The sequence below is a fragment of the Anguilla rostrata genome, chromosome 2 (genome assembly GCF_018555375.3).
Source record: "Anguilla rostrata isolate EN2019 chromosome 2, ASM1855537v3, whole genome shotgun sequence".
In the NCBI taxonomy this organism is placed as follows: Eukaryota; Metazoa; Chordata; class Actinopteri; order Anguilliformes; family Anguillidae; genus Anguilla; species Anguilla rostrata.
In genome coordinates, this window is record NC_057934.1 from 35,053,516 (window position 1) to 35,125,604 (window position 72,089).

Consider the following 72,089-nt stretch of genomic DNA (forward strand, 5'->3'; position numbering starts at 1 on the left):
TCAAATTTGCTCTCTTCTACTGACACACTAATGTAGAAAACAAAAAATAAACATCTAAGACCAAGTATATACTATATATTTAAAAATCAAGGGTGCCTAAGACTTTTGTACAGTACTGTACATCTCTGTCAAAGACTTCTTCAGGAAACATCTTTGCCTCAAGAAAGAAGATCAGTAACCATTTTGTTTTCTGCCATTTTACATTTTTGATAAAACCAACTTTCATGAACTAGTCCTAGGCCGTTAAGGTGAGTGTCACCAAATTAGGCTTGATAAAATCGGTGTAGTATGAAATTGAATAATTATCAAGAAATGTTGAACTTTCAGGGCAATATGCAAATCAACAGCTGTGGGCATGGCAGCATGCAAATTGTTATGGCACATGCCTAGAACTCAAAGATTTTTGGGACAAGAGATTATTATTATTATTATTATTATTATCATTATCATCATCCTCATCATTTCTAATTCCCTAATCAGATAAATATTCTTGTTTTCATGTGTGGTTACTGTTCATTTGTTTCTAGTCTTTGTTGTATTTATGTACCTGTTTGAAGTATTGTTACTGTAAGTGTTTTCAGTGCTAGATGTATGTTTTTTAAATACTGTATGCTTTGGCAATATAAAATGTGGTGGTAATGCCAATAAAACAAATTAATTTGAATTGAGGGAGGAGAACCAAACCAACTTTCACAAAGACAACAACATTCGAAGATAGTACTAAAGTATGCATTACATGACTATATACAGGGACAGTGTGATTGAATGAAGAGGTTGAGCATAATTTCTGTGTTACCATTTGGTGCCAATTTTGCTTCTGTTCAACCCACATCAGTACTGATAAGCAAGTGCTCTGTGAATTATGAGCTTACCTGTAAACATACACCCCGACACACAATCAAACACACATGAATCAGACAGCCAGTCACAGAACTCTATGCTAACCAATTGTTTGGAATGGGGATCGCCTTTAGTATCACATAAACATATTCCTAAATGACTTAATGTATTTTAAATTAATGATGTGTATTTAAATAAGCTTTGGTATATTTAACAGAGTGAAATCTTGATGGCATCATGCACATGTCCTGTCAGTATAATGAACCAGGAGTTATCCTGATTTAGAAAAATATATACTATGCCCATTAGCTAACACCCATCTAAAGGATGAAAAATCAAGGGCTCAATTTGTTATTCCTTACTGTCCACATCCAGTGTGCTCTGACCCATATCTTCCTAATTCAACAGCCTTCATAGCCTCAATACTAATAGACTGCTTAGACTGGCATTAATGATGCACCATTTCAGTGGGGGCAGAGGCAGGAAAAATGCCAAACAGAAAAGCAGGCTTCCAGACAGATTCCTGACCCCGACGGCTGTCCGCTGATGGCTTACAGGCGGTGAGTCACGCGACAGCAGGAAGGCAGAATTAATCGGACGGCTTTGGTTCTGATGTGGGCTGTTCCTCCCTTTTCCCTCTTTAGGCCACGGTCTTGGGGACATGTAAGCGATTCAGTTTCTGACAACATTCCGTTTTCCCGCCATGAAATCCCTCCGTGTGCAAGGGCTGTTTCAGGCAGTGTAGTGGCAAAAGCTTCAGCTCATGCAGTGTAGCAGAGCTCTTCCCAAAAGAAACAAATGGGAAATAAGCGTACTGAAAAATCTATAGGGCCAGTGAACATCCTAACCTATGCTTGTAGCAGATGTAATATGTTTACTTGAAGAGGGGAAGATGAACTTTAGAAATGAAAATGGAGTTAAAGAGTGTAGGGGAAAAGGAAAGGAAATGGAACATGAGGTTATACTTTAAATTTTGTGTTTCCTGTGAACATGTACTTTTATTTTCATTAAATTGGCATGTTTTATGTTGGTTAATGAATTAAACCCAATCATCTAAAGCTAGCACAGCTGTGAGACCTGAATCGGTGCCAAAATTTAAATCAGTATTTCAATTGCAGAGGATTAAGATATGATCGTTGAACGATGCATGATTTAATCTGCTATTAATCTCACCATTAATATGACAAAACTGGAAGCCAGAAAACATGAGGGACATGGTTATTACACTAGTCTTTTGTAAATAACTAAGCAACAAATGAAATAATTAAAGGACCAGCCAATTATTTTTTCTGCATTTTTAGAATCACTGATTCTGTACTATCACCACCTATGCCCTAGGGAGGCACAGCCACTGAAACACACACACATTCATTTATGAAATGTGATATACATTTAATTCTAATTTTAGTAGATGTTCAAATACATAATCATACATACCAATGCTTAATCTGAAGCTGGTACTTACTGAAGTTGCACATGCACATTCACGTTGCTAAATGACTTATCTTATAGATATGCACACATGCGCACGTTTAAGTTCCACACCACACCACACCACACCACCTTCCCCACTAGTGAATTTATATGTGAAATGACATCTCTAGTTTTTAAATTGAACTGCTTTTCTTTTGAGAATGTGTTTTTTGTCCAGATCAATGGCACAGCAATGGGGTTGACTGTTGTGCCAAATTATGAAGACTCTTTTTTTATTAAAATCTTTAAATGGTTCCAATATGATAGTTTTGTAGATGGAATGATGAGAACATGAAGAAGATTAATCAACATTAACATTAAACATTAATCATGTAAAATATAGAATTAATAAAATAAATAAAAGTGATAATAATGATAAAGATCCAATCTTCTGTTTGAACCCTTCGTTCATCAGAGATATTCAGTGGAAAAATTTGCCAAAGCTTATAAATTGTCACTCTCAAAACTTCAACATGAGCTTTTAAACAAGCACGGAACCGTCCAGATCCACGGCGCATCTCACTTCCGCAGACACATTTTAGCTGGCGCCACCTGCGCATGCGTCCTACTGAACGAAGCTCCACCTGCGCATGCGTCCCACAAAACATCCCTCAAGGGTCGTCCATGAGTGGTGAGTGAGTGAGTGACCACAATTTGCCATGCATAGCCCATGCATGGGGAAAAAAGGGAACTGTACTGGATTTACTTGGACAGCTGCAATAGGGGTTCAAATACAGAATTTCACCCGCAAGTTATGCATACCTTGCGCCACATGATTTTTGTGCTGAGCTGACAAATTTTCAGTATCAGACAGAAATCATTACAGTTTTAGATTGATTGGGGTGCAGGAAGACCAGTGATTTATGAAAGATTCTCATTGAATGTGAGAGGGTTTCTGACTGTCAGTTTCTGCAACCTTGTCATTTTCTGTATTGGAAAGAAACAGAAAAGTAGGCATGTAGATTCTTCTACATGAAGACAAAAAATAGTTTAGGATAGTGGCTACTGCAATAGGAAAAATGTATATAAGCAAATATCTATACAGCATTTTGGTGTCTGTTCATACCTGTTTAATCATGTGCATATCCAAATCATCAATCTTACTTGCATACAAATCCACATACAAATCTCTCATTAACCAATAGCTTTCCGGAAGAAAACAAATCATTCAGAGAACTGAATGAGCAATGGAACCCAAAATGTTCCATTCCAAAAAGTGTGTCTTTAAGCTAATGTAGATTAAAACATGCAATATTTGGAATTAACACTAGTGGAATTGACCTTGTGAGCGCAAAATCGGCCCTGTCTTCAACAAACACGGCAGAGGAGATTTAGGTCAGCTATAGCCTATGTCCTTCATTAATTGGCAGTACGTCGAGAGCACATTACAGATCATACCAGGAATTGTTTAGGCCACTCCATAGCACTCAATCAACCTGCTAAGCCACAGGCTGGTGCCATTCGGCTTCTTCATATTTGAGTTAGTTTTTAGTTCTTAGTTTTTAGTTTTAGTATGATAGGAAAATTTAAATTCACATCAAGAGTTCAGCTAACAAACAGGCTGTGATAGTCCAATGGTATAGATGACCAATGTTCCGAAACAGACATTCACAACAAACTGACAATCCTGTGGATGAATTAAGAGTGTGTTTCCCAGCTTAACTTTACTTTAGGTAGAGTGCCAAACCCAAAAATGTCAAGTAACTCAAGAAAAGCCCAATACAAAAGTGGTGCATTGATTTTGTGTATTAGCTTTTCTCATGTTTCAGTAAGCCACATAATATAATTGCAAATATGAAGTCATTTGGTGCATTTTTTAATTTTATTTTTGGATGTGCTACCTCATTACTCTTTTTTTTTAGGTACTTCAGCTTTCTGAAGCAAACTGACAATGTCTGGTACCCCTCCAAACTAGTTAGGCCCCCAAATCTGCAAGCTCTTCCAAAACATTAGCTGTTAGCACTCATCAGCGTATGTGCACAAACCTAATGGGCACAAATATAAAGCAGAATCTCTATATTATTGTAAATGTGTTTAAATTAATCTCCTTAGCCCTGAGGGCTAAGAAGTACCATTTTCATTTCCCAAGAAGATTATTTTTAAATTGTAGATTACACTTGCTGTGTGTACATGAATGTGGAAAGTGGTAAAGACCCATACAAAGGTCATGCTCTCCAATGGTTTCTCTATTCACTCCATCTGATTTCTTCTGACCCTATGAAATGATTCAGGATCAGCTTATCTGACCAGACCCAACATCTATTCTGAAAAAAGTTTCAAATGATTCTGGGTCAGGTCAGTCTTATCTATGGCCCCATTATCCACATTATGCACGGAATATTTTGCACTTAGAAATCCTGCCCCTTTCATCACGGTAATTCAATTACTGTTAAACACTGACAGCAAATTAAGCTTCCTGAAATCTAAACAGACAATCCAATTCCACCATCTCTAATATAGGCCAACTGCAGGCAGCAAATCCCAAAGAGATTGCCTCTCAGCTCCCTATGCTGTGATTGGTCACTGCTGACCTGTAAGTGCAAGCAGGAGGACATCTGCTTTTCACCCTGCCCCGTCGCCTGCGTTCTGGCGTGCCAGCACACTTGATCAGGCGCCCTGTTACACAGCTGGCATAAATCACTGCTACATTCAGCGATCTGGCTCATTCCCCTTGCTCTGCAAGCCACAGCTCACTCTGAAGCATGCGCGTTCTACTGGAGAGCAGCTGGATGAAGTTTGGTCCGGCTGGTAGGGGTACCTATGACTGGGTGACAGGGGCACCACCTCCTTCCGTGGAGAAACAATTGCAAGTGAGTATTAATCCTTGTGGTCAAGAGTCTGATTTTCCCTGAAAAATTCAGGCTAGAGATTATTATTCCTTACTGCTTGATTATATTTATGCTTAGGTTGGTTTGGAAATGTTACCTTTGAAACAATTGCATTCAAAACTGCTGTTTGGTAGTGTAAAAATGCTACAGATTCATGTTGTCATCATAGAAGTGCTTGTTTTAAAAATGATCAATTTAGAGGGTGATTTCCTAATTTCTCCGACACCCACACCTTTTACTGCTGTAATTTTTAGAATTATATTAAATTTATGCTATATGAATACACAAAACTGCATACCAAATTGAATTGTTCTCTACATCTTATTGACAAAACAGAGAACTGTCAGCAACTCCTGCTGTAATAGTTACTGGCATTGTCTTGGTAGCTTATTCGCATGCTATTCACATCACATGCTAGAATTCACAGTGGTTTTAGAGGTGTAGGCAAAGGCAAATGTTCTCAATTATCACTGGTACACCATGTACATGTAAATGGATATAAAGGAAAAACAATTACACTGTACTAGACTAAGGGCTTTTGAACTGCAGTAGACATCTCTAGTCACATTACTGCCAGGTAAAAAGTTTTCAGTTAGAGCTTAGAAGGCACAGCATTGTATGATTTCATTTCGTAAAAATTGAAGGAACATTATCCAATTATTATAAAATGTATAATAATCATGAACTCCGGCAGGGTGAAATCTATGTCCAAGCTTGAGCTTTCCTGGTGTTATTTGTCTCATTGCAGTCCACGGACTGTGCATTCTTGAGTGATGTTAGGGATTTCTGACAGTTTTCATTATAAAAAGAATGCTTTCCGATAATCCTTCTCAGGTCTCAAAGCACACTTTGCTATATTACTTTGCATTATAGTAGGAATTTCGAGTTTTTAGAGGCAAAAAGATCAGTGGATATAAACACCCACACATTTCAAATGAGTTCACAGTCCATTATATTAGTGTGCTGGCAGATTCAGGTTGAATTGACAGTTCATAGGAAAACAGCCTAATCTGAAGACTGACTGCTTTTATGTCGAGCTGCAAGACCATGTGTATCCTCATAAAGCTTTATAAATTTGTTTTGGCTTTGGTGGATTAAACATAGGTTTGTTTTTCTAAAACCGCTGTTCCTCTAAAGGATATGATAATGCACTAGATTTGCTAAATTCTTGAAACCCAACAAAAAATATTAGATAATATCTATAGCATGAGCATGCTAACTGAGCTGTCTCTCTATGAATGGCTGCAGACAGAAGCAATGTTAGCTTTGCTAATTAGTGACTGAAATACACCTTCCAGAATCTCCAAAACCTGAGTTATTTTAACTTGCATCTTGTAATGAGAAGAAACAACAGGAAACTAAGGTCTTAGTCTTAGAGGCCCCAACTCACGCTTGTATTTCTGCCACAAATTAGCAGGGCAAACGTTGCTTCCATCTGCAGCCATTCATAGTAGAAGCATAGTTAGCATGCAGCCCATAGATAGAGCCTAATATTTTTATAATGGACATGCAGGAATTAAATTGGCATCGATCTTATTGTCTAACTATGTTTAAGATAGTGAGTTGGACTAATAATAGCCAATTCAGTTTTTGAATTTCTTAAATCATGATATTACATGGAACAGAATTAGACCAAGGAATAACACTGGCTTTTAGTGATGTTATAACACCAGCTTTTCACTTTCGTTGCCAGGGTTACCACTGGAATGAGCTATCCCCCGATGAGGGAACCAAGTCTGAGATAATTGCCTATATCATCCTCCCTACTGCCTCACTCCTCTTTATTGGCTTCTTGGCCTTCCTAGCCTACAGGAAGTTCTCTCACAGTAAGCTGGCCCTGGCAAATGTCATTGCACTGGATATGAATGATGCAGAGGGCAATGCTGAGTTTCTGTCTTCTCTGAACTGCGACGCTGAGCAGTTCTCCCGCTCCAGCTCGGACACGTCGGACGGCGTCTTCCTCATGGTCTACCTACCGCCCCCATATGAGGAGACCCTCACTAAGATCACTCGAGCTACCAGCTCCTCCAGCGCCAAGGACATGGAGTCCATGAAGATGGAAGACCTGGAGGCCAGGCTGTGTCCAGAGACCAATTCAAGTGGCTGCTACGTGTAACAATGACAAGTCAGGGTGTGGAGGGATAGTTTCTACCTACAACTAAATATTTAATCAGACAGAGGAAAATGTGGCAGCTAAAATGGCTTTTGTGGATCTGCATATTAAATCATCTACTCTTGCGGTTTCTTCTTCCAGGGTGCTTACTAGACACCTGTTGCATTTTGTGGAACAGACAGTGCTTGGTGACTGTAAAGCGACACTCCCATTAATCATGTGTTTGTTGCCATGCCTTGTACAGGATCTGGCCACCTATGGCATCAATCCACTCACATGTATAGTGTTGATATGTTTTCATTGGTCTTTCTTGATAAAATCACTGTGTTCATCTTAGTAGCACTGGCACATGGTTTTGAGACAGGTCTCATGAAGAGTATCAAGAGGAAGAGCAATTTTTTTCCAGTGTATCAGTGCTTTATTTTCTTTGGTTTCCAGTTGTGTAGAAATATAGGGTATTAACCCTGTTGAACCCAGCCACACATAAAAGAAAGGAAATAGCTCAAAAATAACATGTTGGTTTAAGGATTTATTTTAATTTGGCCTTATAATTCATCCAGGTGTAAACAAAAACTTGCTAAAAAACAGCATATATTGTATATTCAAAGATTTGTTTTTTGCAGGATTAAAATAGACTTTTTATAATATGCTTCAATCCATTTTGACAAAATATATTGTATAAATTTGTTTTTTTTTTGTGACATTTCTTATAATAAAGAATTTCAAAGACACCTGTCATTTTGATTTTTAAAAGTCCACTTGATTGTGATTTCTGGGAGAGCTCGAACTGCACACAGTGGGACAATAAGCAATCAATGATTATAGCTACTTAAAATCAGTACATGTTTTGATCTATCTTATCTTCTTAAGGCAAAGATGAGTTTCTGAGCTTATTTCTGCCTTTTGAAGGTCTGGATAGATAAATGGAAAACAGCATAACCACTGGTAGTTTTTAAGAAAAGAATCAATAAACAGAAGTGACATGAGATTTTTAGACCATTTATACATGACAGAGTTCTCCCAGCTTCTACTGCCACATAACCTGACTGCCTACTTTCCTGATCCATCCCATGTAGTGATCTTCCAATTCAAGCTGTCGGCTATCAGCCTTTGTTAAATTCCTCCCTCTTTACTACCGCCTACACCATTTCCAATAATGCTTACAAGGAGATGGTCATGGAGATTTTCCTATAACCTAAAAAAGATGCATTGTATTGTTAAGTGTCCTGACCATTAATATATATAAAATGAAGAAATCAGTACTCCTTGGATCCTCCCTGATCATTAATTTAGTAAGCACAGACCAGGAGAAGAGGGGGTGTCCTCTTCTTTCAGTAGATAAAATGTGCACATTTCTTTAAGTTAGCAGTCAGTTTTTAACATTTGGTTGGAAGTTGACATCTGAGTCTTGCATCTAGGTATGGTGGTCTACATTTCATCTCAGGTCTTTAGGAACATTCTGCTTTCTTTTGGTTTTAGAATTTTGGTCTTGGGATTACTTGGGGACAAACATGCTGTGGTGTGGTATGTTCTTTCATTCATGTGTGACTGTAACCTATCCTTGTCGGTAACATTTGTGGTTTTTTAAGGTAGTTGAACCTTAAAAACCTTTAAGGTATCACCACCCCGTCCCCTCACCACCGGAGTTCCCCAGGGCTCAGTCCTTGGTCCCCTTCTCTTCTCCATGTACACCAGATCCCTTGGCCCTGTAATATCTGCCCATGGCTTGTCCTATCATTCCTATGCCGACGACACGCAACTCTTTCTCTCCTTCTCCCCATCGGACACACAGGTCCCCGCCCGCATCTCCGCTTGCCTGAGGGACATACAGAGCTGGATGGACAATCACCACCTGAAGCTCAACCCGGGAAAGACGGAGCTAATCTTTATTCCTGCTCTATCCTCTCCCCTCCTCGACTTTTCCATTTCCTTAGGGGACACCATAGTGACATCATCACCCTGCGCCAAGAATCTCGGAGTGATGATGGACAACAGGCTGTCCCTCTCCAACAACATTGCAGCAGTAACCCGGGCATGCAGATTTTTCCTATACAACATCCGCAGAATCCGCCCCTTTCTCACCACCTACTCAACCCAACTCCTGGTCCAAGCAATGGTTCTATCCCGCCTGGACTACTGCAACTCTCTTCTGGCTGGACTACCGGCATCTGCCACCAGACCCCTGCAGCTCATTCAGAATGCTGCGGCTCGTCTGGTCTTCAACCTCCCCAGACACTCCCACGTAACTCCCCTGCTCACTACCCTCCACTGGCTGCCTGTTACAGCTCGCATCAAATTCAAAACATTGGTTCTAGCATACCAGGCAGTCAAGGGATCAGCCCCAGCATACCTTCACAAGATATTCAAACCCTACGTGCCAGCCAGATCCCTCCGTTCTGCTACCTCAGGACGCCTAGCACCTCCCCCTCTTCGCACCTGCACTTCCAGAACACGTCTCCTGTCTGTTCTGGCCCCACGATGGTGGAATGACCTCCCTGTGGAGGTCAGAACAGCTGAGACTGTGACCCATTTCAAACGACGACTGAAGACCCACCTCTTCAGGCTGCACCTCTCCCCATCCCTCCCTTCCCCCCTGTAAATGACTAAACTTAGGGTTGTAACTAGGCAGCTGTTTAATAGGTGACATAGTTGATGCGCCAGTCTTAACGACTACTTGTATTTTAATTAATTTTTTTTCTCCATAGATTGCGTTGTTGCCGTTCTCGTTGTTAGTGTTAATCAGTTTAACCACCAGGGTCCAGGTTGAACTATGCGGTTGTTCCCTGTACTTGGACCGGTACTTCTCTCTAGGGGTTTCGTCATACTTGTTCCTGGTTATGGTTATACACTTTGTTGTACGTCGCTCTGGATAAGAGCGTCTGCCAAATGCCTGTAATGTAATGTAATGTAATGTAATGTAATGTAATGGATGTCCCCTACCTCGCAAATCAATCTTGAAAAATTTGTTGGAGAGGCTCTCTCATACTTATTATTAATAATAATAATAATAATAATAAGAAGAAGAAGAAGAAGAAGAAGAAGAAGAATAAAAAAATAATAATAATAGTCATAATAATACCGTGCCGTGTCTATGCAGTATCAGTTGTCAAATCCTTTCAGACTTCCCTGCAGAAATAAACTCCTTTGTCATGTTCTATTTAAACCGGAAAAGACGGAATGTTCTTCTCAATTTTCACTATTATACAGTTGCTTTCAAAGTTGGCATTTAAGCATAGCTTGCACACACATTTTTGAAAGAAAATACTCTTTATGTCCCAAAGCATTTCTACCTTTTCATTGTATATCCTTGCAGCAGTAGACAGTTTCACTTTACTTATGCTTTGTGTGAGTAGAAAACAAGACCAAATTACCCTTTGGATGACCTGCATTCTTGTTTGATGAAATTCAGCATTGTGGTTTGCATCATAATCTTAATAAGCAGGGCCGGACCAACAAAAGCAGCTGCTTAGGGTCCCCAAACTTCCAGGGGGCATCAAATATTCAAATATATATTTTTATAATGCTTGGTTGGGGGGCCCAAAATCAGATCCTGCTTAGGGCCTCTCAAAGGCTAGGATTGACATCTTTTTCAAGTACAGATAACTTTTAAAAAAGATGTATGATTTGATTTATTTAAAAATAAAAATGAAGCCTTATACCTGAAAATGACTTCTGGAACAGATTTTTACTTAGCTTGCTCAAGAAATAGAAAATATTTCAGGCGAAAGTCATCACCATGGTTCATTCCTGCCATGCACAAGATGCATCTCAAATACCGGCAGTGCATTTAAAACATGCAGCACCACAGAATTTTGCGACCTGAAGGGTAATTTTCAGCATGCTTTGTACTGGGTTATGATTGAAAAAGGTGTCTCACAGAAAGTGTTATATAATCATATATAATGGCATAGTGACCTTACGCCAACTTGATAAATGTATTTCACTGAGTGCTGTAGGTTTACTTGTAATAGCCCATATATCTCATTGTATGTAATTTCACCCCATACCATGTATCTGTTGGAATGTAAGCAAGAGGAGATAAACTCCAGCTGCAGCATAAATCAAGAGCATAAGAGGATTAAAGGACCTCTAGGCCCAAATGGTCAGTTTTGGTATGGATTTCCTGATCCTAACTTATGATTGGCTAATAAATTGAATCTTTGAACCTGGTGATTTAATTAATCTCATAAACTGGAACAACAGTTCCATGTCTCTGTAAACTATATAAACTCATGTTTTGGACTTTATATTTTTGAAGTCTGTACTTGTATCTTCCCGACCGGTAATTTTATTAAACTATAAAAGGAGCTCCTGACTCCATCATTTGTTATCTTTATCTTCAACACCATCAGTTTTGTTAAGAAATTCCAACATTTGTAAATATGGCCCTAGGTGTTTTCATGTGTATAAAAGTGTAGGACGAGTGATTTGTTTGTCATCTTGCTTTGTCATGTAGCCAACAGTACCCAGACAACAGGTAGCATTAATAATGGTTATAATGGAGCCTGCTGTGTTAACCACAGACCACAAAAAGTACAGTCTATTTTCACATCTATTTCTTATTCTACGGAGCAATCACAAGAAGATGCAAGATATAAGGTTTTATTTTCAAGGGACTGCAAGTATTATACTAATGGTTAACTGCCCAGCTAGCCAATACACAAGTACACTACATCGCTATTACAGACTAGTGATGTTAATCTGTAACAACTTGCTAACACAGTCAATTTTCCCACCTTTTGGTATGTGAAGAACCTGTGATGCAGCATGAAAATGAAAATATGGGGAGAAACATGAAAATGTAGAGTATGTGAAATAACAGCATATCCAAGGCTATGGTTACGTTAGTCACTTCATGAATTCCAAGATCCACTCACATCAGGCTATATTTGAGTTGTGTCTACATTTGACAGTTGAACGTGAGCAAAGCATCAGCATTATATACAGCCTAGAAGGTGTCTGGTGCCCTCTGCTGCATTCGCAAAGCGTATATAAGCGTCCAATCAAAAAGTGGCCTACAGTAGGCCACCTCGCCAAGGCTACGTTTACACAGGAGGACAACGGCTCAAGTCAGTGGACAAATACTGAGATTGCGTGCCTTTTGAGCCTGTGGGGGGAAATGTTGATACAGCCCATTCTTAGGGTGTTCATTGCAGACCTCTAAGGATGCTTAAGAAACAAATAGCTTGAATTATTCTGTCTCGTTTGCGTCCATTGCAGATGGTGATATGGCTGTGCCTGTGTGCTTGTTTACTTCAGGTTCGGTAACCAAACCCTCGTGTGCACAGTCGGGTTGTTTCAAGCGTCAACCGTGTTAACACTGGTATTGGATATGGGTCACTTTTAAAAGTAGATGAACAGGTGGTGAGAAAAATTGATCGTTTGGCTGGTCCAATCCCAGTGCTAACAAAACCCAATTTGTGCATGGCCAAACCTGTCACATAATGCAGCCTAGCAGCATCGGATGTTAGAAGTCACATAGAAATTGCATTGAAATGACTAGCGTAACCATAGCCCAGATAAAAACTGCATTATCCAAAAGTAAAATGGGGGGAGGCGAGGCATGCCCCCAGACCCCCCTACAGACGTGTTCATCTAACCCCCCCTCCCAATATACAGCCCAAATTATACCATTGGTGGTGGACATTCATTACATTAAAGAAATTGAATAAAATGAATATGTAGGTTCATCTAAAGCTTCAGATAATGGGCTTTGCTTCTCAGACACAGTTAGAGAAGAACTTAGACACTTTTTCACATGCCTTTGGAAACGTGGGCTTCCACCTGTAATAGAAATTAACATATGTAAATACTCCATAAACCAGTTTTAATAACATTACAGCTCAGTGGAGAAACCAAGAAGATGAACTAATAAAACTTGTTAAAAACATAATATCAATAAATGAAGAAGTTAAAAAATACCAGATATTTACAGTATTTACAGCATTTAAAAGTGTATGTGTATGTGTAATGGGTATGACATTCTGAGTAATTAAAAAAAAACTCAGCAGTGCAAATAGCTGTTGCTTTTTTCAAACTTACATGTCTTTGAAAAAACTCCTCCATTTTGAACCATTATCGTCATCCCCATCATCATCATCCTCATTTCTGTTTCAATAATATAACATTGCTGTTAGTAAATTATATACAAGACAAAAAAAATCTTTTTAGAGAAACTCTGAGGTAAAATTAGTATGAAATGTTTTTTTCTATTTTACAGAAATACTTGCGGCATTCTCAGGTGTCTACTCTGACCTGATGTTTTGATGAATTGTACTCACGTCTGATCACTCGAATCTGGTGTTAGAAGTGTCTTAAGGCAGGCAATGTCATCAGTGATATCATCATCAATAAGTTCTTGAATAAAAAAAACATTCATCCAAAACAAAAAAAAATATTATTAATTTTAATTGTACCATTTAAATTTCGTAAAAACAATGTATGGAGCAGCTGAAATTAGTACCACTCAAAATTGAAAGCATCCTATGTCACATTTTTTGCTTTAAACCATTTGTGGCAGGGGTGCCCAATCCTGTTCTTGGAGACCTACCGTCCTGTAGGTTTTCACTCCAACCCAAACCAAGCACACCTCATTCAACAGCCAGAGATTTCATTGAGCTGCTAATTAGTAGAATCAGGCGGGCCAAATTAGGGTTGAAATGAAAACCTACAGGATGGTAGATCTCCAGAAACAGGAATGGGCACCCCCTGATCTATAGAGTCAGCTTGCTCCAGAGAATGGTGTAATTTACAGGGAAAGTCCACTTACCGGCACAATCCATCTGGCAGATGTTGAGACTTGGGTTGGAGCCGTTGGTACAGGCCACTGTACCAGGCAGCTGAAAAAGCCCATACAGTGTTGTGATGGGAATGTCCTCCTCATGGCTTTCTGAACTATGAGCATCTGAAGATGCACTTTCCTGCCTGGATGACCCTCGACTTTTTGACCCCACAGAACTTTTCCCTCCCATTTCAAAATGGGACACAGCGCTGGTGTTGAAGCCAGTGTTCACCTCAACCTTGCAGACAACTGGAATAGACAGAAAGGGCATGAGTAAGATCAGAGCAAAGGACAGTGTAGTAATACATGAGATTAATATAGTCTGTATGTATGGGAAGTTATTCTTGCTCTGTCATGTTTTCCATGTATGAAAATGCACCATGGTTAGATCAAGTTGTTTATTTTCAATAGTAGCCTACTATTAAGCCATCCATCCTCACTTGATGTGGATTGCAAAACTTGTTACATACGTCTCTACCACGGACCTTCTCCACCCTAGCTCCCCAGTGGTGGAAGAAACTCCCTGTCCCTCTACAAACCACTCCCTCATTGTCCATTTTCCACCGTGGTCTGAAGACGCATCTCTTCACACTATACCTGAACTAACGAACTATCATCAGTTTGGGATCATTTCTATCACTATTCCCCTCTTTTATGCTACACATACCTCCTGTGCCACTCATGTTACAAGTACCTCCATCCAGCACTCATTGTGCCTTGTATCATTGTCTTATAGGTTATGTCAGAATAATGTTCACTGTGTGCACTGGATTTTAATATGTTCACAGCTATGAACAACTGTACAAAATGAGTATTGTACCTTATCGGACCTGTGTTTTGTAGTCATTATTTAATGATCAGATTGAGTCCTGACCTCAATCCGATCATTAAATAAAAATATTCACTTAAAATAAATGTGTAGCTATCATGCTTAACTCAGCAAAATGGGACTTGGTGAAAACTTTTGCAATGCACTATACACATGTAATATAAATGTATTTGTCATATTTATGTTACATACAGACCACACTGTAATTTATCATTAATTATTACAGTAATAGTGTAAATGTTCCTTTAGAGATATTTCATTAATAAAAACATAACCCTATACTATAACCATATTGAAATAAAATATTTAATATGTGTAAATCATAAAATCTATAATGTAGGCTTTTGTCAGGGTAGTCACATGGGTAGACAGAATTTTATGTCCCTCTAAGTAATCTAAAAGATCTACATTCAGGGTGAAACTTACTTTTTGCCAGCAGATTCTGTTTTGTAAGGCCATTTTCCCTGGAATTGTCGGGCAAGGGCAGGCCTGCCTCCTCTAGTTTCTTCTTCAGAGTGCATTTTGTGACACTCTGCCCCTCCGCATTGTTGATCACGAGGGCTGCCACAGTTGCTAGTGCCAGAATCTCTAATGCAGTTGCAGTCTTCATCTTCGTTCGTCCTGTCTTTTCTCCGGTGCAATGTGAGTTCTGGACTTCAGATCACACTTTTATGTGCTTTAGATGACATTTAGACTCAAAGAACACTTCCGTTTGGTATGATGCCATATTGATTCTAAGAATCAAACAAACTGGTACTGTTCACAGCATTAAGTCATCAAACTACTATAGTTGCATATCCTTTGTAAGTGTTTTGTTACCGATCATATCAGCACCAGATTCAGAATAATGCAACATTCATGAAATTGTATCATATCACATGATAAATTGATATTTGATCTTAGGGCGGGGGTGGAGTTTGGGGGCGGGGGTTCACACACACAGGTTATGACACAATATATGCAAGACTACAAATGACATTAACTAACAGGCTATTTAATAGAATATGTGTGCAAAGTTCAAAATGTGATACTGAGTTAACAACAATGCATAAAATGACACAAAAGGTAATTTGAGTTTTATTAAAAGCAAGGGAAAAAGTAACAGTAATCACACAGCAGGCCCTTTAAAATCCTTGGGAAAGAGCTTTTAGCTTTTAAAATGCTCAGACATTTGTCTTAAAACATGATTAAAATGCTAGTTTGAAGGCTTGCATGTTCATGAGGCAAATGGAGGAAGCTGTACTTTATAAATATGATGAGGCTCTCTGACCTGGGATGGCAAGATAATTACATTACAGGCATTTTAGCAGATGCTCTTATCCAGAGCCACTTTTAAATTGCATCCAATTAAACAGCTGGATATATACTGAAGGCAGGGTCCTACCAGGGAATCAAACCAGTGACCTTTAGATTACAAGGCCAACTCCTTACCCATTATATTACACTGCTGCCAGACAATCATGACTGGGATCACATATCCTTCAGAGAGTGTGAGCATGAATGTAATGCTGGCTGAAAAGCTGTCAGTTTTTGTTAATTTATTTTGCTTTTGTTGTTTTAATATTTTATTTTTACAGAGAACTCGTTAGGGGGATAGGCCTCAGTCGGTTGGCCCTTCGCCTTTGCTCAGCAGCTCCTCGACTCCTGCCGACACTGGCTGCAACCAAAGTGACACACTCCGGAAGAGATTGTGGAGCAGGTGGGACTGGGGTAGTTCATAATGGGGCTCCCGAAAGGGACCTCTGACTGGCTCCGGTGCCACCAACCAACCTCCCTAAGTGCGGCCATCCAGCTGGCAGAGAACCATCTGTCTGTCCGAGAGGACAGAGGGTAGAACTCTCCCAAAACCTGCCCTTTAAAAACCCCAGCCCCCCACCTCGTCCCACAAGGTCCCGACGCCACACATTTAACTTCCCCAGTCTCAGGCCAGGCAAGAAACTTCGGGGCAGGGCTGTTGGAGTTCCAGACGTGAGAGCCACATACAAAAGGATTATCCCTTAATAGAGATAATCATCACGAGACTGACTCCATCCGCCACCCAGCCCTCCCCTGCTCCAGCAGAGGTATCTCATACCTGTTAGTATGAAAGGGGATACAGTCCAGGCTTTGTTAGACTCTGGGTGCTCTCATACCCTGGTGCATACCCTGGCTACACTAATGACAGGCTCACTGAGGTGGACATTAGGTGTGCACAGGGATGTACATTATTATCCAGCTGCACAGATTGAATTTTAAATTGGTGGACAAAAATATAGTATGGTGGCTGGGGTTAGTGCCCGCACCCACCTTCTGCAAATTCTGGGACATGATTGGCAAGGGTTTCAGGAAATGGCAAGATGAAGATTGACAGAAGGAGTCTGACAAGGGTTATGTGTTCATTGTCCTTTCGCCTCAGCCCGGGGTGAGGTGGTCACAGATGATGGTGATTCCGGGGAGGGACCGTCTGGTGGACAATCTCTGGATCTATGTGAGGCAGAAATGACTGACAGAGTCGGGGGTATACTAGTGGTCCTTCCCTGCTCTCTTGAGTGACTGACTTCACCCTCAAACAGTCTCGGAATTAAATGTTGAGTCGCTGACTAAGTGATTAAAATTGATGGTAAACTTCTTGACCAGCAGAGGGCAGTGTCATACCCCTATTTCTGCATAATTAAAGACAACTTATATTGGTTAAGTCGGGACCCATATACACCACACAACTTTTAGTGCCAAAAAGCCATAGGAATATGGTTTCTCAGGTGGCTCACAACAATCCGATGGCAGGTAATTTGGGGAAGGACAAAACACCTAACCATATAATGGCTCAATTTTATTGCCCAGGCATACGGGGTGACATCCCCGATGGTGTGCGGAGTGCCTGGAGTGCCAAAAAGAAAATCCAGTGGCTATTCCAAAAGCTCCTTTACATCCGCTTCCTTTAATCGAGGTCCCCTTTGAAAGAGAATTAGCATGGACCTCTTCGGGTTATTAGAACAAAGTACCAAAGGCTACCATTTTGTGTTAGTCCTAGTGGATTACCCAACACGTTACCCAGAGGCAGTGCCCCTTCGCAATATATTGGTTAAGACTATTGCAGAGGCGCTATTTAACTTTTTCTTTTGGGTGGGAATCCCGAAAGATATTCTCACTGATCAAGGCACATCATTTATGTCACTGCCACTGAAAGACCTGTGCAAATTGTAGGATGTCAGGTCTATTCGAATTAGCGTTTACCAACCCTGACCTCAGATAGAGGACTGGGGGCAGTGTTGGCCCAGGAGTTGGATGGGGAGGAGCAACTGGTGCTCTACATCAGCTCAGCCCCAGGGAGTACCATCGAAAAGGAATGTCTCGCCATAAAATTGGCTGTGATGACTCTCTGGTACTACCTCCTGAGAAAGCCCTGCGTCCTCTTTTCAGATCATGCCCTCTCCAATGGCTGCACAAAATGAAGAACACCAGCTCCAGGATTACCAGGGAAGGATCAGCCAAGCCGAATGCACCCCAGCAGCATTCTGGCGGCAGAGGAGTGTAGCAGGGCTTGGTTTGTGAGGGCAATCAGAGGGCAAGAATCAGGGCACCATGCCTGCTGGTTAAGTACACGCACACCCAGAGATAACATTACCGATCAGACCAGGGTTTAAAGGTGTGTGTTCTTTTCCCAGTAGGAGACTGGGGATCACATATCCTTCAGAGAGAGTGAGCATGAAAGGGAAGTGGGCTGGAAAGCTGTCGGGTTTTTTTATTTATTGTGCCTTTGTTGTTTTAATTTCTTATGTTTACCTAGAACCTGTGAGGGGGGCAGGAGAAGCTTTTTTCGATTATTTAATTTTTCCACCCCCGTATTGTGAAATCTCTTTTTTTCTTCTCCAGCATTCAGATTTTGTAGGTCACTGGACCTGTCATGTAGGTGGCCTCATATGGCCCCTGCCATTATTCCAAAAACTTGCTGTCATGAGTAGGCAATAACAGCATCACCTGCTGGCCCAGCTTGAAGGTTCACTCTCTGTCACTGTGGTCATTCTATGTCTTGTGATTGTTTTGTACCCACTTCATGTTATCCTGCACCAGTGCATGTATGTGCTCCAGCCTCTCTCATCTCAATCAGATAATGCAGAACATTCTTAACCTCTTGATTCTGACCCTTCCCATACTTCTTGACTAGATCGAGTAGAGCTCTCACCTATCAAATTTATAGGCATTCAGAGGCATCCAGAAAGTCAGATGAAAGTTTATGCTGCTTCTCCCTCTCCACATAAGCTGATGTGTGGTGAGTGTTCAGGTGCAAAATGGCTTCCATGCTTCACCCAGGTAGGTGCTACACATTGGTGATGGTTGAGGAAAGTTTCCCCTTTCATCACTGTAAAGCACTTTGAGTGTGAGAAAAGCACTATAAATGCAAGGCATTACCTCAAAGAGAAGGTAGGGTAACCGCTGCCCCCAGTCAGCTCCTGCTTGAGAGATGAATTTGTGCAGCATATTCTTTAGGGTTTGAATCAACCTTTCAACCAACCTGTCTGTCTGGGGTTGATATGGGGTGGTCATTATGCCCTTATGCCCAAACACTTTGTATGCCTGTTTGAGAAACTGTGACAGAAAATTGTAAGTCTGATCTTTGAGAACTATTGCCATCTATTGCGCTTCTTACTCCTGCCCAGTGGTCCCACTTTGTCTATACCTATTCTCTCGTATTTGGTCACAATGATGGGTAAGGAGTGTAAATGAACATGTGCAATCCCTCTGCTTTAGTGTGGTGTGTGTGGTCAGGAGGCATAATAGATGTCCAGTGGCATCTTAGTGGCCTGAAGAGGCTTTCTGTAAAGTGGAACAGTATGGCTTATTGTGAACTAACTTTCCACAGTGATAAGTTGTAACCTCCTGCCTACTAGGCCTCTCTGGTTGTCTATGTGTTGGGTTTACTCTGGACAAGACTGTAGAGTGTAGAGAAAACAGAATACATGAAACATACAATAAGACTGAACAACTAGACAAATGAAAACCACTGGCTCAGGAGACACATAACCAATGTGTCCAGGGCTGGCCCATCCATTGGGCAACTCTGGGCGACCGCCCAGGGCGGCAGGTGGCGAGGGGCGGCACATGAGCGCCGACATAGCAGCCTAGTTTAGTGATGTGGGCTAGCATGTGCTGTGAACTCCATGTCAATTTTGTCCAATCATGAAATGTAACACATTGAAAGTTACTAATTGCGTTACTGTATATCTTTGAAAATACAAAATGGGGGCGGTGAAAACAGTCAGCCTGTTAGACAGCTAGCTAGCCATCTTAAACACATCTAAAGGGAAAAAATGAAGAGACAAGCTATCTAGCAGTGAATTTCGGAAAAATAACTTTTTATTTTCCTACGTCGTCTGTGTTATCTTATCACACGAACTCCAGCAGCATAGCTGAATGATTGAGTGATTAACGTAACGTCTCATAACGTTTTCATAGTAATGTCTGCTCTTTGGCTCTTGTGCTTGTAACTTGCTCGTAACATAGAAATGAAGTAACCCAGTTTGTGTAATAAAGCCTATGAATGGTCGTATTTCTGTCGTCTACAGAACTGTCAATGCTGCTTTCACTTTCAATGGCATCAAGGAAGTTAATTTGACAGCATATGTGTATGGGTGATTAACAAAGATCCGTCATGGAGCTAGATAACATATTCAGTTTGCTGTAGGCATAGCGAACGTTAGCTAGGTCACTATCGGTATTGTTTACAGAGTCATGTATTTTGGGTTCTATGGAAACGGGGGGGGGGGGGGGGGGTGAAAATGTAATGCTTTTTTTTTTTTTTTTTTAAAGCTTTAAGTTAGTTCGGTTTTGTTGAGGTTGGGTTTTCTTTTCTTTTGTTATTGTCATTTCGGTTTCTTTTTTGTTTGAGCTGTCTCCCGTCCTGGCGGTAGCTGGCTAGCGGTCCCGGACGCTGCACTGGAGCCACAAGGAGCGAGCTGAGCCCGGACCGAGTTGGAAACGCGGTGGGATTCTGGGAGGAGCGGCACTGTGCAGAGCCGGACTGGTCCTGTGGCACTGGACACTGCGCTTCTCCGGCAAGGACCAACGCCGCGAGGGGAGACTCTAGACCAGCCCTGACGAGGGCGGAGGAACAGCGAGTCTCCCACTCTGTGAGACTGAAAAGCGCGGACCAGGACCGGAGCCGGCGCCGACTCGCTCTCCAGCAGCAGGGCGCAGCAGGGACTCGGCGTGGCAAACAGTGGGACGGCAATAACGTGCAGCGGACGGCAGAGTGGCCCAGCCGCCCAGCAGCCCAGAGACTGACGTGGACAGTGGGAGACAGTGGACCTTTGGGGTTTGAGTTTTTTTCTTTTTCTTTTTTTTTGTGGATGTAGAGTGGCCCAGCATCGAGGCGTGGGCCAACTACATCCTATCTTTAATTTTGATTATTATGTTGCCTGTGGTGTGTGTGTGGGAGTGTGAGGTGTGAGTGTGCGTGAGACCCCACCTGTGTTAGTGACTCCCCCTGTGAGACGGCAGGGTGAGGTCTCCCCCCTCCGGAGGCGGGGCTTAGGGCGCAGGGGGGCCAGAGTGGGTACACTGTTTTTCTGCTGAGTGTGGGCACGTGTGAGGGGAACCCCGGTGGCTTAAAAGTGTGTGGCGTGTGAGGGGTGTCGCTCCTACCTGCGTCGGGGCTCCACGGAAGGGAAATGGAGGGCCAGAGTGGGAGAGTGCTAAAGGAAGCCGGGGGGAAGAAGGAAGGGCAGGGTTGGTGTGAGATTGTGGCGTGCTCTTTTTTTATGAATTAACAATTAAATAAAGTTTCCCTTTTACCTGCCTTGTCCTGATCTCTTGGTGGTGGGTGGGTTCCTGGACAGGAAAAAAAAAAAAATTGTTAGGTGGCGGGAGGCAGCGCGGGCTGCTCCTGACTCCCGACACTTGCACAAGTAAAGATCACTGCAATGACACTGGGGGAGTTCTGGGACAAAGGTGAAAAAATCTTTCAGATTTTGCACGCAAATCAAAATGATGGGCTACTTTTTCCATTAGACAGTTCCATCAATTAAAAGGAAGGGGAGTAAAGTAATACACTTATAATAGTTGCTGGAGAATTAACAAATGTTTTAGCACATATAAACCTGTTACATGTACATATAAATTTTCAATTTCTAAATTAAAATTATTTTTTTTTGCCTTGTTCTTTATTCCATTTTTTAGTTTTGTTTTTAATTATTCATTTTTTTACTTTCCGCACAACATAATTTGGACCATTATTCATACGAGAAACATTAGCCAAGTAATACAGAAAGGCAAGCAGCACTGCCGTCTACAGTTATATTGCGGCAATTGCATGAAGGAATGCTTAATTAAATGAAAGTCTGGCTAGTTTAGCAATTGACTCACCAAATTGTATTGTAAAGGTTCCAGTGTAGCACAAAATGTTAAAAAAACAGTAATAATAAAAACCATTCCACGATTCTTCTCTTCGACACATTTAGAAACAACAGTACATGTCTACAACAAGCTAAAACACACATAAAACAATAAAGTAATGTCTTAAAAAGGCAACTTGACAAAAATAATTCCTCTGATTGATGGCTAAAGCTAAGTATTGTTAGGCTGGGTTAGTACTTGCATGGGAAACACCATTGCAGCTGGACGTGGTGTTGATGGGCCTGTGGGGGGGCAATCTTCTCTTTGTACCAAGCATAAAAACAATGCTCCAAAACAGTCACAGACGACTCGTATGTGGAGAAAAGGAGGGGATGAAGGGAGTGGATGAAAGGACAAAACGAGGAGGCGCAAAGAAAATTGTGATGTGTTTCTCCGTCATCAAAGGTGACGGCAAATATTGATGAAATAGCCATATCATGGTCATTATAATTTTCCAATGCCCATAAATAGTCCCATAGCCAATCACAGATCTTACACTCGGATCTTATCCACCCATTAGATCAAATTAAGCATTTCAAAGTATACAAACATGACAATTTACTGTAATTCCAGAATCCCCATGTGGCCGATATCTGAACATACAGAGCGCTAATTTACCTTGCTATGCTGTGACAGCCTACATTGCCAGTTCATTCCATCTCACATGGACTAATTCAGAAACATTTTCGTATATTAGTGAAATAGATCTCACCCCACTATTTCCAAACTTTCAGTGTGCAACAATGAAAAACAATATATTTCTCACCCGTAACATGGTGAAATAAAATCGTTCAGTATAATACATCCATTGATTTTTGAATGATAATTCATGTATATTCACACACTGAAATGGTATGCTTATTTTTGTTTAGCGTCATGGTCCTTTATCTAACATTCATCTACAAGCAAATAAATAAACCTTATAGCACATCTTAAATGACCAAATTTGCCCCTGGGATTATTGTTTAAGCAATTCACTCCTTCTCCACCATAGCTGAAGTCTGCTGAGCATTTTGCAACAAAGTATTTGGGGGGACACACTTTTGGTAGTCGAGATGAACCCCCACACACTTCGTAAAAACCTTTGAGATGAATGTGCCTCAAATATAAGTAGCAACAATCAACAGTAGTATTATACTGTAGCTACATTGACATTGGGGGTGAAGAGATGGTGGCTAGGAAATACTTTCAGGGGCTACATGAATGGCTCAGTAATTTTTCTAAGAATGGTAAAATTAGTAAATACATGTTTAAATACTATCATTGTGGGAACCATCTGAGAGCTGGCCTACTTGGTGGAGAGACAGACCTACAAAAATGCTTTTTGGGAGCATTTCACCAGTAGCACTTACAGACGACTGTCGGAAACACTTGAATTTTGATTTTGTGACTTTTGTTTGCTGGGTCTGTTGTTTAGTTGCCATAGCTGCACGGTGAGGGTGTTCAACATCTACCTGTATGTGACGTGTGCAGACTGTGTTGCTGCTAATGACAACACAGGAAGGGAAACCTGACAGCTGGCCAGCAGCAGAACCTTCCTACAGATCATTGCCAATATTGGTACCTGTTCTGGGAGAGCATATAGCAATCTGGTGGCTGTCTTTTCTGTGTTTTGGATATAAATAAATCGAGAAAAAATAAAGACAGCAGGCAGTAACAATCATCAAAATAGCAGTCCTTACCGATTGACTGAGCATGTTCGATAAGACCAAATAATCCTACATTTATATTACTGTGACAATGACAAAAAGAATACATACAAATGCATGAGGTGCTTTTTATAACCGATTTGAAGCAACAATCCACCGTATGTTATGAGGGAAATATGACATACAGGTATTCAAATAGAAGTCATGGAAATGGTAGAATTCATTGAAGGCCACATGGGGGCGCTACCATATAGAAACATGCTAACTGTCAAAACAGAGGAGGACAAGACTTACAGCTTATTAAAAAAAAATGATTACATAAGCTGTTAGACTTGTCCTCCATTATGTTTTTGAAGAAAGATGTTAATCATTAAATGAGACTCAGTATGATAGCGCTCAGGTGTGTTACTTTGCAAGTTAATTAGAAAAGCAGCACACAATGTACAACACTTGGGGATATTTTTTCCAACCTGCGAAATACTTTTTAAAAGATATATGTAACATGCTACAACTAAGGCCTGCGGATATGCCTAAGACAGGTATTTGAAAAGTACAAGTATTTGCTTAGTATATCGGCTGTACCATGGGATTATGAACTGCACTATTAATAGTATTATAGTATTACAAATGTAATGGAGTGTTGGGGTGTTTTTTTATTATTCAATTATTCAGTTTAAATGCTTTGCTCAGGCCAGGTACACTGTTCTACCCTGGATCTGCATGTTGCAGTCAGTTTTCTGCTGTCTAGCACCTTTCTGCCTTACCTTATCTGCCCCAAAACAACCATCTGCCCTAACTCCCAGTCTCACACAGTCTAACATGTCTTTGGTAAGTCCTACAGGTAAGAAAATGTGTGTGTCTGTCTGTCAGCAGAAACCGAAACCAAATCTGTCGGTAGTGTTTTGAAGAGCATGTGACGTGTGGAAAACACATAAATCAGCTATTTTTTTAAAAGATTAAATTTACAAGAGGTGGGTTACATATACCGTACTGCACATAACTAGGAGTGCTAATGTCATCACTGACACTTACCATGACTCAGGCTCAGTGTAGTGTAATATATAAAAAGGTCCACCAAGAACATGTAAAATGGTTTTTCTTTGTGAAGGCCTTTCCTTTTCACCTGCCCTCCAGTGAACCCCACAGACATAATGTCACAGAATGCCCTTGGAACTGTCAGATTTACTCTGGACCTTACTCATAACTAAACAAGAACAAATCTGCACTGTAGAAATGTGAATTTTTGCAGTAAAATACAGGCAACTGGATTGCCAGAACTTCAACATGTAAATAACGGTAAGAACATGTTAAGCATCTGGTAGTAGGCAGTATATCTAACAAATGTTAAAAGTATTAGTGTTTGACCATAAATAATACAATTATTTAAATTTCTACTATTTTGTACCTGTCCCTGTTTTACAGACTTTCACCATAATATTCAGACATTTTTTACAACGTGGAATGTTTCCTTATGGCACTTCAATGTCCTAATGAAAACTTCATGTCATAACCAAGCAGGAACCAAGGTGCAATGCTCACTTGAAGATAATGCTTTGACATAGCCCAATTGTCAAAAAAAGCTAAAAGATGAGCCTTTTGAACAGTCCAGGTACTAATGCGCACTGACTTTGGGTCATTCTACAGTACCTTGCCATTATATATTAACCTAAACTACTGTAAGTTATAAAGTGCAAAACTGATCAAGGTACCACACCCCTGCCTACTTACAGGACATGATTCAACCCTACACGCCAGCTCAACCACTCCGCTCAGCAGCAGCAGGGCGACTTGCACCCCCTGCCATCTGGTTGAATGGCTCTCGCTCGTCCCTACAACAAAGCTTCTCCACCCTAGCTCCCCAGTGGTGGAACAAAGAACCTGTTCCTCTAAAAACCACTCAGTCATTTCCCATCTTCCACTGTGGTCTGAAGACTCATCTCTTCAGACTATAACTGGACTAACTATCACCACTCTGCAGGGCACTCCCAATCTGAAGCAAAAAGCTATTGTTTTGTTCAAATCTAACATTTAACCATGGTATTCATTTGTAAGATCTTACTGAGGCTGTATGTAATGTTATCAATTTTATCTCAGCCTGTATGATTCTGTACAGTACTGCAATTAAGCATAGCACAACTCACACAACTGCACACACCCATACCATTCTTGGCTCCCAGTCCAGATGTCTTTCTCCATACAAAAGTGGTGTGCTCCAGAGACCAATATGAAAAGAAAAAAACAGTGGAACAGACATTGGAGACAGAGGTTGTGTAACCTGTTCCATGTCAGGTGAATGGAACTCACCTATGTTTTATTGACTGCTAAAGGTGTGTGTGTGTGTGTGTGAGAGAGAGAGGGAGAGAGAGAGAGAGAAATGAAAAGAAAATGCACTATATAGTATTTTACTAAAATGTAAATTATGAGTTCAGTTGTATCAAGGTGAGTTGCAGTGTAACATACCGTACCTCAATTTTATTGTGAACTTCCCCTTTAAATCAGCCTTTTCAAGCATTGTTTTTAGTTTGGTTTACATACACTACTTGGTCAAATGTGTACATCTGACAACCAATATCTCATCCAAAATTATGGCCATTAATGACATACTATGCAGGATTTTTCACTTTAAAATATTTTAACTATGTTAAGGCATATCTATGATGCACTGGCAATCTCAGTCTTTATGCAATTTCACTAAATTTGTGCACCTTTCACCTATATTTGTTATTCAAAAATTAGTTTGGGACATTTCTGGGCGTGGTGGGCTTGGCTACAGAGCCAGTGGTTTGGGATCAGATTTCAGCAAAGTGTTTGCTGCTGCAATGGCAGATGCTAAGAAGCCTAGATACAGTGCAGCAAAAACACAAACCGACAGGGCTCAAGGGGTGATTCCTATGTTCCCAGGGTCCTATGTTCCCCAGATTTATATGGCACATAATGGGAACATGACAAAGGGTCCTATGTTCTCAGGGTCCTATGTTCCCCAGCTGTACATATGTGTGCTCCCAGGGTCCTATGCTCCCCAGCTCTGTATAGCACGTAATGGGGGTTTGTTGTGTTTATATAGCCGTTTTGAAGCCTTGTTCCAAAAACTGGATAATATTTATGAAATATTTTAACTTGAAACAGGTCAAATTTGACCAGAACACAATAGGAGGGTTAATGTGTGTTAACAGAATATTGAACTGGGGAACATAGGACACTGGGAATATAGATACGCTCCCCATTGGAATTGGTTTGCCTCGGCGTCGTCAGGTGAAGTTTGCCAAGGGGATGAAAAGCATCACAGAGTTGGCCTGTTTTCTGTTGGACCTGTAAGTAATGTTACTTTTAGCTAGTTAAATTAGGCAGCTAGATGCCAGAATTTGGGTAAGTTTTATTATCAAATTCTATTCTCCCATCAAGATTCCTTCTTCCCCTATGGGAGGTGCAGTTACTGTTTATAGTTGCAATTTACCTAGCTCCGTAATTCACCTGCATTTATTTCAATCCGGAGAACTGAATTCGATACAGCATGCATGTTATCTAGCTAGCTAGGTGTAGCTTCACTAACAAAGCTAATGAAGTTCCCAACAAAGACTACTGTCCTCACCAGGGTTTTATTACTGATGATAAAAAATCAGGGGAACTGAATTTGAAACAGCATGCATGCTATCTAGCTACGTGTAGCCAACTTCACCAACAAAGCTAACAAAGTTGCTAATCAGTAGGAAGGTAAAACCTCTTTTGGCGATATTTAAGAAAACATATGTTCCATGCATAATGTCATGAATGCTACAGTATAATGAAATAACAGCCTATAAAATGCTATCTTGTTAGAATACAACAGTTGATTGCTTTAATACGATGGTAAAAATGATCCGCTTTCCTCGGCATACAATTGCTACAGTCAGAGGGAAGTGCATCGTCGCCTATGCGACTTTTAGGGTCAGGTTATCTTTTGTTGTCTTCAACAGCATTAACCAATATTTAGTGGTATTCATAGTACAGTAAAAAAAAAAAAAAAAAATGGCAACGAAGAAAAAAATCTTACACACAAATTAAACAAGCTGTATTCCAAAGCAATGCTACCCAACGTTTCCTAAATAGTTTCAAATAACTTGACCCTGTGTGTACAAGCATACAGTACATTAATGTTTGGATAGGTTTGTAAGATTCAATATTGCTGCCCCCATGCCTGTCATTCTGTAGTGTGAATGATTGTATGTTTCCTGGTATAAATGTCTATAAATGTGAATGTTACATGCTGCTAGGGTAATGTCCCTATGGGGATAGTGAAGCATTGCATATCATACATTCATTTAAATGTCTTGCATGAGGAAATTTTTGTTATTTGACACATTTATATGATACAAAGTTTGAATGATGACATTGTCTTCAGTTGGTAAGATTAAAAAACACAGGGCCAAGTTAATGGAAACAATTTAGGGAACATTGCTTTGGAATACAGCGTGTTTAATAAGTTTTTTTGGGGTTTTTTTTGACATTTTACTTGTTTTACTGTACTATGAATACCACTAAATATTGGTTAATGCTGTTGACGACAACAAAAGATAACCCCACCCTAAAAGTCGCATAGGCAATGCACTTCCCTCTAACTGTAGCAATTACCATTTCGACTTAAAGGAAATCGATATAGGCTACCTGGCGTGAGGAAGTCATTATCTTGCCGCAGTTTCTACATGACTGGTAACGATATCTACCGGACCAAATTGTAGGCTAACACAGATGTTGCTGCTTAATTTCAAATGTGTTGGTACTAATGTTATACACTCGGTCTGTCGTGTCGTTTGCTAGGTAGCTAACGTTAAACTCAATGAAAAAATGCGGAAAGCGGAACTGTCTAAAGTGTAGGTGTATTTTATTTGGATTCCATCTATATAAATGAGTTTCCCGCAAAGATTGTAGCCTACAGATGCAAAAGCAATAGTTTAAATGTTTTATTTTTAGTTAGCCAGCAAGCCAGTGTAATGTCCATTTTGTGTGTTTATCCAATGTTTTTATTAGCTGATGTACCGAAATGTCCAATGGGGAGACATGTTCTTCGTGGGCCTGGAGCATTTATGATGATGTAATCAGGCAGGAAAAAGAAGAAGAAGAAGAATGAAAAAAAACCTAAATCCTCCAAGTTTGGGGCTTTATTGTGTGGACATGTGAAGTTGTTTGTGAATTCTGTCTGCTGAAATGGGGTCAGAAGGTACTGAAAAAAGCAATAACTTAGCAGGATGGCATACCTGCCAGCTGCCATCCCAATGTAGTGTACGCATTTGCTTTGGTATATTGTTATGGGGTGAAACATTTAATAAAATACATACTCTCAAAATGCTATATGTGCCAAAGGGTCTCAGTTTTAGACGTAGCCGCTCCATGGCTTCAGAATTCCATTGCAGTTGGGGACTTGAATCGACGAGGCTCACGACCACTTTTCACTGTAATAAAATAAACAACCATTCGTTAAACTAAAATGCTTCATACCACACAGTAGACAAGATCCACATGAAAAAGTATTATTGTTCAAACTAGTTTAACCGGTGATTTAGCCACCAGAAAACATGGAGCTACACAGGCAGGTTAGCTGGCTGTGGCATAGATCTAGATTTCCATTGACATATCCACCAGAAAACATGTACACTAGCAGCAAGTTAGGTGGTTGTGGCATAGGCCTACTATTCTAGCCGCTGGGGATTCGGAATCGTGTCTTCTTTTCATCGTAATTAAAAAAAAAAAAAAAAATTTAAAAAGATTTCGTAAAACTAAAATGCTTTATGTCATCATGTAGACAAGATGTTGGCAAATATATACATATAAAAATATTGTTGTTCGATTGAGGTTTAGCTGTCTAGCCATGTCGGAAAACATTTTATAGGCCCTCTTTCCTGGCATAGCTCAAATTGGTCAAATTGGAATTGAACAATCCGGATGATGTCAAGACGGGTTGGCTACAATTTGAATAACATTTCATTTCAGCAATACAAAATCCCTTCTGTGGTTATTTTGAATAAGATAGCAAGCTGCCTTTTTGTGCCATTTCGCTTCTGAAATGGCTATAGAATGCTAGCAGCTGTAATGTTTTTCAGACACCTAAATGTATGTAAAACGTATGAATAAATAATAAACAATTAACATCTAAAACATTTCACAGTGACTTTTTTTTGTGGTGATAAAGTATGTATATACCCCTTCAGTGTGGTTGGATGACCTCACTAATTTTGGTGAACATTAAGTTATTCATGGTAAAGGAAAATGTTAGTACACATACAGACATCTCCGAAATTGATCTTTAACATCTGTGTTGCAATTTGGTCCGGTAGGTAACGTTATAGAACCTGCTGCAAGATAATTATTTCACGCCAGGTATGTCAAGTTTCTCAAAAACGGTTCACATCCACCGCTGCCCCTGTACTGATGACTGCTCTTTTAACTATGTTACTGTAGCTACCTGACAACACCTCCTTTCTAAATTAATGTTTGCTAGCCCTATAGGTCCTCCACGGATCCTCCTATATGTTTCTTTCAGAATGTAGGCTGCCTGTTTGCATGCATTTATGTGTATGCATGTCTGCCATAGTCTACATTTATAAATGAATTACTATTATATCTTACTCATTATAAATAGAGTGCAAAAAGATATCTGATGAAAAATACATTTTTGACGTACAAAAATGGCAAGTTACTCACACATACAAAGCACGGTCTATAAGTCATTCATTCAAACGGGCAAATCACTGCCTGCCAGTAAAAGTATTGATATCAAAATTGCGGCAAGTTACTGTACTGCAAACAATATAGGCCAACTAACCTCATACAAATCAAACAAGCTGTATTCCTAAGCAATGCTACCCAGTGTTTCCTAAATATGAGCTAAGAGCCAAATATTGTTGGTTGATTGTAACACTGGACGGGGACTAGGCCTAACCATGAAAAAAAGCCCCAGACCTAGAGGTGTCCAGATACATTTTGGTCACATAGTGTATCAAGTATTCATTTGTTTGAAAGACACCATGCTGCAGGGTGATTTTAAGATTTTAAGTGATTTTAAGAATCATATACAACAACATTTTGTTTTATGATTATAAATCATTATGATTTATTTTCTTTTTCATAATTCAAAATTATATTCTTTCTGAGAAGGTTATGTGAGCTTTGATACCCATCTTATAACCTACTTTAAACAAAAAGCGAAATAACACATTTCCTATTTCTGGGCTACCGCACGAACATGTCTTCTATTCAGGAAAAATTGGCAGTCAAAGGGTTACATTACACAGTGAGTAACCTGAACCCATGGGCTGGGCAAAGACAGGCTTAGCTGTTTCCGACACAGTATAGCACCCGACCAAGCCCACTGAGCCCAACCCTCTGAACTACAGGTTTCTGAATAGTTTTGTTATGTTTCACGCTTTCACTTCGGGCGGGGCGTCCACCATCAAGTTGTTATAACTTTCCAGTTTTTAACGGGTCAGACGGTCTCTACCAGGCGAAAGTTCCAGATAAAGAGTTTGTGTTTGTGTAACGATTATGTTTCGCTGTGGAATTGCCTATCCGAGGTGCAGGTGGGTTTTACCCCTGCTGCTACTTTTTGCTATCATATTTCTTATTATTGCTATCGCCGCTGGTTCTGGATGGGTGGAAGATGAGGACGCCAAGTCTCATTACGCAAACATGTGGAAACAATGCCGAGGCCGAAATGACAACTGGGACTGCAAGTCTCTTATGGAGAATTGTAAGTATAAATAAAATAATTGCTGCTATCATAGTAATTGCGATGGCAGTGGTAGGATTAACAAAATTAGGCAAACCTACCAATAATAATAATAATATATTAATGTTTGATCTTATTCAGTGAAACACAAACAAAGTGTGCGGAAGGACGAACGATCGGATTTTAAGAGAGGCCAAAGTACAAAATACTGTCTATGGCAATGTTTTTTCTTTTCTTTTCTTTTCTTTTCTTTTTAAGTATCGTTATGTCTCTGATTGAGAAGTGCAACCTATGGTTGTAAAGAATAATAATAAATAAGTCCAAATGAATTACACACATTCACATAGGCTATGTTATGCATGTGTTTAGTGTACCTTTGAATTCTATTGCCTCTTCGGTAAACTAAGTTAATTCAGTAAACTAAAATTCCCACGCACGCACACATTTTGGCATTATTTACACTAATATTCTATTGGAAATTTAAATGCTTTAACACCTATATGTAAAATAAAGGGTGAAAATGTGTCAGTCAAGACTACCCTGATATTAACAGGAGTTGACCACAATTGGTATTAGTATACATAATGTTGTTACAGTGCTTAAATCTAATCTAAAATGAAGGAGGGCATAGTTAGTTTTCAGCATGAAAAATGCTAGGCCCCCTGGCCTGTTCTCAATGGCATAATAAGAGTTGAGTTTTCTAGTCATTGTATGCTTTCAATCCTTCTGTGCAATTTCATTTTACCACATAAGGCTAATATTAATTAGGATTACTACTGTTAGCTGCAGGCCAACAGAAACTTCTGTAATTATCTAAATTATATTTCATCGCACATAGAACTGGAACAATTGATAACATACACTAAAAAATTTTTTTTTTAAATTCCAGTAAGTGAACTGTCTTTAATGCCTTTTCTGGTCTTTCCAACTCCAGATCTATTATCTGAGTGTGTGAATGTCAAGTATTCATGTGCTCTGCATAAAGTGTATTTGAAGGGAGCAACACATGTGTGTCATGCACTGACATGCCATTATGTCTTTTCTCACATCAGGGGTTAGTGGCCCCTTGTGCCTTTCCTATGGGTGAAGCAGACATAGAATGTTTTCGGCCTTTTAATATCTGTGTGTAAAGCCACTCGTGGATTCCTCATGAAATTGTGAATTTGCTCAGTGCTAAGATTAGATGTCCTGCAGTGCTCTGTAGCAAGTCAGAAATACAGAAATAAAATGAAAGGTGATATGAGAAAAAAAGCTGTGTGGGAAAACGTCTGTTTGTTTGTTTTTTTCTCCTTCATTGTCAAAATGCAGCTAAGATGAAATCCATATCTGGAATTTGTTGTAAATGAGCTGTTCCAAAGAAGTTGGATGAGCTGTTGCAGAGGGCAAGTTTGAACTCTTATCAAACTGATGAGTTCACCAGTGCCTGTGTTCAGATGTGTCATCAATAAGATTACAATCTATACAAAGTAACTGCAGATTCAGATTTTCAGAACAGTGGAGTAAATGCCATAATTGCTATCTCTCCAGAAAAAAAAATGACTCAAAGTTGTGTCGCTGTTGAGCTGTTGTCTAGGTGTGACAATGTGTCATGCCTCCTTTTCCCACCTTAATACAGCCTGAGAGAGGAGTTTAAGTAAAGTCAACTAAAGAACTTTGAACAGAGATAAACTGTCTGTAGGTTTTAGTATAGCTGTAATTTTGTGTTGATGTGGATCAATATTTTCCCACTGAATCAAAACTAGCTGCAAACTGTGTTTCTTAATTTTACTTGCAAAATAAAATACAAATGTTGGTCTTTAACTTGCTTCCCACCCAATTCTAAAACTGTTGCCGCTTGATCAAAGTATGTGTTACGGATAAGAGAGAAAGAAAGTACTAGTTAGAGAGAAAATGGAAGTGAAGTGTTAGCATCTGGAAACTGTCCAGTGGCACTAGCATGTTTTTCCATGAGGGACAGTAAATGATTGAGGACAACAAAGTTGTCAATTCACATAGGTCTGGCACAGTGTATAATTAAACCAGGGTGTAGGCAGACTGCACCACGAAACCCTCACTGTAATCATTATTTGAAACCCTAATCACATGTAGGTGCTTGTGTTGTACACGTCTATTTAACTTAGACTTGACCTATTTAACTTAGACTTGACCTATTTAACTTAGACTTGACCTAAGTAATTATATTAATATACAAGATCTGGATTTATTTAGAGGTGGCTACAGTTTCCATATTAGAACCGAATTTTAGACATGTAATGTGATCCTATTGCACTTATACAATTATGTTACTCTCTATATTCTTTTAATGTGTTGTTTAAGGTCCATTTTTAATGTACCATCCAGTCTGCTTTTAATTCCAGTTATAATTTTAATATTTTAAGATGAATCTTTTAGTAGTCCTGGATTTAATAAATTGCACCAAAGCAGCCAGACTCCATGACTTTGTGTTAGAAGCTCAGGAATATTCTGTTCAGAACAACAGGTTGATGCGTTTGGTTCAGACATACTTATTTCTTTCATTGTCCCTTTGAATGATTTGAATTTTAAATATTACAATTCATATTTTACTACATACTTTTGTTCAGAATATATTAGTGAGAGGATTAAAGGTTGTTAGTTTTCAAGTTTAGATTCATAATTATATTATTTAAATTATTGTTTACCTAAACAGGTTTACTACTGAGCCCAAGAAATTAGTTGTCTTATATCAGTCTTATATCATAAAATACAACAATATAACATCAATATAATGTAAGTTGCACTTAAATTATATTCAGTGCAAATTTACTTAACTTGCACTTAAGTAAATCAAGTTAGTCTACACAACAGACCTGAAAATACACAGATCCTTCTTGTGAAAGAGTGTCTCAAGGCATCCTATAGTCACTTCTTATATGGAAAGGCATCATGATTCGATTGCAGTGGGCAAAGTACTCAAAATTAAATATGAAATAGTCCAAGAGGGCTGAATACTTATTTTACCCACTGAATATTTGAATGACTCACTAATTTGGTGAATGAAAGTAACAAAAACCATCCCACAATAAAAGGGTTCAGTCCTTCGTTTACTATTAGGCTTAAGACTTTTGTGTCTTAAGAATCTAGAGCTCAAGTACTTCTTCAGCTCTCTGTTATGACTAGTGAATTTTAAACTGGAAAAATGATTTACGGGAGGTGATCCTGTCGGGGATAAAAAAACATCTGTTTACTTTTCATGAGATGCTTCTTTCATTGGGAGTGAGATGTTAGAAACGTCAGAAGTTCCCTTTGAGGCCTAACGTCTGGTGAATGTCAGACTGCGGGTCTTATCGTATGTGCCTAGCTCAAGAGGAATGGGAATGTACAGCTTTACAGTACAGCTGGTCCATCAGTACTGTGCCTTCATACTACATTACACTAAGTATTTTGCACTAATCCCATGTGACTTGTATGTATATTTAACATTTGCATGTTTGTTCATTCACACAACCAGATATTAACTGAACTGTATCTTTACCAAATGAACGACAGCAGTGTGCAAAATAAGATTCCAGCCCAGAGCTCTCTCTCAGTTTTCAAACCTGCTAATCCTTAGCTGTTATCTGAATTGTACAATCTAAAGCTGCTAGTTTCTAGTTAGTTACACTGACATTTCACAAATATTTAATAACCCCATATGAGTGTCTACATGAGATGTTATGATTGTCACCATTCTGTGTGGGTTGGAATACGTTGACAAGGTAATGTTTAATTTAGTTTTTGTTGCCTTGTCTCTGCTTGGTTATACCGTCATACTGGTTCCACAGTTTTCCCTACACACGCTCAGCCTGTGAGAGCTTGTCTGTCTCTGCATCAGGTGTCTGCTTGACGAGATGCCTTAGGCCAGGGTGTGGATTACTGCTGAATACCATCTGCAGTGGTGTATTATTTAAGGTGTGCCAGAGAGCTGACGGAGGTCTTTGTTGTGTGCTCAGAGAAAAATGGTAGCCGTAGTTCTTATGGAAATAGTGATTGCAAGCATTTGTATGTCCCTCCCCATGTTTGTTGTTTGCCTTTGGGATTCGTTTCTGTTTTGACTTGAAGTGCGGTTGGTATCACCAGTAAATCAGGAGTGGTTTTTTCACATGAGGTACAGGACTGGTTACAACGTGCCAGTTTTCACTGGAAATTTCAATGCAGTACAGCGACAATGGCCTGAATTCAGTCAACATTTGTCGGTAACTTTGACTGACAGCTAAATGTAGGTGTTTGTTTTTCTGAAAAACAATCTGGTGAGGTCACTTCGGCAATAGCTGAAATGGGCTAATTGTGCTTGTGAAAATAAAAATACACCTAGGCTCATTCGTAAGTGTAATTTAAGGATAGTTTTGCTTTAAACCAGCCCCATGTCTGTCAATGGACAAGACTGAAAATAAGGCAGAGCATTTGAGTTAAACATGAATTTGTGTGCATAAGGCCTCAATACATGGTTCTGGATTACAGCAAAAAAAATATTCTGGAGTACATTTTACCTAGTTTTCACTGGTTATCAATTTAACAAGGTGGATGGCTACTGATACTCTTTGATTAAATTATTAGTTTGCTAATATTCTTTAACCATACTTCAATCAGGGGGTGTCAATCCTGCAGCTGGCTACACTAAACACAACTGTACACAGCACAGTTTCTTACATTTCAGTACATAACACAAGATCTTATAAACTAATCTTCCAAATCAGAGCTGAGCAGCCTTGAACATGTACCATCACTTTATAACTCTTCAAACGAGTGTTGGAACGCAGCAGGGAGATCAGGTTTCCCCAGGAAATTAGCAATAAGCATGTCTGGACTGCTCTCTAACGAGAATAATTAGTCAGCTTGGTTCCGTTTCAGAATACATTAAGCATATAATGAATTCAAAGCTACAGTGTCACCTTCTCAGGCTTCTGATTGTGATTCTGGTTGGCAATTTCTTCTGTTGTCCTATTTATGCTGGACAGATTTGGCCATTCATATGTAAGTTCTCCCAAGAATGAGGGGGTTATTACAGTTAATGGTTTGGCACTGTCCATCAGAGGAGAGCTAATGGCCACTCAGAACAGAAGCTGAAACAGTGTGCTCGTTAATGCACATTTTTTTTACACATAAATAGTGATGTTTCATATTACTGTCATGTTTCCAGCATGAAAGAGTCCAAAGTAAAGTAGCTCTTACTCGGTCTGTTAATCTGTGTGTGTGTGTGTGTGTGTTTCAGCCTGGGCACAAGCAGTGGCAGCTCTCATGATCCTGGGCCTCATCATCCTCATCATTGCCTTCATCATCTCCTGCCTGGCCCTCTGTTGTAGCCTGAACTTCTCCCTCCTGCCAGTCGTTGGGGCCCTTCTCTTCATTGCCGGTAATATTATCACAATCATCTTCACTCTCGTCTTTGAATTTGATATGTTTGGTAACATACCAAATTCTATGCCTCTTGCATGGGAGTGAAAATTTCATTCCTCTGAAGTTAAGGTTGTTCAGCCAATCACTGCAGTGTTGGGTGGCAGAGTAGTGCAAGGGTTAGGTAACTGGGCGTGTTTGATTCCCAGCTGAGTCACTGCCATTGTACCCTTGAGTGAGGTGCTTAATCTGGATTGCTTCCGTAGAAATACACAGCTGTATAAATGGGGAAATGTTTCTGGTTTACTTGGCTGCTGCAGTTGTTCTCTGAAACCAACAATTAGTTTTTGGAACGTTTTTGAAATATTTGGTTAATTTGGCCCACAGTACAAAGCTCATGTAGTGTAATGTAGGGGTTACCAGTGCTGCCCCAGGAGAGCAGCGGGGCATGCTGTTTTTTGTTTTAAGCTTAAAATGATTAACACATTCAGACCCAAGCAACCAGGTGAGGCGAGTTAATTGTGTAATCACTAGGGGTGTGACGATTTCAATACATAATTAAAAATAGAAAAAATGAACATTTGATACAACACACCAAATATAAAAGCCGGATCACAATTCACCCTTTCTCTACCTTTTACATGGAGGAAGAAAGATCTCATGGCTCTTCCCTTGCACAGCCAAGAATGAGTCATCACTGTGTGGGAGTGACGTGCGAGCAGCGAGAGAGGACTGCATTGGGCTAGAAATGAATTGGGCTCCTGCTAGCTGTTGATAAATGACACAATGGCGTGAAGCAAAGCTTATAGTTTTTGTTGTGAACAGTTACGTTGTGAATTAAAACAGCTGTATCTGAGGGTTCACGCTTTAACACGTTTTTCCTTCTCTTAAATGCGATGTTAATACAGCAGGTTCTTTTAAGCAGAGGCAGCAGTGGATTTGCATTTTCATGGGAATTGGAAGAACACATTGCTTCAAACTCCACCCTGACTGCCTGCATAAGTTCTGACAGCGCACGTTCTTTTTAGATCTGTCACTGCCCACCCACGGCCTCCTCCCTTTACGGCACCCTTGCCGCCAGGCATGGCACAAGGGTGTCACCCGACATTTACAAAGCCTCTGTGAGAAAAAGCATGAGGCTCATCAGTCTTTATCGCTCCCTCCCATTCTGTCATATGCTATCATGTGTGAGCAATGGCTGACTGTTCTGAGTAGTCATTGAGTGTATTACAACCATACAAACAAATGCTGACAAAACAAATTACCAAGGTTCCTCAATGATCATAATAATGCCTGCCTCTAAATGGTCACCTATGCCCTTGTCTAGGTAGAAAATAGCAAACATTCAACAACAAGTCCATCTTTTTACTTGTAAATATAATTTCATTTAGAATTTTTTTTTTTTTCTGAATAAAGTTAGTAAGTCTTTATCCTAAGCAAGTTTAAGTGTTTAGCTACACTTGGTTTGACTTCAATGGTGCACTTCCTGAGCGTCGTTGCCCATTGTCCAGGGGATTTTAAAGCCCGAGTACAACTCTGGTCATCTGAAATGTGCCTGAAAGTTGCATGTTCCTTACACCCTGCAGGTTTCTCAAGCTGTCACTTATATGGATGTGTAATTCCTCATGACAGTAAAGTGAAAAGACAGGGTGTCGGGGTGTTATCCAGAGCATGGATAAAATCGTTAGTGCATTACTGTTGGTCATAATGTCACTGGTTCATTTAAATGACATTACAGATGGCCCCATGCGGGGAAGTATATCATACTTACTTTTATGTGCATTAAATCTAACACATTAATCATACTTTGAATACAATACAATAATTTTTCCAGGCTTATTGATGTTGATGGTAATGTCACACCCACACAATCTGGTTGTGTTGGTGTTATATTAAATATGTATTAAATGCAGACAGGCCCATGTTAAAGGGCCAGATAAACAGGGCAGTCAGTGCTTTGGGATATGGCTTCTTTAGTTGCATTAACATAGCATCAGTATCAGTAAATTGGTACACAGGTTGATATTTAAAATGTAAAAATCAGTTTTATGGTGAAAATATCTTTGCAGTTAGTTCCAGAAAAGATCCCCTAAATCAAAGCTAAAAACCAGCCGCATAATCAGATCATAAAATAAATACTTAACATACTTAACATACTACCTATGTTAAGTGTGTTAAGAGTGTGTTAAAAAATATACTCTGTACGCATACATCTAGCTAATATAACTATATAACTAAGATAGTTACTGATAATCAGACACTGATTTAGCTATTAATGGCCAATAAAGTGGTTAGCTTGCCCTCAATATGTAATTTGTAGATGTAAGGATATATAATATGCTATGACGCTATCCAAAGTTATAATATCAGTAAATATTAAAATAAACAGTTTAAGGTGTTTGTCTGAGAATCCTATCTCTGAGGGTACCTGCTATGGCAGTTGTTGTGTGTGTGTGTGCGCCATCTACGTGGTCACTCAAAATTTCCTGAATTTCCTTTTTACTTGCAGTGATCCTTCAGTTCATCGCCCTGATTATCTACCCTGTCAAGTTCAACGAGTTGATCTACGAGGGTCAGTATTACTACACCTGGGCCTACGGCTTCGGCTGGGGAGCCACAGTCCTGATGATCGGCTGCGGAATCCTCTTCTGTTGCCTGCCCCGGTACGAGGATGAGGTCACGGGGTTAGCTAAGACCAAGTACATCTACAGCTCCGCCTAGAGGCCAGAGCCAGCCCCCCCCCCCCCCCCCCACTCACTGATGCCTCAGGATCCACTGCTTGGTAATGACAGGAGTGAGGCTTCCTGTACCCAGAGATGAGTGAAGCCAGCAGACACTGTTTAAAAACCCATGTGACTTATATTAACCGATCAAACCAATATCCAAATCAATAAAGGGCTGGTGACACTTAGTGCCACCCATTTTTCATTCACAAAGCCCATCACATTCCCCTCCCATCACTGTCTGGTGAATGTAAGTTACCTAAATCTGTCCCAGGGCACATCTGTATTAGCCCAGAGAGTTTTTGTGATATGTTCAAAGGTGGTACAGGGGTAAGCAAGTAAAGGTCCTACCATGTGTTTCTTTCTATCATGAACTCACACATAGCTGATTTCACTAATTAGTTATACCTCCTTGCTGAAAAATTGTACTAATTCGCAAATCCATGTGATTGGAATAAAAAATACACGGGAAGACATTACTTTCTGAATCCTGGATTTTCCAACTCTAGATATATTACCCAGTGTCCGTTTCCCCTTGTTTCATTATTATTCTTCTGTAGATCAGATTGGCCCCTCCTGTGAGTAGACAAAATGAGCTAGACACCCATTATTGTTTATATAAACCCATTTTTATATGCATGCAGTGCTATTGTGGCTCAATATCATACAGGTTCAAGCTAAAGCAAAAATTAATTGGCAATTCATGGTTTACGGAAGGGGTCTGCAACCCTTTTTCTGGAGAGCCACAGAGTCGGCAAGTTTTTGTTGCTACATAAGTTAAAATGGCTTATTACAAAGTGCTCACCATGCCTGATTTTTTGGTTCTGTCAGAACATAACCCAAAAATCTAATTGGACATAAATATGTGCAGCCTGTATGAACTGGAGAATAAAACTGTTATATTGTTACAGTGTGAAGAGAGTTGTGGTAGATTTAACCCTGCTGTTACCTTTAATGGTCAATGCAGTTAGGCCTAAGTCAGTGATTTAAAGGGGTTACTTCAATCAAAGTGCAAAACAGTGTGGTTAAAATACAATAATTGGTCAGCAGTGTGGTCACACTACTAAAAGTAAGAATTTCCACAGATGTATTATTGAAGGTTAAAGGCCAAACAGTGTTGCATTTTGACTGAATTTGTACCCAGCCTCTGTCATTTAATGTTTTAAGGGTATCTTGAAAAGACTAAATCGCAGTGTTTTTTGCTCTAATAAAAATTTAAATTAATGCTTTAAATGTTGTCCCCAAATGCCACAGAACATGTCAAAATGAGCACAAGGGTTACATATCTGGTAGTTTGGTAGAATATTAGTGACACTGGTTCATTTAAAGTTTTTTTTTTTTTTTGGGGGGGGGGGGGGCAGGTTGGGGGTTGCATTTAAATATTAAACATGTTGATAATTTGACATAATAATAAGCAATGATTTTTGTTTCTTGTGCAGGTATGAATTGTTATATTCCTGATAAAATAATGATAACAGACAGAAACAGCAGATTGATTGAAATTGAAGTATCAGGAAGCAGCCCAGCCATACAGTTGTTTCATTGCATGTGTTATTTTATTGTTTGCACACACTAAAATTTTAAGTTTGAAAGTATTTTGAGGTGATTACATAAATTACATTAGGTTCTGCCTGACACAGAATATGCCTTGAAAGGGTGTGATTTAGTGTAAATTGACAACAACATGCACTGAGGCAGAACATCTCATATAACTGTGCCTTACTATCCATTTACCAAATACATAAATGTTCTTTTTGTATTATCTTGTAAATGAAATTGCCCTTGTATTGCATGCAATATTACATGTTAATTATAATTTTTTCCAGCCGTATTCCCCTATAGGTACAGAATATAAACTTTGTCAGTATGTATTTAGAATGCCAGTGTAATAATGGGGGTTCTTTATGTATGCAACTGTAAATGGTGTCGATATTAGGAATAATTGAATTGCTTTGGCTGCTCACTATGGGTGACAATACTGTCTCAAATGGAGGGAATTTCTTGTAAATATTGCTGAATGTTGTGTCAGTTGGGACAAAATATTCATATACAATTAAGCCCATATTCTTCCTTGCAAAAATTAACATCACACATCATAACTTGGTACTGCAAAGAAATGAATACATTCATTAGGGGTAGTTATTTTTGTTATTTTTTAAATAATTTTGGAACTTGAGAAGTTAAATCATTAGATGTGAACGTTTTTATGAAATAAAATGTGGTATTCCCATTACGTTTACTGTTTCTTAATGTGCCCTCTATGTCCTCTTCCTCTAATCCCAGAATTTAAATAGCTGGATTAACAGAAGGATGGTAGCTAGGTTTACCTTAGGCTTCCTCCAACATACTATGCAGTATATTTTTTTAAAAGGTCCACACCCCAGAAAGGATGGGTGGAATGTTTTTTAGAACACAGGAGTAGATGAGTGTGGACCCACCTAATATGGTGAGTCAAACAGTCATGTGGAGGCTGTTGTGTAAGTATTGGGCAATCAAAAAAAAAATGTTTTTTGAATGGACCAATCAAACAGCATGTGTAAAGAATGACCTTATCACATGAAAGGCAGATATATATATATATATATATAGTGAGCTCCATAATGTTTGAGACAAAGACATTTTTTCTTGATTTTGTTCTGTACTCCATAACGTAATATTTGTAATAAAACAATTCACACATGGTTACAGTGCAAAGTCTTAGCTTTTATTAAATGGTATTTTATACATTTTGGTTTCACCATGTAGAACAGCACTTTTTATGTATAGTCCCCCGATTTCAGGGCATATATATATATATATATATATACATAGATGAGTGACAAATTAAAGCCACCAAAAGAGCTTCAACGCTCTTTGGCATAGAGAAGTCTCTGGAATTTTATTGGAGGGATGGAACACCGTTCTTCCAAAAGATATTCCTTCATTTGGTGTTTTGATGATCGTGGTAGAGAGCGCTGTCCAACATGTCGGTTCAAAATCTCCCATAGGTGTTTAATTGTGTTGAGATCTGGTGACTGCTGATTGTTGATTTGCAAGGGGACAAGTGGACCCAAACCATGCCAGGAAAATGCCTCCCACAGCATAAGTGAGCTACCCTCACTGTGGGGGTCAAACATTCAGGTGTGTACCGTTCTCTTGGTGTACGCCACACATGCACTCGCCCACTTGTCGAGAATATGGTTTTTGCACCACTGAACTCTCAAATGAACTGAACTTAGATATTTTCCTCTTGCCATCTTGATCCAAAATCGAGATCAGCTTGGCCTGCTCAGCATTTTTATACATCCCACAGAGCGGGATAGTATGTTAATTGCTTAACTGTATCATGCAGTAAGCCTGTGCATCTGCATTCATTATGTTTCGCCACTCATTTACTCAGGTTTTTCCTTTAATTTGTCAGCCGTCTGTATGTATGTATGTATATATACAATGCATTTTGTGATAAAATGGTTTTGATTGAATTAGTTTGAAGGGTGCAGTCTTCATTAATATACTGTCTCAAATAATATGTGGAAGTCACAGATTTCACAGTGACTCTGGTATTATTCAAAGATAATTTGATAACTCAGACATTTTTTGGGGAAAGTATCTGATATTCAGTCAAACAGTGACTGTGATGAAAGACTGTAGTCAGGACCCAATAAAAACCTTTCCTTTAACTTTCAAATAGGCACAAATTCATTTTTTGTTTGCTGAATCTCTTGATCTATTTATAAAGACAAACACTTTAAAATAATTGTGAATCAACATTTAAAATGTTAATTGAAACTAAGCAGTTGTCTAATTTGTGTCATTGGATGGTATATTTCCATTGAAACTGTCAACAAAAGTTTTTTTGATACAGATTTCTTTTTTTTTTTAAATGAGGGGTTTGTTACTGCAAGCTGAACAGAGGGGTTAAGCTTACCTTCTGAATGTTTATCTGATTCATGCCTGTATGAGGCAACTATTGTCCAATAGGTGGCAACAGAGACCTATGTGTCCAACTCTTATTTGGCTATAAGGCAATACTCTGCATCAGGGGTCCCAGACATAGTTCCTTGACAGCCAGGTCTGCTGGGTTTTGCTGATGCACAGCACTTAATGCTGAATCAAGCAGTTTATTAAACAGTTAATTGTATTAAGTCCTTTCCTTGTTCATTGGGCCTGAACTGGTTGCTGAAAACAAAAACCAAAAGGCTTTCCAGGGTTGCCGTCCTCTGCTTTATCTTTTATGCAGTTTGTGAATGCTCCCATTACTGTGCAACTATGTGAAATTAGGAAACTATGTCCAGCATTCATTTTGTTCTGCATCATTCATAAAATGATATTTTACAAAAATACTTATCTATCATTGAGGGCTCGACATGCTCAAAATGTATGTATAATAGCCATAACATATGTTAAAATGTTATGTTTGGCTGCGTATTTACATTCCTAAATTATTCTCAGCAGATTTTTTAAAATTTCTAGAAGCATGATAAATTCTTGAAGCTTGTTTTTAAATGAATAAAAACATTTTCCATGTTCCTCAGATTGAGTGGTTCACATCCTTTGCCTTTGCCAAAAGCTATGGAAATGCAAAGTCTGCATGCAAAAGGACATTTAATGTTTGTTCTCTGAAACACAGCTTTTCAAGATTCCAGTTATGAATGGTTGAAAGAACAAACAAAGCTTTTAGGTTTTGTGAATAAGACTCAGCATTTAGGATTAAAGGGATATTTAACTTTTGTATAGCTTAAGCAATTTTGTGGTACAGAGCAGAATTCATGGTTCCTTCAATAATGGCAAGATGATCTGACCAAAGTGCATACTTGGTCTTCTCTATCTCAGTCTTATCTACTTGTCTGAATGCTTTATTTAGCAACATTGTTTTTTTAAATCTAGTTCTAATAATGAGACCTGTGCAGTAGGTGGCAGCAGTGTACTCATATTCTAGTTACAATAAAAAATTAACTGAGAATATAAAAGTTTTTAAATTTTAATTGTACAACGGGCAGAATCTGGATCAGACCTACAATTGCCCTGCTTTCACACCAACTGCATTTAACCCTGCCTCACCTTTGTCAGTAGCTTGAGATTGTTAAAGTATTATTTCTTTTTGTAGTATATTGTAGATTTGCTCTGGTGTGGTGTTTCATAAGGGAAACATGCCTGTCTGGCATATTAGGATTACCAAAATTAAGCATAATGAAGTTAAAATATGTTTTGTAACATTTTTAAGTCATTGAACAAAAACAAACAAACAAACAAACAAAGACCCTGGGTCCTATAACCAAGGATTAAAGACTGCTTTTTCAGGTAATCTCTATGCAGCTATTTAAACCTGGACAAACCAGTTTTTCTACTAGCTTGAAAATCTCTTTCAGTTTCCACCTCTTTTTTGTCTGCATTTCTGTTGAAGGAAGGAGTGGTGGAATTAACCATTCAAAACCAATGCTATCCCAGCCAAAGACTTATCAACTGTAACCACACCTCTCCCTCTTTTACATATTATTTGATAATGTTGTAAATGCCTTCTATTTTCTCTTTAAAAAAAAATGTATTTTATTTTATTAAATATTTATTAACCATATTTGGGAAAGGAGCTTCTGTTTGCTCCTGTTTTTCTGCACTGTTCAGTTTATGGCCTGGGGAATCAACGTGGATAAGGAATGCAAGGGATTGAGAAGACAAAAATATAAAAGGGTTAAGTAGCCAGTTCTAAAGTCAAATTGGAATTTTGATGAGACTTAACCCCATTGATTTCAAAAAAATACTATGGAATATATTAGAGAGAGTAAACAGCAGAAATATTAGTCCATAGTAAATTCAACATCTATCCCAATGAATAGCACATACTACACCATTGCCACTGTGAATGCACTGGGAAATAGCTTCTTCTTTTTTTTCCTTTTTGGTCCAGAGAGAAAAATTGCCCCTTATTGGCATACAGATCTCCCACCCAAGTATTACTGAAGTCCATATTCTTCCTGACCCAGATTACACAGTTTGATGTATTATTAAGAGTCAAAGCCTATTCTTAAGTCTGAACAGTGAAACACTAATTGCCTTAAGCATATCATCGCATTAAGACTAATATTGTTTCAGTTGTGTGAATTTTTGAGACAGTAAACAGCAGAAACATTCGTGGCGCTCATGTTTTTTGATCATTTTTTTATTTATTATCATAATAGCATTATTCTCATAGCAAAACAAAGCGAAACTTATGATAAGATTGGAAGGCAGTGACCCTTGAAACTGTGACATAAAATGAGTGCGGAAGCTACTGCTGACAGTAGGTTCACTATGGAAAATGTGCAATCGTTATTTATTAAGACGTTTTATTTTAATGTGACCACGGGGTTTGATATTAGCATGCATACAAAACCGATTAAAATCAGTGGGAAAACGCTGAAACCCTTGGCGTATTCCTTGCCTTGTTTGACCAAAAATAACTCCACTGGGTATAACCCCTATTCTGTGAAATCAATCATGCTGTAAATGTCATGGTGGTACTCAATCCGTGACTGCTCTTATGACATGATTTGCTCTTGTGAAAACATGCTTTGCATGAATGTGAAATTCTACAAAATTCTCCAATTCTATGTGAGTCACTACAAAGATTAAGCAAAATTATCTAATGAGCAGACAGGTGTGAAATGCTTACATTAGCTCTAGACTTCACTTCCCATCATCCCCTCTATCCATGCTTGTGCATAATTAACTGCGCCTGTATCTAACTCCCCAGTTTACTGAACAGGCAGTCCAGAAAAAAGTATGTGGTACTATTATATGTTAGTATGTGGATCAGATGAGATGGTGGGCATAGTAAATAGGATGAGAAATGTTGGTGGTATAAGAATCAAGTAATCACTAGTCAGGGACTTAAGACTGCAGTCTATTAATTGACCATGTGCTTTATATAGATACACTACAATGGGCTAGGCGTTGTCCATAATCATGTCATACACCTATCTTAGTTAACAGTCAATAATTCTTGAGGCTGTAAGTTTTAAGGCTGGTTGATGCACAGCCAGAGTTAACAAGGGGAGTGCCACTCTAGGTTTCAATTGTATCTCCTGCAACAACGTATTTTGTTGTCATTTGCGAGGGACAACCCCTCAAGTCAAAATCTACTGTGCACTTAAATAAGAAAAGCTTCGGATTTACGGGATATGTCCAGCAGCCCACTTTTTAAGAATGAGTCAGGGCACGGTTTTGATTGCTGAGAAGTGCACATATTTGAATATGAACATGCAAATCAAGTTTGAGCCCTCTTTCTTTTTGCCATTTGTGAGATTTACACGTGATTGGCTTTCAGTTTTGTTCTTAGAAAAGGTGACCTTTTGATAAGAATCTTGATAGAGTGAGAGTGAGAGAGAAAGAGGGGGAAAAGACAGTGTTCTTTCTTAAAGAAATGGCCCTCATTTCTATTAAACTGTCTGAGAGTTGACATTAAGAGTTCTGTGGCAACAATGATCGATTTTTGGAAGGGATTTTTTAAAAATGTATAAAAACACTTTTCATATTGTAGTTTTTCTTTTGGTACAACTTTGCAGTTCAGTAAATTCTAGAAATGGGTGATTTCCAGTGCCACTGCTCTTGAAACTCTTCTGGAATGTTCCGACATTCCCCCAAGTCTCCTGACAGCTCATAACTGGAATTGTCCCATTCTCAGAGCAGGACACACAGCTCAGACTAACAGCGAAGGAATGACCCGATTGTCATTTCAGTAAAGATATGTTCTTAATCAAATGCTTGTGTTGTGAGACAACTGTACTATACATACCTCAATGAAAGAAATTGTGGTTTTTTTAAATATGTTTTTTGGTGGACTTTTTCTTTGGTAATCTGATTTCACTGCTCTGAAAACAAAACCTGAACAGGAATTAAATTAGACTAAAGTAGCCTTTTGTTAAGTGTGATTTAAATGTAAAAGGTATGAATACTTCTGGACATTTTGAATTATACAGTGTTATGTGTTCAAATGTCTTACATAAGGTATAAGACATTTCAACAAATAATTAAGCGTACTGGTTTTCTATGATTGTTGATAATACACCCTTGAAATGTATTGTATGCTTATACAGTGCCATGTTTTGTGTTTACTCACTTTCCCTTTGTTTAATATAACATTTTGTCTAACAATCTGAAACCATTCAGTGTGACATATATACAGTAATAGAGGAAATCAGGAAAGTGGCCAATATTTTTTCACAGTACTGGGAAATAAGGCTGCAAACTGACTGAATGACTGATCATAAAAAGTCACACTTCTGATGGAGGGCACATTTCCACTGTTCCTTTTTAATTATGTGTGGCCTCAGCTCATGTCAGGTAAACTTTTAACATAGCTAAAATATTTCTGGGCACAATCTTCCTCTCAAGGATATAGAGTGTCTTCTGTGTCTGTATCTCATAGTCCGACAGAAATTTTTGAAAATATAAGACTTTAATTTGGACATCTCTAAATGGGGCTTCCTCATATTTCAAAACTGTAATGACATAAACTGCTATTCTCATTTGTGTATCCGTTAACTATTGCAAGAACTTCCATTTAAACATTCCATTTGAGCCATTTGGTTTATTTAACCAGTGAAAAAATGGGCATTTTTACTGTGGTGTCATCAGAAAAACTTGATGCTAAGAAAAGAACAGGGATTTGCTGTTGAAATTATTTTACTACCATGTTCCTCTTTCATGACAGATGGGGCTTTCTTTCATTCTTTATTTATTGTTTGTTTGTATGGAAACCATTTCTGTTGTGGCAGATGCTTTATGGCCAACTGGAATTCTGAAGTGCTTGTTCTGTTTCCTAAGACGAGAAAATGAGTCTTGAATATCTGATTAGGCTAGTCATGTGATCAAATATATGTTGCAGCAAATCCAGTGTAGCAAATCCTAATGAAGCTATAGGTAATAATCTCGTGGTAGAGGTAGGCAAGCAGCCACTAAAATCTGCAGTCATATTTTAAAATTTGCACCATGAAATGTAACATTAAAGTGATCTGAAAAGCAGAGTATACTGACTTTTTTTCAAAAGCATTATGATTGATTTGGATTCAGTTAATTTTATCTGGATTAATGTTCTGGAAAAAGAGATCATTATCATTCTCAGTTTGTTTCAAATCCAATCCAACAAGGGGCAGAGCTAGCCTGTCACACATATGGGTGCCAGTCATGATGAGAGGATGAGAGACCCCCAAACACCCCTCACCCCCACAAAGCCCTACCCAAGAATCCAAAGAACATTGATCCTCAGTAATGGGCACACCGCCACATATACATTTCATATACAGTTCCTTTTGAAAGAACATCTATATTATGATCATATGCTAATAGGTGACTGCTCCGGCTGATAATAATAAACTATACCAGTTGCATTAGGCTACCAGCAGGTAACTAACTTCCTTTTTTATCGCTACAGTACAGCAACAATACAACTTTGATGCATTTTCTTCAAGAAACCATGGGCGGACCAATAACTATCATATACACAGGATATATACAAAGGACGTATATAGCACATTTAATAGGCATCATCATACTTAAAGCATGTGCCTAATAATTTTTGAACAAATTCCAGCATAAACTCTGAACACATTGCATCAGTTTTAGGCTGGTATGAAACTAGAGTGGGCCCTTGCTTAGAAGCCAGACTTTATAACATGTACAGGAACTCACTCAAGTGTTTTGGTAAATAGCCTCAGAGTGTTAAGTAGAGCATCACATATACAACAACACAAAGGAAAAGCGAGTCCATTTTGAAGATACTATGCATTTCAGCATCGACTCTGATTTAAATATATATATGGATGGATTAAAGATATAACTTGTCAATTTTTGAGTTCACAGGCAATTCAATTCACATAAAATTCTGAATATTTATAACTATTATATGAAATCCCTCCTTTCTTACTCCTCTGTTGTATCATAAAAGTAGTAACATGGGAAATTAAAAATGATGAATTGAAGAAATAGAGCTCTAAAGTGCAAAAATGTCATAGAGAATAAGTCCGCATTACAATTCTAACATTTGCATCTATTAAAAACTCTCACTAAACATTCACAACAAAATTAAAAACCAAACCAAACCAAACTGTGGCATATTTTAAGGATGTTGCCACAGTTATACCTCAATATGACCATCAACATGTTTTTACAATATTATATTATATTATATTATATTAGGGGACTTTTTTACACAAACATGTACTTCATCAAGAGTCATCCATCCATCCATTATCTATACGCGCTTATCCTAGGCAGGGGTGCGGGGGGTGCTGGAGCCTATCCCAGCATGCATTGGGCGAGAGGCAGGAATACACCCTGGACAGGCCGCCAATCTATTGCGGGGCATCAACTGTCATTCAGAATGATAAAGATAAAAAAGAATTTTTAAAGCACGAGGATAGTCACATGACTGTCTCTGACAAAAAAGCAAGGTTAGTAAATATCTGTTAAATGATTGATAAATTCAGCATTTTAGGGTCTGGTATTCTGTGTCACAAAATCTCACATCATTCAGGAAAAAACTATTAATCTACTTAATATGAATAATTAATATGGGCTTTATACCTCCTGGTGATTGCTTGATATAGATGATCAGGAAAATCCCTGTAAAATATGTTGAAGTTGGAAATCCGTCATTCAGTAACATGCTTTTCTCATTCAGTATAATATAAAAATATAGTTATATCACACCGTCACCCATTATAATTGAATGACAATATCTGTGCTATACTGTGTTTTCGGAAGTTTATCTTTTTTCTATTTATACTTTCATATATTTATTTATTTTACACATATTTAATATTAATACTTCAACAAATGTTTAACATATTTTTCTTTATACAGTGAGCTCCATAATGTTCGTAACAAAGAATTTTTTTTGGATGTACTCCACAATTTTAGATTTGTAATCAATTTACATGTAGTCAAAGTGCACGTTCTCAGTTTTTGCTTTTATTTGGGTATTTTTCATATATTTTGGTGTCACCATGTAGAAATTACAGCACTTTTTTATACATTTCAGGGCACCATAATGTTTGGGACAAATGGCTTCATGAGTGTTTCTGATTAGTCAGATGAGTTCATTTGCTTCTTAGTGCTAGTATAAGCACTTTTGGTATCTAGTCCTGATTCTAGGCTTTTGATAGCATTTGTAATCTGTTATTTGCCTGGGTATCTGGTTTGTCCACCATAAGCTAAGCATTTGTCTTTTTGTTGTCACACTCTTTATTCCATTCAATGTGTGTTCCTAAAGTTCAGTATGCAAATATCTGGGCTATTAACAACTAAAACACTTTATTAATTGAATTAATCTGCCATTATTCCGTTAATGTCGCTGCAGCTAGTGTTCTTACATTATAAATAAATAGCTACACACTTTTTTGACTCATATTATTAAAAATTAATGTATCCTTGAGTAACAAGTATAAACAGAGTATCATAATTATATTATCCCTTGATAAATAATGCAAAGAATCTGTGTTGGTCATGTTTTCAGACTTTTGTTCCCTGTGCACTGTATGTTATTCTGATTACTTTAAAATAATAACTCATTTGACTTTTAGGAGTGCCCTGCCCATTCTTTTATTATGTGGGAAGTGGTTCATTTATTATATGTAGACATGGCTACTGCCAGAAAAAACCATTGAATTTGTCACCCTCACCCACGTACGCTCATTTACAGAACTCAAAGCCTGTAATAACATAGTTGGCCAGCTAATCTATGTTTATTCATACTGAATTTGATAGGAGGCCTACGCCATTTGTTCAAAAAGTTCATAGATAGTACAACTTATGTTACTGCCGTAGGCTGCTTCATGAACAGAACTTCAGAGGCTACACAGGGGGCTGGGGAACAATAGTTTACTAGAAGCAAAAATGAGGGGAGAAGAGGGCAGAAGAAAAATGAAGGAAAGAAGGAAAAGAAGAGAAAAAAATGAAGAAGAAAGAAAAACTGCAAACCACTAGTCAGCCACAAAAAAAACAGGATGACTAAGTTACTGTTTGGTAAGGTACTTCTTTTGGTAACAAGAGTCTGCAGAGTTCTGGAAAAAGGTCTTGTGGACAGATAAGACCATGATTCACTTGTATCTGGGTGATGGCAAAAGCAAACTATTGAGACCAAAAGGAACTGCCTAAGATCCAAAGCACCCCCTTCGTCCGTGAAACATGGTGGTGGGGGTGTTATGGTTTGGGCATGTATGGCTGCCACTGCTACTAGCTTACTTGTCATCAATGATGATATAACTGCTGATAGCAGCAGCAGAGTGAATTCTGAAGTGTACAGGAGCATCTCTGCTTAAGGTGTGGCATATTTTAAGGATGTTGCCACAGTTATACCTCAATTGTCACGGTTTCTGTGCAGGGTAGATCATTTTTCTGTGCCTGCACCGGCTCAGTGGTTAGCATTCCGATTAGCCACTCGGCTAATCGTTATTTTGGTGTGTGGGGACGATTAGTTTCGAGCTTGCAGATTAGCCACTCGGCTAATCGTTATTTTTGGTTCCTGTGGGAGGATTGTTCCTGCTCTAACATTCCGTGCATTCCTGCAGGGTTACCTCTGATCTGTTTCACATGTGGGTTGCTCACATCTTCCGCTGATTACCAGCCACACCTGTGGCTGGGTATTTAAAGCGTCAGTAGGCAGTGGAACGGTGCTTGAGTGTAACGTGTTTTGCTCTAGCTAGTTCCCTGTCGCTTTTCTGAGTAAGGTGTAAGGAATTTAGGAACCAAGAAATTTAAAAGAATTCTGACTTCAGTTTGTTTGTTTTTTTTGGGAAAAAGGTATTAGGACAGTATATGTCCAGATTCTGAGGTTGGCGGTTTTAAGGGGTTATTGTGTCACCTTTGGGCCACAAACCTTTCTGCCTCTTACTAACCAGTTTCACCCCTGGTTTTAGTTGGCCTCAGAACGTCTTCTGTTTGTTTTTTGAAAAGACATTTTCTTTTTCTCTGCTTCGGGTCGAAGTCGTTTTCTTCTTTTTCATTTCCCTGTTCCTTTATTTTCTTTATATACTCCTTCTTCCTCAGTTACCCGTTTAGGGGTTTATTCATTTTTTGGGATACGTCCCTTAGGAGTATAGCACCCCCTTATTTTGTCTCTCACGAGACTCAGTGGTTACTGGAGTGCCCCTTTGGTAACTTATAGATCCCCTGTTTGGTCGCGTCTGGTCTTCACACTTCCTCTCCCTCACATCAATAAGACCATCAACATCTTTTTACAAAATTATATATTATATTATATTAGGGGACTTTTTTACACAAACATGTACTTCATCAAGAGTCATCCATCCATCCATCCATTATCTATACACACTTATCCTGGGCAGGGGTGTGGGGGGTTCTGGAGCCTATCCCAGCATGCATTGGGCGAGAGGCAGGAATACACCCTGGACAGGCCGTCATTCTGTTGCAGGGCATCAACTGTCATTCAGAATGATAAAGCTAAAAAGGAATTTTTAAAGCACAAGGAAACATGGTGGTGGGGGTGTTATGGTTTGGGCATGTATGGCTGCCACTGGTACTAGCTTACTAGTCATCAATGATGATATAACTGCTGATAGCAGCAACAGAGTGAATTCTGAAGTGTACAGGAGCTTCTCGGGCTTAAGGTCAATTAAATGTTTCCAAAGTCTTTGGATGGTGCTTCATGCTACACCAAGACAATGATCCCAAACATACTGCTAAGGCGGAAGGTGCTTCATGAAATGGGTTTCCATAGCTGAGCAGCTGGGGCTGTTTTTCATAGTTTGGGCTAGGCCCCTTAGTTCCAGTGAAGGGAAATTTTAATGCTATGGTATACAATCACATTCTAGATAACTGTGTGCTTCCATCTTTGTGGCAACAGTATGGGGAAGGCCCTTTCCTGTTTCTACATAACAATGCCCTCATGCACAAAGCAAGGTCCATAAAGAAATTATTTGCTGAGTTTGGTGTGGAAGAACTTAACTGGCCCTGACCTCAACCCTATCAAACACCTTTGGGATGAATTGGAATTTTGACTGTGAGCCAGGCCTCATCACCCATCATTGTGACTGAATGGAAGCAAATCCCTGCAGCTATGTTCCAAAATCAAGTGAAATGCCTTTGCAGAAGAGTGGAGGCTTTTATAGCAGCAAAAGGGGGACCAACTCCATATTAATGCCCATGGTTTTGGAAGATGTTCAACAAGCACATACAGGCATGATGTTTGGGTGTCAACATACCTTTGGCCATGTAGTGTAGTTATTGATCAACAGGAAAATTAATAACTTTCTGATTTGGCGGCAGTGTAGTATAATAGGTAAGGAGTTGGCCTTGTGACCTAAAGGTGACAGGTTCAATTCCCCAGTAGGATGCTGCCGTTGTAAGATACTTAACCCACATTGCTATAAGACAGAAGAAACAGAAAATTTCCCAGCTTTGGAGTTTTATTTTATTGAGTTTTATATTCCCACATCTGTATGGATTCCTTGCATCCACAAGGTCACAGAAAACAAGTTAATGTCTGCAAGGAATGAAAGTGTGTCGTCATTGTAGTTTTTTAGTGGGATGTTGGTGGTATGATATACCTGCCTTCCTAATATGAAGTTAGCTATGAAGTGAAGCCTATAGCAGGCAGTGTAAGCTGTCTAAGTTACATCATATTTATCAATGGACTGTCAGACAATACATAGTACACAGGTATTGCTTTTTTATGAACTGACAATTGCTAATTATTACACAGAGAGAAAGTAAAGGTCCTAGTGTACTTTGAAAAAACACTGCAAACAATCTCTGGTGGTGCACTGCTTGGTTTGCTTTTGTACATTTGGTCATGATCAGACTAGAACCAGGAAGCTTCTTTGTGTATTCAAGAAACAGGTCATGCTTAGTTTCCCATCTGTTCAGAGTTCCCCCTCATCACTGTAAAGTGCATTGATCATCTGGAAAACTGCAATGTTTCATTCATGAAACTTTGGCATGTGGAATGTGTTTTCTGCCTGTGTCTATAAATCCTTGCTGTGTGGAATGTTTTCCATCCTCTGTCTATGAAACCTTGGTTTGTGGAAAGTTCTTCAGCCTGTGTCTATAAATCCTTGCTGTGTGGAATGTTTTCCATCCTCTGTCTATGAAACCTTGGTTTGTGGAAAGTTCTTCAGCCTGTGTCTATGAAACATTGGGTTTTGGAATGTTCTTCAGCTTGTGTCTGTGAAACCTTGGTGTAAGGAATGTTCTCCATCCTGTGTCTATTACACCTTGGTGTGTGGAACTTTCTAGAGTCTAGGTTGATAACAAAGTGAAGACACTGAACATATATCTTGTCAAATTTCTTGTACTCAACTGGCTTGAGCTGGCTTGAACATTTTCACAAGGCCTGCTTCCTTTCATATTTATTTTCTCTCACCCTCAGCAGTTTTCGGTTCACCATTTCTGTGACATCTTCACTCGGCACTGACACAGTTCAAACTTAAAGCTAGCTGCTAGGCGTTTACTGTCAACTGTCAGTTGTGAAGAGAGCTCAGGCTGTCTTTAGGTCAGCTAATGCGGGCTGGTTGACTCATCTGTGAACACATGGCAATGATGCAACCAGAAACACCCTCATCTGTCTGGTTATACATTATTCTTCAGTGTTTTTCATGGTGTCTGGTGTTTTAATTCATGTATGTTTCCAAGGAGCACTTTGGAAATAAAGCACTGTTAAGCAAGTTAAGCAAGTCTCAACGAAATTAACAGTATAATTACAATATATTGTTTACATTGTCATTCAAAAAGTAAAATTCTATTTCTATTTAATGCATTTAATGTAAAGATTTTACTAAATAAATGAAGTATCAGAAACAGGGAGGCTTAGGGGAAATTCATACTAAAATAATGGACAAAGGGCTGAAAACTTATCCCATACTAAATATAGGCTCAGTCAGCATCTTGTTTATAGTCTGCTCTCCACAAAATTTGCTCATGGTGTAGTCTTCATGCTGAAATACATTTGGGTTTTAATGGATGCACAGGTGTAGGGGGCGTATTCAATTCCTGTGTAGGCTAGTATGTCCAAGTAGTTTCTACAGGGATTGAAAAGGGGAAGCATTCAATTAGTGCTGAAATGGAAGAAGTACAGTAGATAAAAATGAGACAACTATTTTCACTCAGTGGAGGAAGATGAGAACATTCTGGAGGCAGGATACAAACCAGTTCCGTACATGGCAAATAATAGGTCCAAACAAAATAGTTTGAAGAAGAAGGGGGGAAAAAAACATTTCTAAGGTTGTTCTTATATTTAATATAATTTAATGTAATATGCAGTAAACAGCTAAACATGTTATTTAGGGAATGAAAAGTAATTGGATAATTTTGTGGCTAGCTGTGTGTTGTTGCATCATTAATTCAGCCTAAAGAACAGAACAGCCAGGTTAGTTTGCTAAAACAAAAATTAAAGTACATTAATAAGTCCTAGAACAAAGTCATTTGGACAGATGAGATGAGTATTAACCTGCAGAGAAGTGAGGGAAAAGGAATGTAAAGAGAAAGAAAGGTACTGCTCATGATCAAGCACCCCCCTCATCAGTGGCCAAACACCTTACTACGACACTTTATGTTGGTCTTTGATGTTGTGAATTTGTCTCCTGTCTGTTTGCTGAAATGTGATTAGTTTTCTAGATATTCATTGCAGCTCACCTTTATTAAACGGTCCTTGCAACATAAATTCAAAAAATTCCACAGCAACGTCTCTTAATTCATGCACAGTTCGCAAACTACTTCTACCAAAGTATGCTAACTGTGTGTGTGTGTGTATGTGTATATATATATATATATATATATATATATATAAAACATTATGTATGGCTGATCAGATATCAAGTTCCTTCTGGTACAGATCATTTCTGAAATATTTCTGCTAACATTAGAGTTGTAGTAGTAGTAGGCTTGTATTTTGTGTTTATTCCATTTTGAGCAAATATTTCCTACATCCTTTACACCTACAGTACTTTAACACAAAACACCTGTATTTTTATACTTAAAATTCCCTTTGTTCTAAATTACATGGGAGCAATAGTGAAGTTATAGTCTATTATTGCTTTTAGTGAACATACCGTACTTTTAAAAGAAGTGCAGTATTATACCATATTGTGATATAATGTAATTTATACTTGGCCTTTAGAAATGCTTACATGCCTACAATATTACGGTAAGCTCTGTCTTAGTCCTTTTTTTCCATTTTACAATGAATAGTGCGTCAGTAGTTCTGTACTGACAATTGCTGGCTTCTCATATCAAGGCAAGAAGAGCCACTTCCTATTGCACAATATGACCTTTAGACTGTGTTCTGTAGAAATAAGAACAAACTATTAGGCACACATGAAACAGTTTCTGGAGTATAGTGGCCTACATCACAGCCGTGACCTACATCACATGGAAATGTACTCATATTCCAGGGGTATTCATCTATCCAAGGGGTTTTGTCTTTGTGCATTTCACTTTTTAGGTGCCTTGGTACAATGGTGCTTTTTTTTTTTTTTTTTTTTTTAGGAACCCACACCTGACTGCCCACACAAACTGCTTCCCTTCTCCCACACTTTAGAAATGTCACCACTTCCCCACTGCAAATATCCCCACCTTCATCAGTAGCACAGGCTGAGAAAGATTCTCCGGCCTCCAAAGTGATTCAGCTTTTTCATACGGGGGGAGTTAAGGGGATTGCCTGGTTTGCAGTTTGGGACAGCACAGCAGAATTATAGACTTACTCTGACCCAGTGAACATCCCTGCTGAGCTCACATAAGCCTTGTTAAGTAAATTAACCTGTTTCATTGCAGGTTCAACAAACAGAACTTGAAACTTAAGTAAGGTCATATTTTTTAGTGATGACTATCTTCCCATATGAGTCTGTGTATAGGATAAGATGGAAAAAAACATCAGATCTTTTCTGATATTTCAAAAACATGATTTCAACGATGTAAAGTGTGGTCTAGAGTGAGGATTATACCTTTGTTTGGATCAAAATATAGATTCCTGATCATAATTGGTATTTCAAAAGTTTCAATCATCATTTTTGTTTGAATTTTAACATCAAATCTCTTCCCATGTACTGAAAGTGAATTTAGCAACCATCCTTGATCTTGTGTGAGACTAACAATGTGGTTTGACTGAGTTGAAGTAGAAAATTGAAATGAAGAATTAAAATGAAATCCCAAAATTTGAAGCCAGGCATAAGCGGTGTGTATGTGTGTGTGTGTGGACACGTACTACTATCTTTGTGAGAAACAAATGTCCCCACAAGGATAGAAAGATGAGGAAAATTATGCAAGGTGGGGACCTTTTGCTGGTCCCCACAAGTTCAAGAGGCTGTTTTAGGGTTAGGACTTAGGGTTAGGGTTACAATTAGGTTAAGGTTAGGGTTAAGGTTAGGCATGTAGTGGTTGGGGTTAGGGTTAGGGTTAGAGGTTATGGAATGAATGTAGTCAATAGAAAGTCTTCACAAGTATAGTTATAAATTATTGTGTGTGTGTGTGTGTGTGTGTGGTTGAGGATATTGGGATTTTGTGGCGTTGTACATGGGGTTTTGAACGCTAAGTACATTTAATTACTGTTAAGCATAGTCAATGTCATAATGCTTGTTTCAGACAGTATGAGAAATCTGAGAAAAAATATGTTTCCAATATACAAAATAGCAAGTTACTCATGCATAAAAAACACTGCCTATAAGTAATTAATTTAAACTGCCATTACAGGTATTGATATCAAAATGAGGCTGAAGTTACAACAAAAAAATATTGGCTATCTTAGCTCACATAATTTAAACAAGTAACTTGGCCCTTTGTTTTTTCATCTTACCATCTGAAGAGAATGTGGTCACAAGAGTTTATATGTCACATGAAAGTGTGAAATTCCAATAATTTATAGTGGAAATAATCTGCAATTCAGCTGTGTTACAACTAAAAATATTTTGCGCTACATTTGAATGATTGTGTGCATCCTGTGATTTTGGTGTATGAAAAGCATGAATAAAATGCATTATTATTATTATTATTATTATTATTATGTTTAGAAAATTGTGTTCAAAAATAGCATGTTTTATTGTTTTACATTGTAAAAGAAATGACACAATTGCACTTAATTAAATAACAAAATTAACTTAAGTATATCGGACCCAGAAACATACAATACATTAATGGGGCAAACGTATGTCTGGATAGGTTTGTAAGATAAGGCTTAAATATTCATAATTTTTATGTGTATTAATTTATTCACCCCCCCTGTTGCACTGGAGGTTAACTCAATTGTTTTGTTCAGCAGTTGCAATTATTAATATTGAAAAATATCAGTCCAATGCCACAGAATTTGTGTGATGTGATACATGGGATATCTGTAAATAGGATAGATTCAATAATTATCTTAGCGTATCAGGACGTATTATCAGTTAGGGGATGTTATTACTGTGATGGATTTCCTGTAAGGTGCATGGCTAATGGGTCCTAATGCCAATAGAACCTTGAAAATAGGTAAGGAAGAATCTCAGCAGCTAGCCGGTTTGGATATGATTCGTTTTTTTTTTCCCCTTACATGTAAGCCAGTATTAGGATAATAAGCGTAAGCTAGATCAGTAGGTTATTAAATTGATTACATTTGGTGAATTAATGTTAGATTGTAGGGATTGTGTAAAATGCATTCTAATGGCATCTGATTGAGACAGAGGTTGATTGGTAAATTTGCTGTAAGAAATTGAGATCAACCGTTCACTTATATTAGTATCGTATAGATGGTAAAAAAAAAAAAAAAAATTATGAAAAAAACTGTCAGTAGATGATCTATAGGCCTAATTAACATTAAACTTAAAAACTTGGTATAGCTGGTGAGTGAAAGCTGCTAGCTGGTTTACTGTAGTTAACTTTTATGTTAATATCACTGGATATAGCTAGCTATTGTTCAGTGTCTTTAGTGCCATGCAGCTGGCTAAATTAACCTGTGTAGTTGAGTAGCCATCCAGCTGTATGTATGAAACAAATGTGGCTATGTAGCTGGCTACACTATGTTTTAGTTAATAGTAGTCTCACATTTACAAATTCAGGTTTCATGGCCTACCTTGTAGTCATGTACCTATCTAAGTCATGAAACAATATTATGTGGAGTTTGCATGTAAAATGATAGAGAATGCATTTAGTGAGCTTCCCACAAAGATTATTCAGCTAGAAAAGCATTTAAAATTATCTGAGCAATTATTAGTTTGCATGTAAGCTAGCTTCCACTCAAAACCAAGATGATGACCACAAAGCTTTTACAATGTCCTTTTGCCTGTCTACCTGAGTGTTCTGAAATTGGCTACTTTGATCTTTTACTATTTTGATGAGATGTTGTTATTGGCAGAATATGCAGCCAAATGTCTCGTGGGTAGAATTATTGATTTCTGAAAGTGTGTTGTAATTGGCAGGAAAAAGATGGAGAAAAGACTAAATAACCCAGGTTTGGGGCTTTTTTGTGTGGATGAGTGAAGTTCTTGTGAATTCTGTTTGTTTACATGAGGCCTTAAGGGCTGAGAGTCTGTGGCCATTGTGGTTATTTCTGTAGGAAACGCTGAAAAGTGCCACTCTGTGCTGTATACTGTAGGTATGGGGTATGCCTCCCCACTAAGCCGTAACTTGGTGGTATGCCATACCTGCCATCCCAATAGCTAGTTTGCCAGTCAAAGTGTATGCAGTCAAAGTGTGATTACTGGGCGATTTCCAGAAACCTCCAGCTTTTGTCATCTGAGATGTTTGGCAGCTGGATAAATATATCCTGCAATGTGTTTAAGAGCAGGTCTACTTTCATCTCATACTCTTTCGACTTTTATCTGAATTTGCAGTCAAGAAATAAGGCAATTTGACTGATTAGGTGGTTTGAGTGTGACAGAGGTCAGTATATAAGATGTCACCTTTACATTATACATAAGTGATTGTTGTGGTAATAGGAAAAAAATGGGTTGTTGATTGATGTTCAAGATGTTTTGTTGTAAGCTACAGTATACACTATGCCCTCTCCCTCTTCCACGATAAAATTAGACTGATGATTGTGAGAGTTAAATGCAAACCCAAAAAATAAAAATCCATTCTAGACCTGCGTTCAAAACTTGTTCACCTCAATGATTGGTTCAGTGCAAACCATAATTGTAGCTAATTAGGTTGGCTAGCTTACCTAACTCTCTTACAAAAAGTCTGGTCTGAGGACAGTTTCTATTTTGATAATGAAATACAGATTAGAGAAGTGCTGACAAACCATAGAACAGTACATTATTTTTGAGAATAATATACTGCTGCCACTATATTACAACATGAGTCAATGTATTATGGATCCAAGAAGTCAATACCACATGTATTACTAAAATAATTTATTTGAGTATTTATGAATAGAAATTTATAAACATATTACTTTTTCAATTGAATAAATATTTAACAATCAGCTTTCTAAACACTTCAACACATCACAAAGTAACAATTTATAAACCATTCAATATCACATTTTAGAAAATGTTCATTAAAAAATAAACTATCTTGTCAAGCCGTTAGATGTTTCCTGACCTTGTCTAACTTGGGTACATTCAAGCTAAATCAAAATGAAAAACCGTGCCTTACTTCAGAACAAACTTATTAAACTGGTGCAATGATGCACATCTGAATCATGTTCACTCATCACTCATAAATACCTATAGTTACTAGGCATAGGCTGTCAAACGCTTTCTGCTTTGTATTAACTTCATTATATAAAAGCTATATCACGTTTTCATTCATTTCATTTTCCAGTATAAAGATCAACAGTTATCACAGATATACACATTACATGGTTACTCTGTATTCAGTTTCTACAAGTTACAATAATGTCAGATTGTCATCAATGTCAGAGTCATCACAAGAGGTGTACATCTTAATGCAAAAATGTCAGTTGTCAGTTGTGCATATGCACTGTGTGCACTGGTAATAAATAAAGTGAGGTTTTTTCAGTTTAGTCTGTGAAATTAACAAACTGAAAAGCTAAGGTAAGCAGAATTGTACTCAAGGGGCTGGCTGTTTTCAACAATCATCACCACAGCACTTGGCACTCAAGTGCCTACCAGCATTTCAACAGGGTTTTTTTTTCTACGTTTTTGGTTTCCGTTTCCTTCTTGCGAAAGGGAGTTCCCCCTCCTTTGAGTTCACTTAAGATGTAATTATGATGAAATGTGCATGCATGAAAACTTTGCTCAGTGCAAGCTTTTAAAAAACATGTATTCCCAAGTTAAGAATCCATGACTACAAAGCTCCACTGAGAAATGCCCTTGGGTTGTTACTGAGGAACAGCATGTGTACTTGGTTTGTTTTTATTGTAAGGGCCAATCATTTGCTTTCACTTCTAGTACAGCAACAGATGGTCTTCACACAGTAAAATGTGAACCAGAAAAGAACACAAAGGTTAATCTTTCAGCGGGTTATCAGCAGAACCAAAGGAAACGAAAGCCATAAACATCAATTGCGGTTTGGTCAACTGGGTATGCAGTTTAATTCATTTCATGCATTGGTTGGATAGAATCCGACTAACCCATTAGTCTTGTTGTCAATCATCATCTTGTTGAATTACATTTTTAAATCCATCCACACTGTGCATCTCCAGGCATGGCCAGAAATGACACAGTGAAACTAAAATCACAAGGCTGAGGCCAGTTCACACTTCAGAAAATTGATAATGGACAGACAAGTGACAAGCTTCTGAAACTTAACATAACATCAAAAGACAGGAAGGAACTGAAAATGACATTTAAACCATTGTCACAAAAAAACAAAACAGAGGAGTGTTTTTGTACCCTATAACCGTCCCTGAAACCAGAAGTTGAATTGCACCTGTAATGCCAATGTATCATCTTAAGAAATAACCTTTGTAGAAACCTAATCCGTTTTAACAAACAAACTAAAATACCAAATTCTTCTCAGTGGCTGTGTTCAGGTTGACTATTTAAACACTCATGTTAGCTTTGGTGAATAGTGTGCTTGTATCAAATTCATGCTGAATGATGGGTACTGTGTGGGCCAACTGCCCTTGCCTCCCTTACTCACTTTCACCCACTATAGATTTGCTTGAAGAGGTCACACTCATTACAGTAGCCTTGCTTCTCCGTGTTTGCATAGTGGTCACAGCCTGCGGTCCTGCAGCGACGTTTAGGCGTCTCCTCTGGGGTCTGTCTCCTGCCCCCCTCCCTCTGGCTCTGAGCGTGGCACTCTTGACACAGCCCCGTCCAGCCGATGCAGGTATTGTTGCAGGTGCGCCGGCTGCACTGCGTCTGTCCCTGTTGAGTGGCTCTCTGAAAAGGAGCAAGTGCAGAATGCTTTGTGACTCAAACAACAGATTGTCCACACCACGTGGGAATGTCTGGAACCATTTCAGAATATTTTCGGAAAGTGTTTGGGAAGCTAACCATGGCGTGTGAGGAGCCCTGGAAACCTGCTTCCAAGCAGGTGCTGCCTGCTGGGGGAGACCCCCTCCTGGCGACCACCGGTCGGTCCTCCCCTGAAACAGCAAAGAGAAAAGCATGTCAACAGTATGTCACCATACAGAGACAGGATTGGACAGTAATTATTCTACCACTGCTTGTTAGACTGGTATGGTAGTCTTGTGATCCTATTGCATGCACTTTGCCACTTTGCTTTGCAAGTCACACTACATAAGAATTGATGCTAAATTCCTCAAATGAAACATCACATACTATCCCAATCTCACTCAGTCTTTGACTTTGCACCCCTTGAGAGGACAGCCCCACAAGTATTAAGAGATATCACTTACGGCGATTGGTTTCATAGTCCACAAAACACACGGTGCAAAAGCCTGCTTTTTCCATGGTTCCGAAATATCGGCAGCCTGCCCTCTTGCAAGGCCTGCCGGACTGCGAGTGCTTGTAGGGTCCAGGTTCCACGACGGTCCCAGGGCCATTTGGCTTTAACTGTGTGCAGGAAAAAAGGTCACCCCAGGATGAGTGCTGCTGTTGTTCCCCACCTATGGTGACAGTCCTCTGGATACATGGGGGACACAACCCATTGAAAGTCCTGAAGGTCTCCTGTCGGCAGAGGCCACACCTCTCCACTTCCCGCAGGCCAATGCCCCCTTCCCCTTTCTTACTCCCTTGCCTTGCCAGGCCGGTTTGCCGAGCATGGAAGCAGCGCTCACAGAGTCCACTGTGCTCTACGTTGAGTGTGAAGAGGCAACCAGGCGTCTTGCACTTCATGGCATTGGTCTCACTGTACAGGACAAGGCTGGGTGCGGTGGGCGGGGCTGAGCGAGGGCTTGGCAGAGGTGCTGCTGAGCTGATACCCACCCTTGGCTGCTCTCCCCCAAGCCTTTCCTGATCTCCCAAGGGCTCAACCTCTGTCCTCCCTCTGTCCTGACGCCTCTCAAAGCACTCGTGGCAGTAGGGCTGGGTGTCCACCGATGCATAGAACGGGCACCTGGAGGTGGCACAGCGAGCCTCCATAAGGGACAGCTGGGAGACAGAGAAGCGAGGGGAGTCCTGAGGCCTGGCCTCTGAGGCCGGCTCCTTCTCTTTTTGCCAGAGCTTGAATTCATGATTGACCAGCTGCAGGTAGTCCTCCATTAAGTTCATGTCTTCTGGAAGGTTCCCTTCATCCAGTCTGCAAGAAAGAACCAGATGTAATTTGAAGAGCATCTTAGCAACATTACTGACTGACATGTGTTATAGGGTGGGTTGCATATTTCTTCCAAAATGATGATTAATCGTGACATGTATGTGTAGTCGTCTAGTCATTTCAATCAAAGTCACAAAGTCATGCTTTTTAACCGATATGGAAACTCAGATCAAATTAAATAATTTCCTCTTGAAAATGCTAATGGAGGCTTTAGAGTTTTTTTTTTTTTTTTTTTTTTTTTTTACCTCAACCTAGAGGTATTAAAATAACATTAGGTTTATAAATTTAGCACTGTAGAGCTTTCACAATTTCATATGTTTGAATTAGTGTCTGATGCACCCTCCTTTCCCACAAACCTTGCTGCATTGATGATGTGCGTTGTGTCATAACTGAGACCATTCACAGGGATTTCAATCACAGTCAGGTAGTCCTGGATCAGCTTGGCTTTCTGCTGCTGTTCCTTCTCCGTCAGGAAGTGGACGCGGAGGTCCTCAAAGATACCTTTTCCAGGGTAGGCCAGCGGTACAGCTCGAATTTCTGAAGCACACATTGGACGGGCAATCATTCACATTTGTCCTTCTTTTAAGAGGCTCACTCACTTTGAGTCCCAAGGACACTTTGGGATTTCCATAAAGAGTCTTCGAACAGTCTGCATACCTGGGCCGCTGTCTTTGATGGTGATGAGGGGCGCAAAGTGCTGGGAGTCGTAGCCGAGCACTATGGGATACCTGTAGCAGTCTCCCGGGGGCCAGTGCAGTGGCAGATAAACACCTCCCACATTGAGAGGGGAAAAGGAGGAGCCTGATTTCATGCTCCTCAGCACCTGATCTGTTGATCCAAAAGGGAAATGATTTGATCTTTTTGGTTGTGTTTTTGTACCTACTGCATCTGTAGTTTTATGCACCTACACATTTATGTTTCTCTCTGATTTATCTGACATCATGCCGGTCAAACAGAACCAACCCCTGGCATTTCCTGGCTCCCCTGTGAGGTAAGAGGGCGCCTTTACCTGCAATGACAACAATAGGCCTGCGGAGGATGTTGGACAGGACAAAGATGTGAATATCCTCCAATGAGTCATACTGGAGGCCACCCCGGTTGATTTCAGGAGAGGCCATCTCTACGATCTTCTCCCACTCCTCCTGCCAGTTCTGAGGGGACAAATAGGCCAAAGTTCACTCTATGCCAGTGTTCCTGACTCACTCTTTCACTGACTGAGCATCTCCCCCAAAGTAACTTCAATATCCTCCTTTAAGAAGTAGAAGGAAAAATGCACAAATAAGGAGTGGGGACAAATAAGTAGTTACAGCCCATGAGTAGCGCCTACTGTGCCTAGTTCTTAATTGCGTCCCTTTATTAAGATCTCCAAAGCTCAGAATGTCCACAGTACTATAAAATCAAGGCTTTTAAATACAAGTTTGGAATCATAAGCACCCTGCCTATAAAGACACACAATTGCGCTGGTGATGTCCATACGAGGGCATGGGCACTCACTACTGTGTTGTAGCGCAGCCCGGTTTGCGTAAACTCTTGTGACTGCAGCAGCTCTGTCTGAAATCGCTTGCGGAAATTGCAGGTGTCCGTCTCCGTCAGTACACTGTACAGTGCCTTGCGCAGAACCAGACCGGTGTCCTGAACCCCCAGCATGTACTGGGAGGCAGCATGGAGCAGGCAGTTTCCATCACCTGCAACAGAGAGACAGGCAACCCATGAGCTAGGCTAAAGCGCTCCTGAAGGCCACTTATATACAGTAGCCCACCACTTTATTGTAATACCTCAATACACATTCTAAACCTTCACTGAATAGCGCAGCTCACATGAATATCTGTAGACATTTAAAATTAACAGGTAGACCCCCATCTTCATATTTCAGTTGTTATACACGCATACAGAAACTAAAACTTTTCCGCATTCATTGAAAAGACAACCTAGTAATGGTGCTATCCAAGGAAAAAATATCAGTTTAAACCAAAATAATTTAAAAAATAATCATTTAAAAATTACACCATGGCACAAAACAGTGAAAATAGCTGTGGGGATTTCCACCCCACTCTTACACTTGTGCATGATGGTCCGACTATTTATGTCTATGGTACATAAAACAGGAACTGCAGGAAGCCTTCAATCTGATAATGAAACTAAGTGAAAATATCTTTACCAGTTACATCAGCTATGTTCCATTATTTTTAATACAGCCTGTCTTAACAGCTTTACCAATAACTACATTATTATAAATAACATAAGCTTGACATTTTGCACAATTGAAATGATAACTCAATAGACTTGTTTTCTGATTTTACGCGCTACATCATTCCTTAGGCAAAAATCTCAGCTAAACAGAATGACAAATAAATGGAATCCAAGTGTTCAGTATTTTTGTTTCATTTTTAGCATTCCACATAACAGAAATGGACTGAACAGCAAGTAACTCCAAATCTCCACCAAGAGTGAAATAAGTAGATTACACTCTACATGTTACACCATTTATACAGGTCTATGTAAACTGAAAAAAATTCATGAAACGGGTACATTGCCACATAACTCTGATTAGATCTGGGAATCTAATTTGCAGTCATCTGGTTACAAGCCCACTTCCTTAACCACTAGACCACAGTGATAAATCCAGAATACAAATGAAAGTTGCCACATTTATGATCAAGAACCGCCCTGGTTTAATAGCTTCAACTGGCCAATTGTGACCCATTGGTGTGATGCAGGCATACTTTATTGCTAACAGAGTAAGCTTTGAGGGATGGTTTCAAATGCGTACTTTCACACAGAGTGCTGAAGGATGTTGATTATTCCAACTAGAAAACAGTTTGCAGGTTGAATTTATGTTTTAAAGTGAGGTAGCTACGTAACATAACATCATATAGATTCAAGTGTAACTAGCATTACATGAGAGTGTAGCTGTGAGTTATATTTGGATGTAGGATACATCTAGACCTTTAGTAATGAACTACCATTGCTTTAATAATATATATCCCAAAATCTCCCTTCATTTGCAGGAAAACAAAAAGATTATTAGAATGTTACAGACTGACATATGACCAATCCAAAATGATGATTATATACCGGTCATTTGGTGACCTTGTGTAAATAGCATTGCATGTATACACTCAGCAGTGTAACCATTGGCATTTAAGAGCCTGTCCATTTTAAGTGAATATCTGTACAGAGTGATCATACTGTGTCAGATCTCAACTATTGTGTTTATAAATTGAAGACTTGAGTTGAAAAGAAAGTTGTATTCTTTCCAGACTCTGATGATGTTGATAGGTCACAGACATCAGGAAGTCATGGCATGCAAAGGATATCCAGACTCTGATGATGTTGATAGGTCACAGACATCAGGAAGTCATGGCATGCAAAGGATATGCAACCAAATACAAAACATGACTCTTTTATTTGACATTAAGTTCATTTGTCTAAAACACTGAAATGGGGGACTACGTATAAAAAGTTCTGTAATTACTACACGGTCAAACCAAAATGTATAAGAATACCCTTTAATAAAAGCTCTGAGTCTGCACTTTGACCACGTGTGATTTGTTGGATTACATACAGAGAAAATAAAATATTAAACCAGAAAAAAACAGAAAAATGCAGGTGGTTTTAATGTTGTGGCTGATCGGTGTATGTCAAAAAGTAGCCCACCTTGTATCTTTATGAAACTGACTATATTTGTCTACATTGTAGACAATGTGTAAATGAATAAATTGACTATTTTACCATCTTCTCTCAAAAGAAGCATAAAGAAGAATTTAGAATTACAATTTCATGTGGACTCTTTTTATATCTCCCTAAGAGCCCCCACACTTCTGACATTGATCCTACAGCACTAGCAGGGAGGCTAACTTTTTCCTATGTTTCACAGAAACCATAAACTGATGAATACTGGACTTAATGACTGTTCATAGTTGACCTGTTAAGATGTGTCTGTTCTCTCATTGAGCAACACTCACAAGTGCGATGAGCAGACACTCAAGCTAAAGTGCAGCACAGAGGAATTTCCCTGAATGTGGTTCTCTCTGACTAAGAGCTGGGTGGCCGCCATTGAGCTTTTTCTTCCTCTACCCTGAGACATCAGAGCCATGAATTGGCAGTGGAGTTTCCCGGGGGGTGGGGTTTGGCCCAGCCGGAATGCCTCCTCATCACAAGCCCATTCAAGGGTTGATTTCAAAATATATATATATATTTTTTTACTGCCCATGGAATTTCTTACAGTTTACCAGTGGCAGGTGTCAGAAGAACAGAGAAATCACCAAAAACAAAAGGTACTGTGGGCCATTTCCTATGGAAAAGTAGTAGGCCTACATGGGCGTCTGAATCTCACGAGTCCCCTGCATGGGTGGGGGTTTGATCCTCCGCCATGGCACTTTCTCAGCTGTGGGTCCTTCTCCATCTGTTACCCTTTCTGCTTTCTAACTGTCTGAATAAAGCAAGAAATAAAAAAAATACAAAAGGAGTGTGGACTGTCCTGTTTTCTTGTATCATTAAGACACACTTATTTTTTACAAACAGCTTACTTATAAATATGCTGATACTTTTTTGTAATGAATCACAGTGCAACTCGCTTGGAAGTATGTATAATCTTGGAATAACCCAGATGAAGCAATGAAAATGCAAATGAAGTCATTCCTACAGAACTGTTATTTCAATACTCAAACTTCAAAACATATTACAAGGCATTCCATGCCAAAAAAAATGTATTATTTAGCCTAATATTCATTTATTTTCAATATAATCAATGAGCTTGTAAAAGGAACTTTTGTTGCTTTTTGAAATCTGTGAATAACGAACTCCCCAATATCTTTTGCCCATACAATGTTTAGGTTAACAAGATCACATTAAATACTGTACTTTAACAAGGACAAAAAAAGCCTGCTTTAATATTGTGGGTGTGTAAATCAGTCAAGGCAGACACTGAAACAATTATGGCGATCACTTTAGAACAAAAAACAAAAAAACAGAAAACCAGCTAGCTCCATATTGCTTATGCCATTTTCCTAAATTGTAACTTTGCCCATGGACCCCCCCCGGGGAGTTATCACATCCCACTTGACCAAAGTCTGCAATGTGAACCTCTGGATTATTCCACTGGAGAGCTGGAACGGATGGGCACTTCAATCACAGGCACTATTACAGCCAGTGGTTAAACATCCTGCAGTCCACGGATCCCCAGGATCAGGGCTGGACACCATTTGACCAGTCGCACTAAGAGTCCAACATTTGAACTTCTATAGCTGCCACACTCATGTGACGACAGGAATTCTACAGCAATAGAAAGGCGCATGACAAACATGGGATGCCGGTCTGGAAATACCCAAGGCCAATATCTCAAAATTCCAAAGTACTTGTTAACAAAAATAAACATTCAGGTTAGACTGCCTTTCTTAAAAAGCTTATAAGAGCAAATGCTCATTCATTAGGCAGATACTAGGTCACATTCTCCTAAGTTTCCTGTCCTTATTACGGAGTCATCTGATGGTGAGAATTCTACTTAGTCATCAGGGAATTGTCTACATTTTGGAATGCATGCTGGTGAAAGTTGAACCTGTGTGACATGCAGGCACTGGTCAACCATAAAACAAACATGCTCTTTCGTATTACATCAAAGAGGAATTTCCAGGCTTGTCATAATGGAAAGCAGAATACTACTCAACTCTTTCATAATTTTACTATTTTTATGATGGGAAAGCCATGTCACAGTTACTGTCATTTCATTTCACATTCATGTTTTAAGAGCAGGGGAAATTAACTGATTAATGGACTAAGTTACATGCTCCTTTCCAGACCATGTTACCATGACTGTATTCACCATATCATTATACCTCATGCTGACATGTACAGCAGTTATATCGAATCCAATAATTTAATCACACCTTGCTAGTACAGTAGATGAAAATAACTCAAATCTGACCAAGCTTCTTTGAATGACTGTATGCAGTCTCACACTCTACACATGACATGACCAAACTGTGAATGAACAAATTATTTGTAAATTACTTACAGTAAAGTTAATGCAATATACATGAACAACGACCTAAGTGTAACGCCCTCTTTTCAGTTGAGTCATGAAGAGACAGGTGGAAGGGCAGACAGACAGTAAGTCCCAGTCCACACAGACATTGCATAGTGCTTCAGCGTAAGTGTCATGTATGTACGCAATTTACAATAAGATAGACGTCTGACGTACTGCAAGTGGGTTTTCCACAAAATAAGGCTGAGTATTCTGATGACACAAAGCCTACAATAAATAACCTTTTTCTTCTGCTCTTATGTGGTCTACAACTGACTCAGCTCCCCATTAAGAAATGGACAAGCCAAACAATTACCTGTGAATAGTACACGCAAAGGAAGGAGGTTTTCACCTCTGCCGTGGCAACACTGTCTAGCTGCGTACACAAAACTAGAAGCCAAACTAAGCACTAAGAGAAGAGAGGGCCTGCAATGACCCAGACTTTAAAGGCTCCAAAAATAGATAGAAACTTTTACCCTCGTGGTATTAACAAGTTCAAATGTAACAAGAAAAAGCCCCCTTTCGCATTAGCTATTGTGGAACCTACAGAAAGCATGCGGGGTTCAGAACAAGATTCTCACTCTTTCAGAGCTGATGTAATATTGAGAATTTTTACGGTGTTCCGTGTCAATATCTACAATACTACAGACTTATTAGACATCACTGTAGAGAAGACACCCCTCAAGATTACGAGAAATTTCAGAAAATGGCTCCAATCAAGGAGCACATTGTAAACACAGTTTCCCAGAATCCTCCACACAGCTGACGGTGGGAATGCTTTTACAACGGGTGGGATCCATACCATTTGTGCGCAGCGGCACCAGCTTCTTGACTTCCCGGCACCAGTTGAGCATCTTCTCCTGCTCTAGGGAGACCTGCATGGCACGGTCCAGGATGGCTGCCTGGATGACCTCACGGAAGCCCTGCGGGAAGTGGTTGATTCGGATCATCTCCAGCGTATGTCTGTGCATGCTGCGCAGGTGATGGACCACGCCACCACTGGCCGAGGGCTTGACCACGTCATTGGGCACACGCTCCTGTACCCTCACCGCTTTCAGCAGGTTGCTCAGAAACAGGAACTTGGGCAGAAAGCTGTGGCCCTGGGACATGGTACCGTCTGGGTTAATGTATGTGCAAAACGTGGCCCCTGGAAAAGAAGGAGAGAGGCGACTGAAACGGGATTGCTGGTGGTAAGCAGCGAGTCCTTTCATGGTCTCCATTGTGCTGGGTGACTGATATCCTTCGGAGGAACCAAGAAACACGTGCTTCTTTTTTTGCTCTTAGAATTTCCCCACACCTTCCACCCAAACTGGCAGTGTGGAGTCACATGACACCCCCTACACAATGGTGGTAAATTCCAAAGGAGAGTTTGAATCCCCTAGTCCATTCATGCCATTCCAGTTCCAGAGGTGCTACAGCAGTTTATAACTGACATTAGGCTATTGTTGCACAATACACTCAACAGGCCACACTGCTAACCAAAATTTCAAATTCACTACATCCTTAGCCCATTGTTTCCAAGAGAGAATTTTATATCAAGACATGTATTTCACTTCTTTCTGGACAGGTCAAGTAATCTATTTTTATCAATGATGATTTATCTATCAGATCTGCCTTAACATAAATAGGAACTCATTAGTTTCAGCTGGAAAGCGCAGTAAAACTGAAAGAAACTGACTTGACTAAGGCCTAGTTTCAAAAAGTAAGCTGGTTATAGGGTCTATTTTTCCCCCTCGACTCTAAGCACATATTACTTTCTTTAGTTTTATACACAATGAGTTTCGCGGTCATTGGAATTCACAAAAAAAATTTAAAAATTAAAAAGTTAAAATCTAACGTGCATATATGTAGACAAAGTTATGT

The 72,089-nt window shown here is 39.2% G+C and overlaps 4 protein-coding genes across 9 annotated transcripts in view; 2 read left to right on the forward strand and 2 right to left on the reverse strand.

Moving 5' to 3' along the window:
- The first annotated feature begins 3,941 nt into the window (after positions 1-3,941).
- On the forward strand, positions 3,942-8,403 carry LOC135247863 (small integral membrane protein 28-like). The gene is made up of 2 exons (XM_064321780.1): positions 3,942-5,123; positions 6,835-8,403. The coding sequence occupies exons 1-2, from the start codon at positions 5,016-5,018 to the stop codon at positions 7,255-7,257; spliced, it is 531 nt and encodes a 176-aa protein (XP_064177850.1). The 5' UTR covers positions 3,942-5,015; the 3' UTR covers positions 7,258-8,403.
- A 3,719-nt stretch (positions 8,404-12,122) lies between these two features.
- On the reverse strand, positions 12,123-15,731 carry LOC135249498 (sperm acrosome-associated protein 5-like). Its single transcript, XM_064325127.1, has 5 exons — positions 15,291-15,731; positions 14,024-14,284; positions 13,536-13,611; positions 13,297-13,362; positions 12,123-13,038 (listed from the first exon to the last, which is right to left on the reverse strand). The coding sequence occupies exons 1-5, from the start codon at positions 15,472-15,474 to the stop codon at positions 12,975-12,977; spliced, it is 651 nt and encodes a 216-aa protein (XP_064181197.1). The 5' UTR covers positions 15,475-15,731; the 3' UTR covers positions 12,123-12,974.
- A 15,468-nt stretch (positions 15,732-31,199) lies between these two features.
- On the forward strand, positions 31,200-41,867 carry LOC135247864 (p53 apoptosis effector related to PMP-22-like). Its single transcript, XM_064321781.1, has 3 exons — positions 31,200-31,604; positions 36,793-36,933; positions 39,424-41,867. The coding sequence occupies exons 1-3, from the start codon at positions 31,400-31,402 to the stop codon at positions 39,633-39,635; spliced, it is 558 nt and encodes a 185-aa protein (XP_064177851.1). The 5' UTR covers positions 31,200-31,399; the 3' UTR covers positions 39,636-41,867.
- A 19,045-nt stretch (positions 41,868-60,912) lies between these two features.
- LOC135247865 (tumor necrosis factor alpha-induced protein 3-like) overlaps positions 60,913-72,089 on the reverse strand; it is a 19,230-nt gene continuing 8,053 nt past the window's right edge. For 4 of the 6 annotated variants that reach the window (XM_064321782.1, XM_064321786.1, XM_064321785.1 and 1 more), the window contains 8 exons: positions 71,029-71,373; positions 65,699-65,889; positions 65,214-65,355; positions 64,862-65,032; positions 64,561-64,741; positions 63,348-64,189; positions 62,983-63,074; positions 60,913-62,868 (listed from right to left, as the gene is read on the reverse strand). In XM_064321782.1, coding sequence (XP_064177852.1) covers positions 62,626-62,868; positions 62,983-63,074; positions 63,348-64,189; positions 64,561-64,741; positions 64,862-65,032; positions 65,214-65,355; positions 65,699-65,889; positions 71,029-71,373 — 2,207 coding nt within the window. In that variant the 3' untranslated portion in view covers positions 60,913-62,625. The remainder of the gene's footprint in view (positions 62,869-62,982; positions 63,075-63,347; positions 64,190-64,560; positions 64,742-64,861; positions 65,033-65,213; positions 65,356-65,698; positions 65,890-71,028; positions 71,374-72,089) is intronic. The other 2 variants (XM_064321787.1, XM_064321788.1) reach the window with 1 other exon arrangement.

Bases quoted from the DNA above. Each gene is read 5' to 3' on its own strand.
- LOC135247863 (XM_064321780.1), top strand. From the start codon at position 5,016: ATGCGCGTTCTACTGGAGAGCAGCTGGATGAAGTTTGGTCCGGCTGGT. The intron at 5,124-6,834 runs GTGAGTATTAAT...TTTCGTTGCCAG, and splicing joins CCGTGGAGAAACAATTGCAA to GGTTACCACTGGAATGAGCT.
- LOC135249498 (XM_064325127.1), bottom strand. From the start codon at position 15,474: ATGAAGACTGCAACTGCATTAGAGATTCTGGCACTAGCAACTGTGGCA. The intron at 13,612-14,023 runs GTAAGTGGACTT...TTTTTATTCAAG, and splicing joins CTGCCAGATGGATTGTGCCG to AACTTATTGATGATGATATC. The intron at 13,363-13,535 runs GTGAGTACAATT...TTATTGAAACAG, and splicing joins CCAGATTCGAGTGATCAGAC to AAATGAGGATGATGATGATG.
- LOC135247864 (XM_064321781.1), top strand. From the start codon at position 31,400: ATGTTTCGCTGTGGAATTGCCTATCCGAGGTGCAGGTGGGTTTTACCC. The intron at 31,605-36,792 runs GTAAGTATAAAT...TGTGTGTTTCAG, and splicing joins CAAGTCTCTTATGGAGAATT to CCTGGGCACAAGCAGTGGCA. The intron at 36,934-39,423 runs GTAATATTATCA...TTTTACTTGCAG, and splicing joins GGCCCTTCTCTTCATTGCCG to TGATCCTTCAGTTCATCGCC.